Genomic DNA, 72,089 nt, shown 5'->3' with positions numbered 1-72,089 from the left:
AGGGTTGCAATTAGGGTTAGGGTTAGGGTTGTGACTAGGGTTAGGGTTAGGGTTAGGGTTGTGACTAGGGTTAGGAATGAAAACCCATTGGAGGTCAAGATATTCTTCAATAACTTTTTTTCCGAAGGTCATAGAGACTTGGAAGTTGGTTCCATCTCCACTAATGTGGCTATGCCCGATCCATTGGTACCACCCACGAGCTTCTACGACCTTTGGAAGGGGTAGGGTGAGGGTTGTGATTAGTGTTTGTTTTTTGGGTTGTGATTAGGGTTAGGGTTAGGGATGAAAACCTATTGGAGATCAAAATATTCTTCAATAACTTTTTTTCTGAAGGTCATAGAGACTTGGAAGTTGGTTCCATCTCCACTAATGTGGCTATGCCCGATCCATTGGGACCATCCCCGAGCTTCTACGACCTTCGGAAATCGTAAAACCACCAAATCTAAAAAAAAAAGTAGAAGATATTTGTGAATAACTTTTTTTCTGAAAGTCATAGAGACTTGGGAATTTCATGACTAATCAAGGGTAGCCTGCCACACAACCACACCGAATTTCAGCACGTTTCGAGCAAGCAGCGCAGAGTTATTCACCCTATGGTGAATATGGGTTAGGGTTGCAATTAGGGTTAGGGTTAGGGTTGTGACTAGGGTTAGGGTTAGGGTTAGGGTTGTGACTAGGGTTAGGAATGAAAACCCATTGGAGGTCAAGATATTCTTCAATAACTTTTTTTCCGAAGGTCATAGAGACTTGGAAGTTGGTTCCATCTCCACTAATGTGGCTATGCCCGATCCATTGGTACCACCCACGAGCTTCTACGACCTTTGGAAGGGGTAGGGTGAGGGTTGTGATTAGTGTTTGTTTTTTGGGTTGTGATTTGGGTTAGGGTTAGGGATGAAAACCTATTGGAGATCAAAATATTCTTCAATAACTTTTTTTCTGAAGGTCATAGAGACTTGGAAGTTGGTTCCATCTCCACTAATGTGGCTATGCCCGATCCATTGGGACCATCCCCGAGCTTCTACGACCTTCGGAAATCGTAAAACCACCAAATCTAAAAAAAAAGTAGAAGATATTTGTGAATAACTTTTTTTCTGAAAGTCATAGAGACTTGGGAATTTCATGACTAATCAAGGGTAGCCTGCCACACAACCACACCGAATTTCAGCACGTTTCGAGCAAGCAGCGCAGAGTTATTCACCCTATGGTGAATATGGGTTAGGGTTGCAATTAGGGTTAGGGTTAGGGTTGTGACTAGGGTTAGGGTTAGGGTTAGGGTTGTGACTAGGGTTAGGAATGAAAACCCATTGGAGGTCAAGATATTCTTCAATAACTTTTTTTCCGAAGGTCATAGAGACTTGGAAGTTGGTTCCATCTCCACTAATGTGGCTATGCCCGATCCATTGGTACCACCCACGAGCTTCTACGACCTTTGGAAGGGGTAGGGTGAGGGTTGTGATTAGTGTTTGTTTTTTGGGTTGTGATTAGGGTTAGGGTTAGGGATGAAAACCTATTGGAGATCAAAATATTCTTCAATAACTTTTTTTCTGAAGGTCATAGAGACTTGGAAGTTGGTTCCATCTCCACTAATGTGGCTATGCCCGATCCATTGGGACCATCCCCGAGCTTCTACGACCTTCGGAAATCGTAAAACCACCAAATCTAAAAAAAAAAGTAGAAGATATTTGTGAATAACTTTTTTTCTGAAAGTCATAGAGACTTGGGAATTTCATGACTAATCAAGGGTAGCCTGCCACACAACCACACCGAATTTCAGCACGTTTCGAGCAAGCAGCGCAGAGTTATTCACCCTATGGTGAATATGGGTTAGGGTTGCAATTAGGGTTAGGGTTAGGGTTGTGACTAGGGTTAGGGTTAGGGTTAGGGTTGTGACTAGGGTTAGGAATGAAAACCCATTGGAGGTCAAGATATTCTTCAATAACTTTTTTTCCGAAGGTCATAGAGACTTGGAAGTTGGTTCCATCTCCACTAATGTGGCTATGCCCGATCCATTGGTACCACCCACGAGCTTCTACGACCTTTGGAAGGGGTAGGGTGAGGGTTGTGATTAGTGTTTGTTTTTTGGGTTGTGATTTGGGTTAGGGTTAGGGATGAAAACCTATTGGAGATCAAAATATTCTTCAATAACTTTTTTTCTGAAGGTCATAGAGACTTGGACGTTGGTTCCATCTCCACTAATGTGGCTATGCCCGATCCATTGGGACCATCCCTGAGCTTCTACGACCTTCGGAAATCGTAAAACCACCAAATCTAAAAAAAAAAGTAGAAGATATTTGTGAATAACTTTTTTTCTGAAAGTCATAGAGACTTGGGAATTTCATGACTAATCAAGGGTAGCCTGCCACACAACCACACCGAATTTCAGCACGTTTCGAGCAAGCAGCGCAGAGTTATTCACCCTATGGTGAATATGGGTTAGGGTTGCAATTAGGGTTAGGGTTAGGGTTGTGACTAGGGTTAGGGTTAGGGTTAGGGTTGTGACTAGGGTTAGGAATGAAAACCCATTGGAGGTCAAGATATTCTTCAATTACTTTTTTTCCGAAGGTCATAGAGACTTGGAAGTTGGTTCCATCTCCACTAATGTGGCTATGCCCGATCCATTTGTACCACCCACGAGCTTCTACGACCTTTGGAAGGGGTAGGGTGAGGGTTGTGATTAGTGTTTGTTTTTTGGGTTGTGATTAGGGTTAGGGTTAGGGATGAAAACCTATTGGAGATCAAAATAATTTTCAATAACTTTTTTTCTGAAGGTCATAGAGACTTGGAAGTTGGTTCCATCTCCACTAATGTGGCTATGCCCGATCCATTGGGACCATCCCCGAGCTTCTACGACCTTCGGAAATCGTAAAACCACCAAATCTAAAAAAAAAGTAGAAGATATTTGTGAATAACTTTTTTTCTGAAAGTCATAGAGACTTGGGAATTTCATGACTAATCAAGGGTAGCCTGCCACACAACCACACCGAATTTCAGCACGTTTCGAGCAAGCGGCGCAGAGTTATTCACCCTATGGTGAATATGGGTTAGGGTTGCAATTAGGGTTAGGGTTAGGGTTGTGACTAGGGTTAGGGTTAGGGTTAGGGTTGTGACTAGGGTTAGGAATGAAAACCCATTGGAGGTCAAGATATTCTTCAATAACTTTTTTTCCGAAGGTCATAGAGACTTGGAAGTTGGTTCCATCTCCACTAATGTGGCTATGCCCGATCCATTGGTACCACCCACGAGCTTCTACGACCTTTGGAAGGGGTAGGGTGAGGGTTGTGATTAGTGTTTGTTTTTTGGGTTGTGATTAGGGTTAGGGTTAGGGATGAAAACCTATTGGAGATCAAAATATTCTTCAATAACTTTTTTTCTGAAGGTCATAGAGACTTGGAAGTTGGTTCCATCTCCACTAATGTGGCTATGCCCGATCCATTGGGACCATCCCCGAGCTTCTACGACCTTCGGAAATCGTAAAACCACCAAATCTAAAAAAAAAAGTAGAAGATATTTGTGAATAACTTTTCTTCTGAAAGTCATAGAGACTTGGGAATTTCATGACTAATCAAGGGTAGCCTGCCACACAACCACACCGAATTTCAGCACGTTTCGAGCAAGCAGCGCAGAGTTATTCACCCTATGGTGAATATGGGTTAGGGTTGCAATTAGGGTTAGGGTTAGGGTTGTGACTAGGGTTAGGGTTAGGGTTAGGGTTGTGACTAGGGTTAGGAATGAAAACCCATTGGAGGTCAAGATATTCTTCAATAACTTTTTTTCCGAAGGTCATAGAGACTTGGAAGTTGGTTCCATCTCCACTAATGTGGCTATGCCCGATCCATTGGTACCACCCACGAGCTTCTACGACCTTTGGAAGGGGTAGGGTGAGGGTTGTGATTAGTGTTTGTTTTTTGGGTTGTGATTAGGGTTAGGGTTAGGGATGAAAACCTATTGGAGATCAAAATATTCTTCAATAACTTTTTTTCTGAAGGTCATAGAGACTTGGAAGTTGGTTCCATCTCCACTAATGTGGCTATGCCCGATCCATTGGGACCATCCCCGAGCTTCTACGACCTTCGGAAATCGTAAAACCACCAAATCTAAAAAAAAAAGTAGAAGATATTTGTGAATAACTTTTTTTCTGAAAGTCATAGAGACTTGGGAATTTCATGACTAATCAAGGGTAGCCTGCCACACAACCACACCGAATTTCAGCACGTTTCGAGCAAGCAGCGCAGAGTTATTCACCCTATGGTGAATATGGGTTAGGGTTGCAATTAGGGTTAGGGTTAGGGTTGTGACTAGGGTTAGGGTTAGGGTTAGGGTTGTGACTAGGGTTAGGAATGAAAACCCATTGGAGGTCAAGATATTCTTCAATAACTTTTTTTCCGAAGGTCATAGAGACTTGGAAGTTGGTTCCATCTCCACTAATGTGGCTATGCCCGATCCATTGGTACCACCCACGAGCTTCTACGACCTTTGGAAGGGGTAGGGTGAGGGTTGTGATTAGTGTTTGTTTTTTGGGTTGTGATTTGGGTTAGGGTTAGGGATGAAAACCTATTGGAGATCAAAATAATTTTCAATAACTTTTTTTCCGAAGGTCATAGAGACTTGGAAGTTGGTTCCATCTCCACTAATGTGGCTATGCCCGATCCATTGGTACCACCCACGAGCTTCTACGACCTTTGGAAGGGGTAGGGTGAGGGTTGTGATTAGTGTTTGTTTTTTGGGTTGTGATTAGGGTTAGGGTTAGGGATGAAAACCTATTGGAGATCAAAATATTCTTCAATAACTTTTTTTCTGAAGGTCATAGAGACTTGGAAGTTGGTTCCATCTCCACTAATGTGGCTATGCCCGATCCATTGGGACCATCCCCGAGCTTCTACGACCTTTGGAAGGGGTAGGGTGAGGGTTGTGATTAGTGTTTGTTTTTTGGGTTGTGATTAGGGTTAGGGTTAGGGATGAAAACCTATTGGAGATCAAAATAATTTTCAATAACTTTTTTTCTGAAGGTCATAGAGACTTGGAAGTTGGTTCCATCTCCACTAATGTGGCTATGCCCGATCCATTGGGACCATCCCCGAGCTTCTACGACCTTCGGAAATCGTAAAACCACCAAATCTAAAAAAAAAGTAGAAGATATTTGTGAATAACTTTTTTTCTGAAAGTCATAGAGACTTGGGAATTTCATGACTAATCAAGGGTAGCCTGCCACACAACCACACCGAATTTCAGCACGTTTCGAGCAAGCGGCGCAGAGTTATTCACCCTATGGTGAATATGGGTTAGGGTTGCAATTAGGGTTAGGGTTAGGGTTGTGACTAGGGTTAGGGTTAGGGTTAGGGTTGTGACTAGGGTTAGGAATGAAAACCCATTGGAGGTCAAGATATTCTTCAATAACTTTTTTTCCGAAGGTCATAGAGACTTGGAAGTTGGTTCCATCTCCACTAATGTGGCTATGCCCGATCCATTGGTACCACCCACGAGCTTCTACGACCTTTGGAAGGGGTAGGGTGAGGGTTGTGATTAGTGTTTGTTTTTTGGGTTGTGATTAGGGTTAGGGTTAGGGATGAAAACCTATTGGAGATCAAAATATTCTTCAATAACTTTTTTTCTGAAGGTCATAGAGACTTGGAAGTTGGTTCCATCTCCACTAATGTGGCTATGCCCGATCCATTGGGACCATCCCCGAGCTTCTACGACCTTCGGAAATCGTAAAACCACCAAATCTAAAAAAAAAAGTAGAAGATATTTGTGAATAACTTTTCTTCTGAAAGTCATAGAGACTTGGGAATTTCATGACTAATCAAGGGTAGCCTGCCACACAACCACACCGAATTTCAGCACGTTTCGAGCAAGCAGCGCAGAGTTATTCACCCTATGGTGAATATGGGTTAGGGTTGCAATTAGGGTTAGGGTTAGGGTTGTGACTAGGGTTAGGGTTAGGGTTAGGGTTGTGACTAGGGTTAGGAATGAAAACCCATTGGAGGTCAAGATATTCTTCAATAACTTTTTTTCCGAAGGTCATAGAGACTTGGAAGTTGGTTCCATCTCCACTAATGTGGCTATGCCCGATCCATTGGTACCACCCACGAGCTTCTACGACCTTTGGAAGGGGTAGGGTGAGGGTTGTGATTAGTGTTTGTTTTTTGGGTTGTGATTAGGGTTAGGGTTAGGGATGAAAACCTATTGGAGATCAAAATATTCTTCAATAACTTTTTTTCTGAAGGTCATAGAGACTTGGAAGTTGGTTCCATCTCCACTAATGTGGCTATGCCCGATCCATTGGGACCATCCCCGAGCTTCTACGACCTTCGGAAATCGTAAAACCACCAAATCTAAAAAAAAAAGTAGAAGATATTTGTGAATAACTTTTTTTCTGAAAGTCATAGAGACTTGGGAATTTCATGACTAATCAAGGGTAGCCTGCCACACAACCACACCGAATTTCAGCACGTTTCGAGCAAGCAGCGCAGAGTTATTCACCCTATGGTGAATATGGGTTAGGGTTGCAATTAGGGTTAGGGTTAGGGTTGTGACTAGGGTTAGGGTTAGGGTTAGGGTTGTGACTAGGGTTAGGAATGAAAACCCATTGGAGGTCAAGATATTCTTCAATAACTTTTTTTCCGAAGGTCATAGAGACTTGGAAGTTGGTTCCATCTCCACTAATGTGGCTATGCCCGATCCATTGGTACCACCCACGAGCTTCTACGACCTTTGGAAGGGGTAGGGTGAGGGTTGTGATTAGTGTTTGTTTTTTGGGTTGTGATTTGGGTTAGGGTTAGGGATGAAAACCTATTGGAGATCAAAATAATTTTCAATAACTTTTTTTCCGAAGGTCATAGAGACTTGGAAGTTGGTTCCATCTCCACTAATGTGGCTATGCCCGATCCATTGGTACCACCCACGAGCTTCTACGACCTTTGGAAGGGGTAGGGTGAGGGTTGTGATTAGTGTTTGTTTTTTGGGTTGTGATTAGGGTTAGGGTTAGGGATGAAAACCTATTGGAGATCAAAATATTCTTCAATAACTTTTTTTCTGAAGGTCATAGAGACTTGGAAGTTGGTTCCATCTCCACTAATGTGGCTATGCCCGATCCATTGGGACCATCCCCGAGCTTCTACGACCTTTGGAAGGGGTAGGGTGAGGGTTGTGATTAGTGTTTGTTTTTTGGGTTGTGATTAGGGTTAGGGTTAGGGATGAAAACCTATTGGAGATCAAAATAATTTTCAATAACTTTTTTTCTGAAGGTCATAGAGACTTGGAAGTTGGTTCCATCTCCACTAATGTGGCTATGCCCGATCCATTGGGACCATCCCCGAGCTTCTACGACCTTCGGAAATCGTAAAACCACCAAATCTAAAAAAAAAGTAGAAGATATTTGTGAATAACTTTTTTTCTGAAAGTCATAGAGACTTGGGAATTTCATGACTAATCAAGGGTAGCCTGCCACACAACCACACCGAATTTCAGCACGTTTCGAGCAAGCGGCGCAGAGTTATTCACCCTATGGTGAATATGGGTTAGGGTTGCAATTAGGGTTAGGGTTAGGGTTGTGACTAGGGTTAGGGTTAGGGTTAGGGTTGTGACTAGGGTTAGGAATGAAAACCCATTGGAGGTCAAGATATTCTTCAATAACTTTTTTTCCGAAGGTCATAGAGACTTGGAAGTTGGTTCCATCTCCACTAATGTGGCTATGCCCGATCCATTGGTACCACCCACGAGCTTCTACGACCTTTGGAAGGGGTAGGGTGAGGGTTGTGATTAGTGTTTGTTTTTTGGGTTGTGATTAGGGTTAGGGTTAGGGATGAAAACCTATTGGAGATCAAAATATTCTTCAATAACTTTTTTTCTGAAGGTCATAGAGACTTGGAAGTTGGTTCCATCTCCACTAATGTGGCTATGCCCGATCCATTGGGACCATCCCCGAGCTTCTACGACCTTCGGAAATCGTAAAACCACCAAATCTAAAAAAAAAAGTAGAAGATATTTGTGAATAACTTTTCTTCTGAAAGTCATAGAGACTTGGGAATTTCATGACTAATCAAGGGTAGCCTGCCACACAACCACACCGAATTTCAGCACGTTTCGAGCAAGCAGCGCAGAGTTATTCACCCTATGGTGAATATGGGTTAGGGTTGCAATTAGGGTTAGGGTTAGGGTTGTGACTAGGGTTAGGGTTAGGGTTAGGGTTGTGACTAGGGTTAGGAATGAAAACCCATTGGAGGTCAAGATATTCTTCAATAACTTTTTTTCCGAAGGTCATAGAGACTTGGAAGTTGGTTCCATCTCCACTAATGTGGCTATGCCCGATCCATTGGTACCACCCACGAGCTTCTACGACCTTTGGAAGGGGTAGGGTGAGGGTTGTGATTAGTGTTTGTTTTTTGGGTTGTGATTAGGGTTAGGGTTAGGGATGAAAACCTATTGGAGATCAAAATATTCTTCAATAACTTTTTTTCTGAAGGTCATAGAGACTTGGAAGTTGGTTCCATCTCCACTAATGTGGCTATGCCCGATCCATTGGGACCATCCCCGAGCTTCTACGACCTTCGGAAATCGTAAAACCACCAAATCTAAAAAAAAAAGTAGAAGATATTTGTGAATAACTTTTTTTCTGAAAGTCATAGAGACTTGGGAATTTCATGACTAATCAAGGGTAGCCTGCCACACAACCACACCGAATTTCAGCACGTTTCGAGCAAGCAGCGCAGAGTTATTCACCCTATGGTGAATATGGGTTAGGGTTGCAATTAGGGTTAGGGTTAGGGTTGTGACTAGGGTTAGGGTTAGGGTTAGGGTTGTGACTAGGGTTAGGAATGAAAACCCATTGGAGGTCAAGATATTCTTCAATAACTTTTTTTCCGAAGGTCATAGAGACTTGGAAGTTGGTTCCATCTCCACTAATGTGGCTATGCCCGATCCATTGGTACCACCCACGAGCTTCTACGACCTTTGGAAGGGGTAGGGTGAGGGTTGTGATTAGTGTTTGTTTTTTGGGTTGTGATTTGGGTTAGGGTTAGGGATGAAAACCTATTGGAGATCAAAATAATTTTCAATAACTTTTTTTCCGAAGGTCATAGAGACTTGGAAGTTGGTTCCATCTCCACTAATGTGGCTATGCCCGATCCATTGGTACCACCCACGAGCTTCTACGACCTTTGGAAGGGGTAGGGTGAGGGTTGTGATTAGTGTTTGTTTTTTGGGTTGTGATTAGGGTTAGGGTTAGGGATGAAAACCTATTGGAGATCAAAATATTCTTCAATAACTTTTTTTCTGAAGGTCATAGAGACTTGGAAGTTGGTTCCATCTCCACTAATGTGGCTATGCCCGATCCATTGGGACCATCCCCGAGCTTCTACGACCTTTGGAAGGGGTAGGGTGAGGGTTGTGATTAGTGTTTGTTTTTTGGGTTGTGATTAGGGTTAGGGTTAGGGATGAAAACCTATTGGAGATCAAAATAATTTTCAATAACTTTTTTTCTGAAGGTCATAGAGACTTGGAAGTTGGTTCCATCTCCACTAATGTGGCTATGCCCGATCCATTGGGACCATCCCCGAGCTTCTACGACCTTCGGAAATCGTAAAACCACCAAATCTAAAAAAAAAGTAGAAGATATTTGTGAATAACTTTTTTTCTGAAAGTCATAGAGACTTGGGAATTTCATGACTAATCAAGGGTAGCCTGCCACACAACCACACCGAATTTCAGCACGTTTCGAGCAAGCGGCGCAGAGTTATTCACCCTATGGTGAATATGGGTTAGGGTTGCAATTAGGGTTAGGGTTAGGGTTGTGACTAGGGTTAGGGTTAGGGTTAGGGTTGTGACTAGGGTTAGGAATGAAAACCCATTGGAGGTCAAGATATTCTTCAATAACTTTTTTTCCGAAGGTCATAGAGACTTGGAAGTTGGTTCCATCTCCACTAATGTGGCTATGCCCGATCCATTGGTACCACCCACGAGCTTCTACGACCTTTGGAAGGGGTAGGGTGAGGGTTGTGATTAGTGTTTGTTTTTTGGGTTGTGATTAGGGTTAGGGTTAGGGATGAAAACCTATTGGAGATCAAAATATTCTTCAATAACTTTTTTTCTGAAGGTCATAGAGACTTGGAAGTTGGTTCCATCTCCACTAATGTGGCTATGCCCGATCCATTGGGACCATCCCCGAGCTTCTACGACCTTCGGAAATCGTAAAACCACCAAATCTAAAAAAAAAAGTAGAAGATATTTGTGAATAACTTTTCTTCTGAAAGTCATAGAGACTTGGGAATTTCATGACTAATCAAGGGTAGCCTGCCACACAACCACACCGAATTTCAGCACGTTTCGAGCAAGCAGCGCAGAGTTATTCACCCTATGGTGAATATGGGTTAGGGTTGCAATTAGGGTTAGGGTTAGGGTTGTGACTAGGGTTAGGGTTAGGGTTAGGGTTGTGACTAGGGTTAGGAATGAAAACCCATTGGAGGTCAAGATATTCTTCAATAACTTTTTTTCCGAAGGTCATAGAGACTTGGAAGTTGGTTCCATCTCCACTAATGTGGCTATGCCCGATCCATTGGTACCACCCACGAGCTTCTACGACCTTTGGAAGGGGTAGGGTGAGGGTTGTGATTAGTGTTTGTTTTTTGGGTTGTGATTAGGGTTAGGGTTAGGGATGAAAACCTATTGGAGATCAAAATATTCTTCAATAACTTTTTTTCTGAAGGTCATAGAGACTTGGAAGTTGGTTCCATCTCCACTAATGTGGCTATGCCCGATCCATTGGGACCATCCCCGAGCTTCTACGACCTTCGGAAATCGTAAAACCACCAAATCTAAAAAAAAAAGTAGAAGATATTTGTGAATAACTTTTTTTCTGAAAGTCATAGAGACTTGGGAATTTCATGACTAATCAAGGGTAGCCTGCCACACAACCACACCGAATTTCAGCACGTTTCGAGCAAGCAGCGCAGAGTTATTCACCCTATGGTGAATATGGGTTAGGGTTGCAATTAGGGTTAGGGTTAGGGTTGTGACTAGGGTTAGGGTTAGGGTTAGGGTTGTGACTAGGGTTAGGAATGAAAACCCATTGGAGGTCAAGATATTCTTCAATAACTTTTTTTCCGAAGGTCATAGAGACTTGGAAGTTGGTTCCATCTCCACTAATGTGGCTATGCCCGATCCATTGGTACCACCCACGAGCTTCTACGACCTTTGGAAGGGGTAGGGTGAGGGTTGTGATTAGTGTTTGTTTTTTGGGTTGTGATTTGGGTTAGGGTTAGGGATGAAAACCTATTGGAGATCAAAATAATTTTCAATAACTTTTTTTCCGAAGGTCATAGAGACTTGGAAGTTGGTTCCATCTCCACTAATGTGGCTATGCCCGATCCATTGGTACCACCCACGAGCTTCTACGACCTTTGGAAGGGGTAGGGTGAGGGTTGTGATTAGTGTTTGTTTTTTGGGTTGTGATTAGGGTTAGGGTTAGGGATGAAAACCTATTGGAGATCAAAATATTCTTCAATAACTTTTTTTCTGAAGGTCATAGAGACTTGGAAGTTGGTTCCATCTCCACTAATGTGGCTATGCCCGATCCATTGGGACCATCCCCGAGCTTCTACGACCTTCGGAAATCGTAAAACCACCAAATCTAAAAAAAAAAGTAGAAGATATTTGTGAATAACTTTTTTTCTGAAAGTCATAGAGACTTGGGAATTTCATGACTAATCAAGGGTAGCCTGCCACACAACCACACCGAATTTCAGCACGTTTCGAGCAAGCAGCGCAGAGTTATTCACCCTATGGTGAATATGGGTTAGGGTTGCAATTAGGGTTAGGGTTAGGGTTGTGACTAGGGTTAGGGTTAGGGTTAGGGTTGTGACTAGGGTTAGGAATGAAAACCCATTGGAGGTCAAGATATTCTTCAATAACTTTTTTTCCGAAGGTCATAGAGACTTGGAAGTTGGTTCCATCTCCACTAATGTGGCTATGCCCGATCCATTGGTACCACCCACGAGCTTCTACGACCTTTGGAAGGGGTAGGGTGAGGGTTGTGATTAGTGTTTGTTTTTTGGGTTGTGATTAGGGTTAGGGTTAGGGATGAAAACCTATTGGAGATCAAAATATTCTTCAATAACTTTTTTTCTGAAGGTCATAGAGACTTGGAAGTTGGTTCCATCTCCACTAATGTGGCTATGCCCGATCCATTGGGACCATCCCCGAGCTTCTACGACCTTCGGAAATCGTAAAACCACCAAATCTAAAAAAAAAAGTAGAAGATATTTGTGAATAACTTTTTTTCTGAAAGTCATAGAGACTTGGGAATTTCATGACTAATCAAGGGTAGCCTGCCACACAACCACACCGAATTTCAGCACGTTTCGAGCAAGCAGCGCAGAGTTATTCACCCTATGGTGAATATGGGTTAGGGTTGCAATTAGGGTTAGGGTTAGGGTTGTGACTAGGGTTAGGGTTAGGGTTAGGGTTGTGACTAGGGTTAGGAATGAAAACCCATTGGAGGTCAAGATATTCTTCAATAACTTTTTTTCCGAAGGTCATAGAGACTTGGAAGTTGGTTCCATCTCCACTAATGTGGCTATGCCCGATCCATTGGTACCACCCACGAGCTTCTACGACCTTTGGAAGGGGTAGGGTGAGGGTTGTGATTAGTGTTTGTTTTTTGGGTTGTGATTTGGGTTAGGGTTAGGGATGAAAACCTATTGGAGATCAAAATATTCTTCAATAACTTTTTTTCTGAAGGTCATAGAGACTTGGAAGTTGGTTCCATCTCCACTAATGTGGCTATGCCCGATCCATTGGGACCATCCCCGAGCTTCTACGACCTTCGGAAATCGTAAAACCACCAAATCTAAAAAAAAAGTAGAAGATATTTGTGAATAACTTTTTTTCTGAAAGTCATAGAGACTTGGGAATTTCATGACTAATCAAGGGTAGCCTGCCACACAACCACACCGAATTTCAGCACGTTTCGAGCAAGCAGCGCAGAGTTATTCACCCTATGGTGAATATGGGTTAGGGTTGCAATTAGGGTTAGGGTTAGGGTTGTGACTAGGGTTAGGGTTAGGGTTAGGGTTGTGACTAGGGTTAGGAATGAAAACCCATTGGAGGTCAAGATATTCTTCAATAACTTTTTTTCCGAAGGTCATAGAGACTTGGAAGTTGGTTCCATCTCCACTAATGTGGCTATGCCCGATCCATTGGTACCACCCACGAGCTTCTACGACCTTTGGAAGGGGTAGGGTGAGGGTTGTGATTAGTGTTTGTTTTTTGGGTTGTGATTAGGGTTAGGGTTAGGGATGAAAACCTATTGGAGATCAAAATATTCTTCAATAACTTTTTTTCTGAAGGTCATAGAGACTTGGAAGTTGGTTCCATCTCCACTAATGTGGCTATGCCCGATCCATTGGGACCATCCCCGAGCTTCTACGACCTTCGGAAATCGTAAAACCACCAAATCTAAAAAAAAAAGTAGAAGATATTTGTGAATAACTTTTTTTCTGAAAGTCATAGAGACTTGGGAATTTCATGACTAATCAAGGGTAGCCTGCCACACAACCACACCGAATTTCAGCACGTTTCGAGCAAGCAGCGCAGAGTTATTCACCCTATGGTGAATATGGGTTAGGGTTGCAATTAGGGTTAGGGTTAGGGTTGTGACTAGGGTTAGGGTTAGGGTTAGGGTTGTGACTAGGGTTAGGAATGAAAACCCATTGGAGGTCAAGATATTCTTCAATAACTTTTTTTCCGAAGGTCATAGAGACTTGGAAGTTGGTTCCATCTCCACTAATGTGGCTATGCCCGATCCATTGGTACCACCCACGAGCTTCTACGACCTTTGGAAGGGGTAGGGTGAGGGTTGTGATTAGTGTTTGTTTTTTGGGTTGTGATTTGGGTTAGGGTTAGGGATGAAAACCTATTGGAGATCAAAATATTCTTCAATAACTTTTTTTCTGAAGGTCATAGAGACTTGGACGTTGGTTCCATCTCCACTAATGTGGCTATGCCCGATCCATTGGGACCATCCCTGAGCTTCTACGACCTTCGGAAATCGTAAAACCACCAAATCTAAAAAAAAAAGTAGAAGATATTTGTGAATAACTTTTTTTCTGAAAGTCATAGAGACTTGGGAATTTCATGACTAATCAAGGGTAGCCTGCCACACAACCACACCGAATTTCAGCACGTTTCGAGCAAGCAGCGCAGAGTTATTCACCCTATGGTGAATATGGGTTAGGGTTGCAATTAGGGTTAGGGTTAGGGTTGTGACTAGGGTTAGGGTTAGGGTTAGGGTTGTGACTAGGGTTAGGAATGAAAACCCATTGGAGGTCAAGATATTCTTCAATTACTTTTTTTCCGAAGGTCATAGAGACTTGGAAGTTGGTTCCATCTCCACTAATGTGGCTATGCCCGATCCATTGGTACCACCCACGAGCTTCTACGACCTTTGGAAGGGGTAGGGTGAGGGTTGTGATTAGTGTTTGTTTTTTGGGTTGTGATTAGGGTTAGGGTTAGGGATGAAAACCTATTGGAGATCAAAATAATTTTCAATAACTTTTTTTCTGAAGGTCATAGAGACTTGGAAGTTGGTTCCATCTCCACTAATGTGGCTATGCCCGATCCATTGGGACCATCCCCGAGCTTCTACGACCTTCGGAAATCGTAAAACCACCAAATCTAAAAAAAAAGTAGAAGATATTTGTGAATAACTTTTTTTCTGAAAGTCATAGAGACTTGGGAATTTCATGACTAATCAAGGGTAGCCTGCCACACAACCACACCGAATTTCAGCACGTTTCGAGCAAGCGGCGCAGAGTTATTCACCCTATGGTGAATATGGGTTAGGGTTGCAATTAGGGTTAGGGTTAGGGTTGTGACTAGGGTTAGGGTTAGGGTTAGGGTTGTGACTAGGGTTAGGAATGAAAACCCATTGGAGGTCAAGATATTCTTCAATAACTTTTTTTCCGAAGGTCATAGAGACTTGGAAGTTGGTTCCATCTCCACTAATGTGGCTATGCCCGATCCATTGGTACCACCCACGAGCTTCTACGACCTTTGGAAGGGGTAGGGTGAGGGTTGTGATTAGTGTTTGTTTTTTGGGTTGTGATTAGGGTTAGGGTTAGGGATGAAAACCTATTGGAGATCAAAATATTCTTCAATAACTTTTTTTCTGAAGGTCATAGAGACTTGGAAGTTGGTTCCATCTCCACTAATGTGGCTATGCCCGATCCATTGGGACCATCCCCGAGCTTCTACGACCTTCGGAAATCGTAAAACCACCAAATCTAAAAAAAAAAGTAGAAGATATTTGTGAATAACTTTTCTTCTGAAAGTCATAGAGACTTGGGAATTTCATGACTAATCAAGGGTAGCCTGCCACACAACCACACCGAATTTCAGCACGTTTCGAGCAAGCAGCGCAGAGTTATTCACCCTATGGTGAATATGGGTTAGGGTTGCAATTAGGGTTAGGGTTAGGGTTGTGACTAGGGTTAGGGTTAGGGTTAGGGTTGTGACTAGGGTTAGGAATGAAAACCCATTGGAGGTCAAGATATTCTTCAATAACTTTTTTTCCGAAGGTCATAGAGACTTGGAAGTTGGTTCCATCTCCACTAATGTGGCTATGCCCGATCCATTGGTACCACCCACGAGCTTCTACGACCTTTGGAAGGGGTAGGGTGAGGGTTGTGATTAGTGTTTGTTTTTTGGGTTGTGATTAGGGTTAGGGTTAGGGATGAAAACCTATTGGAGATCAAAATATTCTTCAATAACTTTTTTTCTGAAGGTCATAGAGACTTGGAAGTTGGTTCCATCTCCACTAATGTGGCTATGCCCGATCCATTGGGACCATCCCCGAGCTTCTACGACCTTCGGAAATCGTAAAACCACCAAATCTAAAAAAAAAAGTAGAAGATATTTGTGAATAACTTTTTTTCTGAAAGTCATAGAGACTTGGGAATTTCATGACTAATCAAGGGTAGCCTGCCACACAACCACACCGAATTTCAGCACGTTTCGAGCAAGCAGCGCAGAGTTATTCACCCTATGGTGAATATGGGTTAGGGTTGCAATTAGGGTTAGGGTTAGGGTTGTGACTAGGGTTAGGGTTAGGGTTAGGGTTGTGACTAGGGTTAGGAATGAAAACCCATTGGAGGTCAAGATATTCTTCAATAACTTTTTTTCCGAAGGTCATAGAGACTTGGAAGTTGGTTCCATCTCCACTAATGTGGCTATGCCCGATCCATTGGTACCACCCACGAGCTTCTACGACCTTTGGAAGGGGTAGGGTGAGGGTTGTGATTAGTGTTTGTTTTTTGGGTTGTGATTAGGGTTAGGGTTAGGGATGAAAACCTATTGGAGATCAAAATATTCTTCAATAACTTTTTTTCTGAAGGTCATAGAGACTTGGAAGTTGGTTCCATCTCCACTAATGTGGCTATGCCCGATCCATTGGGACCATCCCCGAGCTTCTACGACCTTCGGAAATCGTAAAACCACCAAATCTAAAAAAAAAAGTAGAAGATATTTGTGAATAACTTTTTTTCTGAAAGTCATAGAGACTTGGGAATTTCATGACTAATCAAGGGTAGCCTGCCACACAACCACACCGAATTTCAGCACGTTTCGAGCAAGCAGCGCAGAGTTATTCACCCTATGGTGAATATGGGTTAGGGTTGCAATTAGGGTTAGGGTTAGGGTTGTGACTAGGGTTAGGGTTAGGGTTAGGGTTGTGACTAGGGTTAGGAATGAAAACCCATTGGAGGTCAAGATATTCTTCAATAACTTTTTTTCCGAAGGTCATAGAGACTTGGAAGTTGGTTCCATCTCCACTAATGTGGCTATGCCCGATCCATTGGTACCACCCACGAGCTTCTACGACCTTTGGAAGGGGTAGGGTGAGGGTTGTGATTAGTGTTTGTTTTTTGGGTTGTGATTAGGGTTAGGGTTAGGGATGAAAACCTATTGGAGATCAAAATATTCTTCAATAACTTTTTTTCTGAAGGTCATAGAGACTTGGAAGTTGGTTCCATCTCCACTAATGTGGCTATGCCCGATCCATTGGGACCATCCCCGAGCTTCTACGACCTTCGGAAATCGTAAAACCACCAAATCTAAAAAAAAAAGTAGAAGATATTTGTGAATAACTTTTTTTCTGAAAGTCATAGAGACTTGGGAATTTCATGACTAATCAAGGGTAGCCTGCCACACAACCACACCGAATTTCAGCACGTTTCGAGCAAGCAGCGCAGAGTTATTCACCCTATGGTGAATATGGGTTAGGGTTGCAATTAGGGTTAGGGTTAGGGTTGTGACTAGGGTTAGGGTTAGGGTTAGGGTTGTGACTAGGGTTAGGAATGAAAACCCATTGGAGGTCAAGATATTCTTCAATAACTTTTTTTCCGAAGGTCATAGAGACTTGGAAGTTGGTTCCATCTCCACTAATGTGGCTATGCCCGATCCATTGGTACCACCCACGAGCTTCTACGACCTTTGGAAGGGGTAGGGTGAGGGTTGTGATTAGTGTTTGTTTTTTGGGTTGTGATTTGGGTTAGGGTTAGGGATGAAAACCTATTGGAGATCAAAATATTCTTCAATAACTTTTTTTCTGAAGGTCATAGAGACTTGGACGTTGGTTCCATCTCCACTAATGTGGCTATGCCCGATCCATTGGGACCATCCCTGAGCTTCTACGACCTTCGGAAATCGTAAAACCACCAAATCTAAAAAAAAAAGTAGAAGATATTTGTGAATAACTTTTTTTCTGAAAGTCATAGAGACTTGGGAATTTCATGACTAATCAAGGGTAGCCTGCCACACAACCACACCGAATTTCAGCACGTTTCGAGCAAGCAGCGCAGAGTTATTCACCCTATGGTGAATATGGGTTAGGGTTGCAATTAGGGTTAGGGTTAGGGTTGTGACTAGGGTTAGGGTTAGGGTTAGGGTTGTGACTAGGGTTAGGAATGAAAACCCATTGGAGGTCAAGATATTCTTCAATTACTTTTTTTCCGAAGGTCATAGAGACTTGGAAGTTGGTTCCATCTCCACTAATGTGGCTATGCCCGATCCATTTGTACCACCCACGAGCTTCTACGACCTTTGGAAGGGGTAGGGTGAGGGTTGTGATTAGTGTTTGTTTTTTGGGTTGTGATTAGGGTTAGGGTTAGGGATGAAAACCTATTGGAGATCAAAATAATTTTCAATAACTTTTTTTCTGAAGGTCATAGAGACTTGGAAGTTGGTTCCATCTCCACTAATGTGGCTATGCCCGATCCATTGGGACCATCCCCGAGCTTCTACGACCTTCGGAAATCGTAAAACCACCAAATCTAAAAAAAAAGTAGAAGATATTTGTGAATAACTTTTTTTCTGAAAGTCATAGAGACTTGGGAATTTCATGACTAATCAAGGGTAGCCTGCCACACAACCACACCGAATTTCAGCACGTTTCGAGCAAGCGGCGCAGAGTTATTCACCCTATGGTGAATATGGGTTAGGGTTGCAATTAGGGTTAGGGTTAGGGTTGTGACTAGGGTTAGGGTTAGGGTTAGGGTTGTGACTAGGGTTAGGAATGAAAACCCATTGGAGGTCAAGATATTCTTCAATAACTTTTTTTCCGAAGGTCATAGAGACTTGGAAGTTGGTTCCATCTCCACTAATGTGGCTATGCCCGATCCATTGGTACCACCCACGAGCTTCTACGACCTTTGGAAGGGGTAGGGTGAGGGTTGTGATTAGTGTTTGTTTTTTGGGTTGTGATTAGGGTTAGGGTTAGGGATGAAAACCTATTGGAGATCAAAATATTCTTCAATAACTTTTTTTCTGAAGGTCATAGAGACTTGGAAGTTGGTTCCATCTCCACTAATGTGGCTATGCCCGATCCATTGGGACCATCCCCGAGCTTCTACGACCTTCGGAAATCGTAAAACCACCAAATCTAAAAAAAAAAGTAGAAGATATTTGTGAATAACTTTTCTTCTGAAAGTCATAGAGACTTGGGAATTTCATGACTAATCAAGGGTAGCCTGCCACACAACCACACCGAATTTCAGCACGTTTCGAGCAAGCAGCGCAGAGTTATTCACCCTATGGTGAATATGGGTTAGGGTTGCAATTAGGGTTAGGGTTAGGGTTGTGACTAGGGTTAGGGTTAGGGTTAGGGTTGTGACTAGGGTTAGGAATGAAAACCCATTGGAGGTCAAGATATTCTTCAATAACTTTTTTTCCGAAGGTCATAGAGACTTGGAAGTTGGTTCCATCTCCACTAATGTGGCTATGCCCGATCCATTGGTACCACCCACGAGCTTCTACGACCTTTGGAAGGGGTAGGGTGAGGGTTGTGATTAGTGTTTGTTTTTTGGGTTGTGATTAGGGTTAGGGTTAGGGATGAAAACCTATTGGAGATCAAAATATTCTTCAATAACTTTTTTTCTGAAGGTCATAGAGACTTGGAAGTTGGTTCCATCTCCACTAATGTGGCTATGCCCGATCCATTGGGACCATCCCCGAGCTTCTACGACCTTCGGAAATCGTAAAACCACCAAATCTAAAAAAAAAAGTAGAAGATATTTGTGAATAACTTTTTTTCTGAAAGTCATAGAGACTTGGGAATTTCATGACTAATCAAGGGTAGCCTGCCACACAACCACACCGAATTTCAGCACGTTTCGAGCAAGCAGCGCAGAGTTATTCACCCTATGGTGAATATGGGTTAGGGTTGCAATTAGGGTTAGGGTTAGGGTTGTGACTAGGGTTAGGGTTAGGGTTAGGGTTGTGACTAGGGTTAGGAATGAAAACCCATTGGAGGTCAAGATATTCTTCAATAACTTTTTTTCCGAAGGTCATAGAGACTTGGAAGTTGGTTCCATCTCCACTAATGTGGCTATGCCCGATCCATTGGTACCACCCACGAGCTTCTACGACCTTTGGAAGGGGTAGGGTGAGGGTTGTGATTAGTGTTTGTTTTTTGGGTTGTGATTAGGGTTAGGGTTAGGGATGAAAACCTATTGGAGATCAAAATATTCTTCAATAACTTTTTTTCTGAAGGTCATAGAGACTTGGAAGTTGGTTCCATCTCCACTAATGTGGCTATGCCCGATCCATTGGGACCATCCCCGAGCTTCTACGACCTTCGGAAATCGTAAAACCACCAAATCTAAAAAAAAAAGTAGAAGATATTTGTGAATAACTTTTCTTCTGAAAGTCATAGAGACTTGGGAATTTCATGACTAATCAAGGGTAGCCTGCCACACAACCACACCGAATTTCAGCACGTTTCGAGCAAGCAGCGCAGAGTTATTCACCCTATGGTGAATATGGGTTAGGGTTGCAATTAGGGTTAGGGTTAGGGTTGTGACTAGGGTTAGGGTTAGGGTTAGGGTTGTGACTAGGGTTAGGAATGAAAACCCATTGGAGGTCAAGATATTCTTCAATAACTTTTTTTCCGAAGGTCATAGAGACTTGGAAGTTGGTTCCATCTCCACTAATGTGGCTATGCCCGATCCATTGGTACCACCCACGAGCTTCTACGACCTTTGGAAGGGGTAGGGTGAGGGTTGTGATTAGTGTTTGTTTTTTGGGTTGTGATTAGGGTTAGGGTTAGGGATGAAAACCTATTGGAGATCAAAATATTCTTCAATAACTTTTTTTCTGAAGGTCATAGAGACTTGGAAGTTGGTTCCATCTCCACTAATGTGGCTATGCCCGATCCATTGGGACCATCCCCGAGCTTCTACGACCTTCGGAAATCGTAAAACCACCAAATCTAAAAAAAAAAGTAGAAGATATTTGTGAATAACTTTTTTTCTGAAAGTCATAGAGACTTGGGAATTTCATGACTAATCAAGGGTAGCCTGCCACACAACCACACCGAATTTCAGCACGTTTCGAGCAAGCAGCGCAGAGTTATTCACCCTATGGTGAATATGGGTTAGGGTTGCAATTAGGGTTAGGGTTAGGGTTGTGACTAGGGTTAGGGTTAGGGTTAGGGTTGTGACTAGGGTTAGGAATGAAAACCCATTGGAGGTCAAGATATTCTTCAATAACTTTTTTTCCGAAGGTCATAGAGACTTGGAAGTTGGTTCCATCTCCACTAATGTGGCTATGCCCGATCCATTGGTACCACCCACGAGCTTCTACGACCTTTGGAAGGGGTAGGGTGAGGGTTGTGATTAGTGTTTGTTTTTTGGGTTGTGATTAGGGTTAGGGTTAGGGATGAAAACCTATTGGAGATCAAAATATTCTTCAATAACTTTTTTTCTGAAGGTCATAGAGACTTGGAAGTTGGTTCCATCTCCACTAATGTGGCTATGCCCGATCCATTGGGACCATCCCCGAGCTTCTACGACCTTCGGAAATCGTAAAACCACCAAATCTAAAAAAAAAAGTAGAAGATATTTGTGAATAACTTTTTTTCTGAAAGTCATAGAGACTTGGGAATTTCATGACTAATCAAGGGTAGCCTGCCACACAACCACACCGAATTTCAGCACGTTTCGAGCAAGCAGCGCAGAGTTATTCACCCTATGGTGAATATGGGTTAGGGTTGCAATTAGGGTTAGGGTTAGGGTTGTGACTAGGGTTAGGGTTAGGGTTAGGGTTGTGACTAGGGTTAGGAATGAAAACCCATTGGAGGTCAAGATATTCTTCAATAACTTTTTTTCCGAAGGTCATAGAGACTTGGAAGTTGGTTCCATCTCCACTAATGTGGCTATGCCCGATCCATTGGTACCACCCACGAGCTTCTACGACCTTTGGAAGGGGTAGGGTGAGGGTTGTGATTAGTGTTTGTTTTTTGGGTTGTGATTTGGGTTAGGGTTAGGGATGAAAACCTATTGGAGATCAAAATATTCTTCAATAACTTTTTTTCTGAAGGTCATAGAGACTTGGACGTTGGTTCCATCTCCACTAATGTGGCTATGCCCGATCCATTGGGACCATCCCTGAGCTTCTACGACCTTCGGAAATCGTAAAACCACCAAATCTAAAAAAAAAAGTAGAAGATATTTGTGAATAACTTTTTTTCTGAAAGTCATAGAGACTTGGGAATTTCATGACTAATCAAGGGTAGCCTGCCACACAACCACACCGAATTTCAGCACGTTTCGAGCAAGCAGCGCAGAGTTATTCACCCTATGGTGAATATGGGTTAGGGTTGCAATTAGGGTTAGGGTTAGGGTTAGGGTTGTGACAAGGGTTAGGAATGAAAACCCATTGGAGGTCAAGATATTCTTCAATAACTTTTTTTCCGAAGGTCATAGAGACTTGGAAGTTGGTTCCATCTCCACTAATGTGGCTATGCCCGATCCATTGGTACCACCCACGAGCTTCTACGACCTTTGGAAGGGGTAGGGTGAGGGTTGTGATTAGTGTTTGTTTTTTGGGTTGTGATTAGGGTTAGGGTTAGGGATGAAAACCTATTGGAGATCAAAATATTCTTCAATAACTTTTTTTCTGAAGGTCATAGAGACTTGGAAGTTGGTTCCATCTCCACTAATGTGGCTATGCCCGATCCATTGGGACCATCCCCGAGCTTCTACGACCTTCGGAAATCGTAAAACCACCAAATCTAAAAAAAAAGTAGAAGATATTTGTGAATAACTTTTTTTCTGAAAGGCATAGAGACTTGGGAATTTCATGACTAATCAAGGGTAGCCTGCCACACAACCACACCGAATTTCAGCACGTTTCGAGCAAGCAGCGCAGAGTTATTCACCCTATGGTGAATATGGGTTAGGGTTGCAATTAGGGTTAGGGTTAGGGTTGTGACTAGGGTTAGGGTTAGGGTTAGGGTTGTGACTAGGGTTAGGAATGAAAACCCATTGGAGGTCAAGATATTCTTCAATTACTTTTTTTCCGAAGGTCATAGAGACTTGGAAGTTGGTTCCATCTCCACTAATGTGGCTATGCCCGATCCATTGGTACCACCCACGAGCTTCTACGACCTTTGGAAGGGGTAGGGTGAGGGTTGTGATTAGTGTTTGTTTTTTGGGTTGTGATTAGGGTTAGGGTTAGGGATGAAAACCTATTGGAGATCAAAATATTCTTCAATAACTTTTTTTCTGAAGGTCATAGAGACTTGGAAGTTGGTTCCATCTCCACTAATGTGGCTATGCCCGATCCATTGGGACCATCCCCGAGCTTCTACGACCTTCGGAAATCGTAAAACCACCAAATCTAAAAAAAAAAGTAGAAGATATTTGTGAATAACTTTTTTTCTGAAAGTCATAGAGACTTGGGAATTTCATGACTAATCAAGGGTAGCCTGCCACACAACCACACCGAATTTCAGCACGTTTCGAGCAAGCAGCGCAGAGTTATTCACCCTATGGTGAATATGGGTTAGGGTTGCAATTAGGGTTAGGGTTAGGGTTGTGACTAGGGTTAGGGTTAGGGTTAGGGTTGTGACTAGGGTTAGGAATGAAAACCCATTGGAGGTCAAGATATTCTTCAATAACTTTTTTTCCGAAGGTCATAGAGACTTGGAAGTTGGTTCCATCTCCACTAATGTGGCTATGCCCGATCCATTGGTACCACCCACGAGCTTCTACGACCTTTGGAAGGGGTAGGGTGAGGGTTGTGATTAGTGTTTGTTTTTTGGGTTGTGATTTGGGTTAGGGTTAGGGATGAAAACCTATTGGAGATCAAAATATTCTTCAATAACTTTTTTTCTGAAGGTCATAGAGACTTGGACGTTGGTTCCATCTCCACTAATGTGGCTATGCCCGATCCATTGGGACCATCCCTGAGCTTCTACGACCTTCGGAAATCGTAAAACCACCAAATCTAAAAAAAAAAGTAGAAGATATTTGTGAATAACTTTTTTTCTGAAAGTCATAGAGACTTGGGAATTTCATGACTAATCAAGGGTAGCCTGCCACACAACCACACCGAATTTCAGCACGTTTCGAGCAAGCAGCGCAGAGTTATTCACCCTATGGTGAATATGGGTTAGGGTTGCAATTAGGGTTAGGGTTAGGGTTGTGACTAGGGTTAGGGTTAGGGTTAGGGTTGTGACTAGGGTTAGGAATGAAAACCCATTGGAGGTCAAGATATTCTTCAATTACTTTTTTTCCGAAGGTCATAGAGACTTGGAAGTTGGTTCCATCTCCACTAATGTGGCTATGCCCGATCCATTTGTACCACCCACGAGCTTCTACGACCTTTGGAAGGGGTAGGGTGAGGGTTGTGATTAGTGTTTGTTTTTTGGGTTGTGATTAGGGTTAGGGTTAGGGATGAAAACCTATTGGAGATCAAAATAATTTTCAATAACTTTTTTTCTGAAGGTCATAGAGACTTGGAAGTTGGTTCCATCTCCACTAATGTGGCTATGCCCGATCCATTGGGACCATCCCCGAGCTTCTACGACCTTCGGAAATCGTAAAACCACCAAATCTAAAAAAAAAGTAGAAGATATTTGTGAATAACTTTTTTTCTGAAAGTCATAGAGACTTGGGAATTTCATGACTAATCAAGGGTAGCCTGCCACACAACCACACCGAATTTCAGCACGTTTCGAGCAAGCGGCGCAGAGTTATTCACCCTATGGTGAATATGGGTTAGGGTTGCAATTAGGGTTAGGGTTAGGGTTGTGACTAGGGTTAGGGTTAGGGTTAGGGTTGTGACTAGGGTTAGGAATGAAAACCCATTGGAGGTCAAGATATTCTTCAATAACTTTTTTTCCGAAGGTCATAGAGACTTGGAAGTTGGTTCCATCTCCACTAATGTGGCTATGCCCGATCCATTGGTACCACCCACGAGCTTCTACGACCTTTGGAAGGGGTAGGGTGAGGGTTGTGATTAGTGTTTGTTTTTTGGGTTGTGATTAGGGTTAGGGTTAGGGATGAAAACCTATTGGAGATCAAAATATTCTTCAATAACTTTTTTTCTGAAGGTCATAGAGACTTGGAAGTTGGTTCCATCTCCACTAATGTGGCTATGCCCGATCCATTGGGACCATCCCCGAGCTTCTACGACCTTCGGAAATCGTAAAACCACCAAATCTAAAAAAAAAAGTAGAAGATATTTGTGAATAACTTTTCTTCTGAAAGTCATAGAGACTTGGGAATTTCATGACTAATCAAGGGTAGCCTGCCACACAACCACACCGAATTTCAGCACGTTTCGAGCAAGCAGCGCAGAGTTATTCACCCTATGGTGAATATGGGTTAGGGTTGCAATTAGGGTTAGGGTTAGGGTTGTGACTAGGGTTAGGGTTAGGGTTAGGGTTGTGACTAGGGTTAGGAATGAAAACCCATTGGAGGTCAAGATATTCCTCAATAACTTTTTTTCCGAAGGTCATAGAGACTTGGAAGTTGGTTCCATCTCCACTAATGTGGCTATGCCCGATCCATTGGTACCACCCACGAGCTTCTACGACCTTTGGAAGGGGTAGGGTGAGGGTTGTGATTAGTGTTTGTTTTTTGGGTTGTGATTAGGGTTAGGGTTAGGGATGAAAACCTATTGGAGATCAAAATATTCTTCAATAACTTTTTTTCTGAAGGTCATAGAGACTTGGAAGTTGGTTCCATCTCCACTAATGTGGCTATGCCCGATCCATTGGGACCATCCCCGAGCTTCTACGACCTTCGGAAATCGTAAAACCACCAAATCTAAAAAAAAAAGTAGAAGATATTTGTGAATAACTTTTTTTCTGAAAGTCATAGAGACTTGGGAATTTCATGACTAATCAAGGGTAGCCTGCCACACAACCACACCGAATTTCAGCACGTTTCGAGCAAGCAGCGCAGAGTTATTCACCCTATGGTGAATATGGGTTAGGGTTGCAATTAGGGTTAGGGTTAGGGTTGTGACTAGGGTTAGGGTTAGGGTTAGGGTTGTGACTAGGGTTAGGAATGAAAACCCATTGGAGGTCAAGATATTCTTCAATAACTTTTTTTCCGAAGGTCATAGAGACTTGGAAGTTGGTTCCATCTCCACTAATGTGGCTATGCCCGATCCATTGGTACCACCCACGAGCTTCTACGACCTTTGGAAGGGGTAGGGTGAGGGTTGTGATTAGTGTTTGTTTTTTGGGTTGTGATTAGGGTTAGGGTTAGGGATGAAAACCTATTGGAGATCAAAATATTCTTCAATAACTTTTTTTCTGAAGGTCATAGAGACTTGGAAGTTGGTTCCATCTCCACTAATGTGGCTATGCCCGATCCATTGGGACCATCCCCGAGCTTCTACGACCTTCGGAAATCGTAAAACCACCAAATCTAAAAAAAAAAGTAGAAGATATTTGTGAATAACTTTTTTTCTGAAAGTCATAGAGACTTGGGAATTTCATGACTAATCAAGGGTAGCCTGCCACACAACCACACCGAATTTCAGCACGTTTCGAGCAAGCAGCGCAGAGTTATTCACCCTATGGTGAATATGGGTTAGGGTTGCAATTAGGGTTAGGGTTAGGGTTGTGACTAGGGTTAGGGTTAGGGTTAGGGTTGTGACTAGGGTTAGGAATGAAAACCCATTGGAGGTCAAGATATTCTTCAATAACTTTTTTTCCGAAGGTCATAGAGACTTGGAAGTTGGTTCCATCTCCACTAATGTGGCTATGCCCGATCCATTGGTACCACCCACGAGCTTCTACGACCTTTGGAAGGGGTAGGGTGAGGGTTGTGATTAGTGTTTGTTTTTTGGGTTGTGATTTGGGTTAGGGTTAGGGATGAAAACCTATTGGAGATCAAAATATTCTTCAATAACTTTTTTTCTGAAGGTCATAGAGACTTGGACGTTGGTTCCATCTCCACTAATGTGGCTATGCCCGATCCATTGGGACCATCCCTGAGCTTCTACGACCTTCGGAAATCGTAAAACCACCAAATCTAAAAAAAAAAGTAGAAGATATTTGTGAATAACTTTTTTTCTGAAAGTCATAGAGACTTGGGAATTTCATGACTAATCAAGGGTAGCCTGCCACACAACCACACCGAATTTCAGCACGTTTCGAGCAAGCAGCGCAGAGTTATTCACCCTATGGTGAATATGGGTTAGGGTTGCAATTAGGGTTAGGGTTAGGGTTAGGGTTGTGACAAGGGTTAGGAATGAAAACCCATTGGAGGTCAAGATATTCTTCAATAACTTTTTTTCCGAAGGTCATAGAGACTTGGAAGTTGGTTCCATCTCCACTAATGTGGCTATGCCCGATCCATTGGTACCACCCACGAGCTTCTACGACCTTTGGAAGGGGTAGGGTGAGGGTTGTGATTAGTGTTTGTTTTTTGGGTTGTGATTAGGGTTAGGGTTAGGGATGAAAACCTATTGGAGATCAAAATATTCTTCAATAACTTTTTTTCTGAAGGTCATAGAGACTTGGAAGTTGGTTCCATCTCCACTAATGTGGCTATGCCCGATCCATTGGGACCATCCCCGAGCTTCTACGACCTTCGGAAATCGTAAAACCACCAAATCTAAAAAAAAAGTAGAAGATATTTGTGAATAACTTTTTTTCTGAAAGGCATAGAGACTTGGGAATTTCATGACTAATCAAGGGTAGCCTGCCACACAACCACACCGAATTTCAGCACGTTTCGAGCAAGCAGCGCAGAGTTATTCACCCTATGGTGAATATGGGTTAGGGTTGCAATTAGGGTTAGGGTTAGGGTTGTGACTAGGGTTAGGGTTAGGGTTAGGGTTGTGACTAGGGTTAGGAATGAAAACCCATTGGAGGTCAAGATATTCTTCAATTACTTTTTTTCCGAAGGTCATAGAGACTTGGAAGTTGGTTCCATCTCCACTAATGTGGCTATGCCCGATCCATTGGTACCACCCACGAGCTTCTACGACCTTTGGAAGGGGTAGGGTGAGGGTTGTGATTAGTGTTTGTTTTTTGGGTTGTGATTAGGGTTAGGGTTAGGGATGAAAACCTATTGGAGATCAAAATATTCTTCAATAACTTTTTTTCTGAAGGTCATAGAGACTTGGAAGTTGGTTCCATCTCCACTAATGTGGCTATGCCCGATCCATTGGGACCATCCCCGAGCTTCTACGACCTTCGGAAATCGTAAAACCACCAAATCTAAAAAAAAAGTAGAAGATATTTGTGAATAACTTTTTTTCTGAAAGTCATAGAGACTTGGGAATTTCATGACTAATCAAGGGTAGCCTGCCACACAACCACACCGAATTTCAGCACGTTTCGAGCAAGCAGCGCAGAGTTATTCACCCTATGGTGAATATGGGTTAGGGTTGCAATTAGGGTTAGGGTTGTGACTAGGGTTAGGGTTAGGGTTAGGGTTGTGACTAGGGTTAGGAATGAAAACCCATTGGAGGTCAAGATATTCTTCAATAACTTTTTTTCCGAAGGTCATAGAGACTTGGAAGTTGGTTCCATCTCCACTAATGTGGCTATGCCCGATCCATTGGTACCACCCACGAGCTTCTACGACCTTTGGAAGGGGTAGGGTGAGGGTTGTGATTAGTGTTTGTTTTTTGGGTTGTGATTAGGGTTAGGGTTAGGGATGAAAACCTATTGGAGATCAAAATATTCTTCAATAACTTTTTTTCTGAAGGTCATAGAGACTTGGAAGTTGGTTCCATCTCCACTAATGTGGCTATGCCCGATCCATTGGGACCATCCCCGAGCTTCTACGACCTTCGGAAATCGTAAAACCACCAAATCTAAAAAAAAAAGTAGAAGATATTTGTGAATAACTTTTTTTCTGAAAGTCATAGAGACTTGGGAATTTCATGACTAATCAAGGGTAGCCTGCCACACAACCACACCGAATTTCAGCACGTTTCGAGCAAGCAGCGCAGAGTTATTCACCCTATGGTGAATATGGGTTAGGGTTGCAATTAGGGTTAGGGTGAGGGTTGTGACTAGGGTTAGGGTTAGGGTTAGGGTTGTGACTAGTGTTAGGAATGAAAACCCATTGGAGGTCAAGATATTCTTCAATAACTTTTTTTCCGAAGGTCATAGAGACTTGGAAGTTGGTTCCATCTCCACTAATGTGGCTATGCCCGATCCATTGGTACCACCCACGAGCTTCTACGACCTTTGGAAGGGGTAGGGTGAGGGTTGTGATTAGTGTTTGTTTTTTGGGTTGTGATTAGGGTTAGGGTTAGGGATGAAAACCTATTGGAGATCAAAATATTCTTCAATAATTTTTTTTCTGAAGGTCATAGAGACTTGGAAGTTGGTTCCATCTCCACTAATGTGGCTATGCCCGATCCATTGGGACCATCCCCGAGCTTCTACGACCTTCGGAAATCGTAAAACCACCAAATCTAAAAAAAAAAGTAGAAGATATTTGTGAATAACTTTTTTTCTGAAAGTCATAGAGACTTGGGAATTTCATGACTAATCAAGGGTAGCCTGCCACACAACCACACCGAATTTCAGCACGTTTCGAGCAAGCAGCGCAGAGTTATTCACCCTATGGTGAATATGGGTTAGGGTTGCAATTAGGGTTAGGGTTAGGGTTGTGACTAGGGTTAGGGTTAGGGTTAGGGTTGTGACTAGGGTTAGGAATGAAAACCCATTGGAGGTCAAGATATTCTTCAATAACTTTTTTTCCGAAGGTCATAGAGACTTGGAAGTTGGTTCCATCTCCACTAATGTGGCTATGCCCGATCCATTGGTACCACCCACGAGCTTCTACGACCTTTGGAAGGGGTAGGGTGAGGGTTGTGATTAGTGTTTGTTTTTTGGGTTGTGATTTGGGTTAGGGTTAGGGATGAAAACCTATTGGAGATCAAAATATTCTTCAATAACTTTTTTTCTGAAGGTCATAGAGACTTGGACGTTGGTTCCATCTCCACTAATGTGGCTATGCCCGATCCATTGGGACCATCCCTGAGCTTCTACGACCTTCGGAAATCGTAAAACCACCAAATCTAAAAAAAAAAGTAGAAGATATTTGTGAATAACTTTTTTTCTGAAAGTCATAGAGACTTGGGAATTTCATGACTAATCAAGGGTAGCCTGCCACACAACCACACCGAATTTCAGCACGTTTCGAGCAAGCAGCGCAGAGTTATTCACCCTATGGTGAATATGGGTTAGGGTTGCAATTAGGGTTAGGGTTAGGGTTAGGGTTGTGACAAGGGTTAGGAATGAAAACCCATTGGAGGTCAAGATATTCTTCAATAACTTTTTTTCCGAAGGTCATAGAGACTTGGAAGTTGGTTCCATCTCCACTAATGTGGCTATGCCCGATCCATTGGTACCACCCACGAGCTTCTACGACCTTTGGAAGGGGTAGGGTGAGGGTTGTGATTAGTGTTTGTTTTTTGGGTTGTGATTAGGGTTAGGGTTAGGGATGAAAACCTATTGGAGATCAAAATATTCTTCAATAACTTTTTTTCTGAAGGTCATAGAGACTTGGAAGTTGGTTCCATCTCCACTAATGTGGCTATGCCCGATCCATTGGGACCATCCCCGAGCTTCTACGACCTTCGGAAATCGTAAAACCACCAAATCTAAAAAAAAAGTAGAAGATATTTGTGAATAACTTTTTTTCTGAAAGTCATAGAGACTTGGGAATTTCATGACTAATCAAGGGTAGCCTGCCACACAAACACACCGAATTTCAGCACGTTTCGAGCAAGCAGCGCAGAGTTATTCACCCTATGGTGAATATGGGTTAGGGTTGCAATTAGGGTTAGGGTTAGGGTTGTGACTAGGGTTAGGGTTAGGGTTAGGGTTGTGACTAGGGTTAGGAATGAAAACCCATTGGAGGTCAAGATATTCTTCAATTACTTTTTTTCCGAAGGTCATAGAGACTTGGAAGTTGGTTCCATCTCCACTAATGTGGCTATGCCCGATCCATTGGTACCACCCACGAGCTTCTACGACCTTTGGAAGGGGTAGGGTGAGGGTTGTGATTAGTGTTTGTTTTTTGGGTTGTGATTAGGGTTAGGGTTAGGGATGAAAACCTATTGGAGATCAAAATAATTTTCAATAACTTTTTTTCTGAAGGTCATAGAGACTTGGAAGTTGGTTCCATCTCCACTAATGTGGCTATGCCCGATCCATTGGGACCATCCCCGAGCTTCTACGACCTTCGGAAATCGTAAAACCACCAAATCTAAAAAAAAAGTAGAAGATATTTGTGAATAACTTTTTTTCTGAAAGTCATAGAGACTTGGGAATTTCATGACTAATCAAGGGTAGCCTGCCACACAACCACACCAAATTTCAGCACGTTTCGAGCAAGCAGCGCAGAGTTATTCACCCTATGGTGAATATGGGTTAGGGTTGCAATTAGGGTTAGGGTTAGGGTTGTGACTAGGGTTAGGAATGAAAACCCATTGGAGGTCAAGATATTCTTCAATAACTTTTTTTCCGAAGGTCATAGAGACTTGGAAGTTGGTTCCATCTCCACTAATGTGGCTATGCCCGATCCATTGGTACCACCCACGAGCTTCTACGACCTTTGGAAGGGGTAGGGTGAGGGTTGTGATTAGTGTTTGTTTTTTGGGTTGTGATTAGGGTTAGGGTTAGGGATGAAAACCTATTGGAGATCAAAATATTCTTCAATAACTTTTTTTCTGAAGGTCATAGAGACTTGGAAGTTGGTTCCATCTCCACTAATGTGGCTATGCCCGATCCATTGGGACCATCCCCGAGCTTCTACGACCTTCGGAAATCGTAAAACCACCAAATCTAAAAAAAAAAGTAGAAGATATTTGTGAATAACTTTTTTTCTGAAAGTCATAGAGACTTGGGAATTTCATGACTAATCAAGGGTAGCCTGCCACACAACCACACCGAATTTCAGCACGTTTCGAGCAAGCAGCGCAGAGTTATTCACCCTATGGTGAATATGGGTTAGGATTGCAATTAGGGTTAGGGTTAGGGTTGTGACTAGGGTTAGGGTTAGGGTTAGGGTTGTGACTAGGGTTAGGAATGAAAACCCATTGGAGGTCAAGATATTCTTCAATAACTTTTTTTCCGAAGGTCATAGAGACTTGGAAGTTGGTTCCATCTCCACTAATGTGGCTATGCCCGATCCATTGGTACCACCCACGAGCTTCTACGACCTTTGGAAGGGGTAGGGTGAGGGTTGTGATTAGTGTTTGTTTTTTGGGTTGTGATTAGGGTTAGGGTTAGGGATGAAAACCTATTGGAGATCAAAATATTCTTCAATAACTTTTTTTCTGAAGGTCATAGAGACTTGGAAGTTGGTTCCATCTCCACTAATGTGGCTATGCCCGATCCATTGGGACCATCCCCGAGCTTCTACGACCTTCGGAAATCGTAAAACCACCAAATCTAAAAAAAAAAGTAGAAGATATTTGTGAATAACTTTTTTTCTGAAAGTCATAGAGACTTGGGAATTTCATGACTAATCAAGGGTAGCCTGCCACACAACCACACCGAATTTCAGCACGTTTCGAGCAAGCAGCGCAGAGTTATTCACCCTATGGTGAATATGGGTTAGGATTGCAATTAGGGTTAGGGTTAGGGTTGTGACTAGGGTTAGGGTTAGGGTTAGGGTTGTGACTAGGGTTAGGGTTAGGGTTAGGGTTGTGACTAGGGTTAGGAATGAAAACCCATTGGAGGTCAAGATATTCTTCAATAACTTTTTTTCCGAAGGTCATAGAGACTTGGAAGTTGGTTCCATCTCCACTAATGTGGCTATGCCCGATCCATTGGTACCACCCACGAGCTTCTACGACCTTTGGAAGGGGTAGGGTGAGGGTTGTGATTAGTGTTTGTTTTTTGGGTTGTGATTTGGGTTAGGGTTAGGGATGAAAACCTATTGGAGATCAAAATATTCTTCAATAACTTTTTTTCTGAAGGTCATAGAGACTTGGACGTTGGTTCCATCTCCACTAATGTGGCTATGCCCGATCCATTGGGACCATCCCCGAGCTTCTACGACCTTCGGAAATCGTAAAACCACCAAATCTAAAAAAAAAAGTAGAAGATATTTGTGAATAACTTTTTTTCTGAAAGTCATAGAGACTTGGGAATTTCATGACTAATCAAGGGTAGCCTGCCACACAACCACACCGAATTTCAGCACGTTTCGAGCAAGCAGCGCAGAGTTATTCACCCTATGGTGAATATGGGTTAGGGTTGCAATTAGGGTTAGGGTTAGGGTTAGGGTTGTGACAAGGGTTAGGAATGAAAACCCATTGGAGGTCAAGATATTCTTCAATAACTTTTTTTCCGAAGGTCATAGAGACTTGGAAGTTGGTTCCATCTCCACTAATGTGGCTATGCCCGATCCATTGGTACCATCCCCGAGCTTCTACGACCTTCGGAAATCGTAAAACCACCAAATCTAAAAAAAAAAGTAGAAGATATTTGTGAATAACTTTTTTTCTGAAAGTCATAGAGACTTGGGAATTTCATGACTAATCAAGGGTAGCCTGCCACACAACCACACCGAATTTCAGCACGTTTCGAGCAAGCAGCGCAGAGTTATTCACCCTATGGTGAATATGGGTTAGGGTTGCAATTAGGGTTAGGGTTGTGACTAGGGTTAGGGTTAGGGTTAGGGTTGTGACTAGGGTTAGGAATGAAAACCCATTGGAGGTCAAGATATTCTTCAATAACTTTTTTTCCGAAGGTCATAGAGACTTGGAAGTTGGTTCCATCTCCACTAATGTGGCTATGCCCGATCCATTGGTACCACCCACGAGCTTCTACGACCTTTGGAAGGGGTAGGGTGAGGGTTGTGATTAGTGTTTGTTTTTTGGGTTGTGATTTGGGTTAGGGTTAGGGATAAAAACCTATTGGAGATCAAAATATTCTTCAATAACTTTTTTTCTGAAGGTCATAGAGACTTGGACGTTGGTTCCATCTCCACTAATGTGGCTATGCCCGATCCATTGGGACCATCCCTGAGCTTCTACGACCTTCGGAAATCGTAAAACCACCAAATCTAAAAAAAAAAGTAGAAGATATTTGTGAATAACTTTTTTTCTGAAAGTCATAGAGACTTGGGAATTTCATGACTAATCAAGGGTAGCCTGCCACACAACCACACCGAATTTCAGCACGTTTCGAGCAAGCAGCGCAGAGTTATTCACCCTATGGTGAATATGGGTTAGGGTTGCAATTAGGGTTAGGGTTAGGGTTGTGACTAGGGTTAGGGTTAGGGTTAGGGTTGTGACTAGGGTTAGGAATGAAAACCCATTGGAGGTCAAGATATTCTTCAATAACTTTTTTTCCGAAGGTCATAGAGACTTGGAAGTTGGTTCCATCTCCACTAATGTGGCTATGCCCGATCCATTGGTACCACCCACGAGCTTCTACGACCTTTGGAAGGGGTAGGGTGAGGGTTGTGATTAGTGTTTGTTTTTTGGGTTGTGATTTGGGTTAGGGTTAGGGATGAAAACCTATTGGAGATCAAAATATTCTTCAATAACTTTTTTTCTGAAGGTCATAGAGACTTGGACGTTGGTTCCATCTCCACTAATGTGGCTATGCCCGATCCATTGGGACCATCCCTGAGCTTCTACGACCTTCGGAAATCGTAAAACCACCAAATCTAAAAAAAAAAGTAGAAGATATTTGTGAATAACTTTTTTTCTGAAAGTCATAGAGACTTGGGAATTTCATGACTAATCAAGGGTAGCCTGCCACACAACCACACCGAATTTCAGCACGTTTCGAGCAAGCAGCGCAGAGTTATTCACCCTATGGTGAATATGGGTTAGGGTTGCAATTAGGGTTAGGGTTGTGACTAGGGTTAGGGTTAGGGTTAGGGTTGTGACTAGGGTTAGGAATGAAAACCCATTGGAGGTCAAGATATTCTTCAATAACTTTTTTTCCGAAGGTCATAGAGACTTGGAAGTTGGTTCCATCTCCACTAATGTGGCTATGCCCGATCCATTGGTACCACCCACGAGCTTCTACGACCTTTGGAAGGGGTAGGGTGAGGGTTGTGATTAGTGTTTGTTTTTTGGGTTGTGATTTGGGTTAGGGTTAGGGATAAAAACCTATTGGAGATCAAAATATTCTTCAATAACTTTTTTTCTGAAGGTCATAGAGACTTGGACGTTGGTTCCATCTCCACTAATGTGGCTATGCCCGATCCATTGGGACCATCCCTGAGCTTCTACGACCTTCGGAAATCGTAAAACCACCAAATCTAAAAAAAAAAGTAGAAGATATTTGTGAATAACTTTTTTTCTGAAAGTCATAGAGACTTGGGAATTTCATGACTAATCAAGGGTAGCCTGCCACACAACCACACCGAATTTCAGCACGTTTCGAGCAAGCAGCGCAGAGTTATTCACCCTATGGTGAATATGGGTTAGGGTTGCAATTAGGGTTAGGGTTAGGGTTGTGACTAGGGTTAGGGTTAGGGTTAGGGTTGTGACTAGGGTTAGGAATGAAAACCCATTGGAGGTCAAGATATTCTTCAATAACTTTTTTTCCGAAGGTCATAGAGACTTGGAAGTTGGTTCCATCTCCACTAATGTGGCTATGCCCGATCCATTGGTACCACCCACGAGCTTCTACGACCTTTGGAAGGGGTAGGGTGAGGGTTGTGATTAGTGTTTGTTTTTTGGGTTGTGATTAGGGTTAGGGTTAGGGATGAAAACCTATTGGAGATCAAAATATTCTTCAATAACTTTTTTTCTGAAGGTCATAGAGACTTGGAAGTTGGTTCCATCTCCACTAATGTGGCTATGCCCGATCCATTGGGACCATCCCCGAGCTTCTACGACCTTCGGAAATCGTAAAACCACCAAATCTAAAAAAAAAAGTAGAAGATATTTGTGAATAACTTTTTTTCTGAAGGTCATAGAGACTTGGTAATTTCATGACTAATCAAGGGTAGCCTGCCACACAACCACACCGAATTTCAGCACGTTTCGAGCAAGCAGCGCAGAGTTATTCACCCTATGGTGAATATGGGTTAGGGTTGCAATTAGGGTTAGGGTTAGGGTTAGGGTTGTGACAAGGGTTAGGAATGAAAACCCATTGGAGGTCAAGATATTCTTCAATAACTTTTTTTCCGAAGGTCATAGAGACTTGGAAGTTGGTTCCATCTCCACTAATGTGGCTATGCCCGATCAATTGGTACCACCCACGAGCTTCTACGACCTTTGGAAGGGGTAGGGTGAGGGTTGTGATTAGTGTTTGTTTTTTGGGTTGTGATTAGGGTTAGGGTTAGGGATGAAAACCTATTGGAGATCAAAATATTCTTCAATAACTTTTTTTCTGAAGGTCATAGAGACTTGGAAGTTGGTTCCATCTCCACTAATGTGGCTATGCCCGATCCATTGGGACCATCCCCGAGCTTCTACGACCTTCGGAAATCGTAAAACCACCAAATCTAAAAAAAAAAGTAGAAGATATTTGTGAATAACTTTTTTTCTGAAAGTCATAGAGACTTGGGAATTTCATGACTAATCAAGGGTAGCCTGCCACACAACCACACCGAATTTCAGCACGTTTCGAGCAAGCAGCGCAGAGTTATTCACCCTATGGTGAATATGGGTTAGGGTTGCAATTAGGGTTAGGGTTGTGACTAGGGTTAGGGTTAGGGTTAGGGTTGTGACTAGGGTTAGGAATGAAAACCCATTGGAGGTCAAGATATTCTTCAATAACTTTTTTTCCGAAGGTCATAGAGACTTGGAAGTTGGTTCCATCTCCACTAATGTGGCTATGCCCGATCCATTGGTACCACCCACGAGCTTCTACGACCTTTGGAAGGGGTAGGGTGAGGGTTGTGATTAGTGTTTGTTTTTTGGGTTGTGATTTGGGTTAGGGTTAGGGATAAAAACCTATTGGAGATCAAAATATTCTTCAATAACTTTTTTTCTGAAGGTCATAGAGACTTGGACGTTGGTTCCATCTCCACTAATGTGGCTATGCCCGATCCATTGGGACCATCCCTGAGCTTCTACGACCTTCGGAAATCGTAAAACCACCAAATCTAAAAAAAAAAGTAGAAGATATTTGTGAATAACTTTTTTTCTGAAAGTCATAGAGACTTGGGAATTTCATGACTAATCAAGGGTAGCCTGCCACACAACCACACCGAATTTCAGCACGTTTCGAGCAAGCAGCGCAGAGTTATTCACCCTATGGTGAATATGGGTTAGGGTTGCAATTAGGGTTAGGGTTAGGGTTGTGACTAGGGTTAGGGTTAGGGTTAGGGTTGTGACTAGGGTTAGGAATGAAAACCCATTGGAGGTCAAGATATTCTTCAATAACTTTTTTTCCGAAGGTCATAGAGACTTGGAAGTTGGTTCCATCTCCACTAATGTGGCTATGCCCGATCCATTGGTACCACCCACGAGCTTCTACGACCTTTGGAAGGGGTAGGGTGAGGGTTGTGATTAGTGTTTGTTTTTTGGGTTGTGATTTGGGTTAGGGTTAGGGATGAAAACCTATTGGAGATCAAAATATTCTTCAATAACTTTTTTTCTGAAGGTCATAGAGACTTGGACGTTGGTTCCATCTCCACTAATGTGGCTATGCCCGATCCATTGGGACCATCCCTGAGCTTCTACGACCTTCGGAAATCGTAAAACCACCAAATCTAAAAAAAAAAGTAGAAGATATTTGTGAATAACTTTTTTTCTGAAAGTCATAGAGACTTGGGAATTTCATGACTAATCAAGGGTAGCCTGCCACACAACCACACCGAATTTCAGCACGTTTCGAGCAAGCAGCGCAGAGTTATTCACCCTATGGTGAATATGGGTTAGGGTTGCAATTAGGGTTAGGGTTAGGGTTAGGGTTGTGACAAGGGTTAGGAATGAAAACCCATTGGAGGTCAAGATATTCTTCAATAACTTTTTTTCCGAAGGTCATAGAGACTTGGAAGTTGGTTCCATCTCCACTAATGTGGCTATGCCCGATCCATTGGTACCACCCACGAGCTTCTACGACCTTTGGAAGGGGTAGGGTGAGGGTTGTGATTAGTGTTTGTTTTTTGGGTTGTGATTAGGGTTAGGGTTAGGGATGAAAACCTATTGGAGATCAAAATATTCTTCAATAACTTTTTTTCTGAAGGTCATAGAGACTTGGAAGTTGGTTCCATCTCCACTAATGTGGCTATGCCCGATCCATTGGGACCATCCCCGAGCTTCTACGACCTTCGGAAATCGTAAAACCACCAAATCTAAAAAAAAAAGTAGAAGATATTTGTGAATAACTTTTTTTCTGAAAGTCATAGAGACTTGGGAATTTCATGACTAATCAAGGGTAGCCTGCCACACAACCACACCGAATTTCAGCACGTTTCGAGCAAGCAGCGCAGAGTGATTCACCCTATGGTGAATATGGGTTAGGGTTGCAATTAGGGTTAGGGTTGTGACTAGGGTTAGGGTTAGGGTTAGGGTTGTGACTAGGGTTAGGAATGAAAACCCATTGGAGGTCAAGATATTCTTCAATAACTTTTTTTCCGAAGGTCATAGAGACTTGGAAGTTGGTTCCATCTCCACTAATGTGGCTATGCCCGATCCATTGGTACCACCCACGAGCTTCTACGACCTTTGGAAGGGGTAGGGTGAGGGTTGTGATTAGTGTTTGTTTTTTGGGTTGTGATTTGGGTTAGGGTTAGGGATAAAAACCTATTGGAGATCAAAATATTCTTCAATAACTTTTTTTCTGAAGGTCATAGAGACTTGGACGTTGGTTCCATCTCCACTAATGTGGCTATGCCCGATCCATTGGGACCATCCCTGAGCTTCTACGACCTTCGGAAATCGTAAAACCACCAAATCTAAAAAAAAAAGTAGAAGATATTTGTGAATAACTTTTTTTCTGAAAGTCATAGAGACTTGGGAATTTCATGACTAATCAAGGGTAGCCTGCCACACAACCACACCGAATTTCAGCACGTTTCGAGCAAGCAGCGCAGAGTTATTCACCCTATGGTGAATATGGGTTAGGGTTGCAATTAGGGTTAGGGTTAGGGTTGTGACTAGGGTTAGGGTTAGGGTTAGGGTTGTGACTAGGGTTAGGAATGAAAACCCATTGGAGGTCAAGATATTCTTCAATAACTTTTTTTCCGAAGGTCATAGAGACTTGGAAGTTGGTTCCATCTCCACTAATGTGGCTATGCCCGATCCATTGGTACCACCCACGAGCTTCTACGACCTTTGGAAGGGGTAGGGTGAGGGTTGTGATTAGTGTTTGTTTTTTGGGTTGTGATTTGGGTTAGGGTTAGGGATAAAAACCTATTGGAGATCAAAATATTCTTCAATAACTTTTTTTCTGAAGGTCATAGAGACTTGGACGTTGGTTCCATCTCCACTAATGTGGCTATGCCCGATCCATTGGGACCATCCCTGAGCTTCTACGACCTTCGGAAATCGTAAAACCACCAAATCTAAAAAAAAAAGTAGAAGATATTTGTGAATAACTTTTTTTCTGAAAGTCATAGAGACTTGGGAATTTCATGACTAATCAAGGGTAGCCTGCCACACAACCACACCGAATTTCAGCACGTTTCGAGCAAGCAGCGCAGAGTGATTCACCCTATGGTGAATATGGGTTAGGGTTGCAATTAGGGTTAGGGTTGTGACTAGGGTTAGGGTTAGGGTTAGGGTTGTGACTAGGGTTAGGAATGAAAACCCATTGGAGGTCAAGATATTCTTCAATAACTTTTTTTCCGAAGGTCATAGAGACTTGGAAGTTGGTTCCATCTCCACTAATGTGGCTATGCCCGATCCATTGGTACCACCCACGAGCTTCTACGACCTTTGGAAGGGGTAGGGTGAGGGTTGTGATTAGTGTTTGTTTTTTGGGTTGTGATTTGGGTTAGGGTTAGGGATAAAAACCTATTGGAGATCAAAATATTCTTCAATAACTTTTTTTCTGAAGGTCATAGAGACTTGGACGTTGGTTCCATCTCCACTAATGTGGCTATGCCCGATCCATTGGGACCATCCCTGAGCTTCTACGACCTTCGGAAATCGTAAAACCACCAAATCTAAAAAAAAAAGTAGAAGATATTTGTGAATAACTTTTTTTCTGAAAGTCATAGAGACTTGGGAATTTCATGACTAATCAAGGGTAGCCTGCCACACAACCACACCGAATTTCAGCACGTTTCGAGCAAGCAGCGCAGAGTTATTCACCCTATGGTGAATATGGGTTAGGGTTGCAATTAGGGTTAGGGTTAGGGTTGTGACTAGGGTTAGGGTTAGGGTTAGGGTTGTGACTAGGGTTAGGAATGAAAACCCATTGGAGGTCAAGATATTCTTCAATAACTTTTTTTCCGAAGGTCATAGAGACTTGGAAGTTGGTTCCATCTCCACTAATGTGGCTATGCCCGATCCATTGGTACCACCCACGAGCTTCTACGACCTTTGGAAGGGGTAGGGTGAGGGTTGTGATTAGTGTTTGTTTTTTGGGTTGTGATTTGGGTTAGGGTTAGGGATAAAAACCTATTGGAGATCAAAATATTCTTCAATAACTTTTTTTCTGAAGGTCATAGAGACTTGGACGTTGGTTCCATCTCCACTAATGTGGCTATGCCCGATCCATTGGGACCATCCCTGAGCTTCTACGACCTTCGGAAATCGTAAAACCACCAAATCTAAAAAAAAAAGTAGAAGATATTTGTGAATAACTTTTTTTCTGAAAGTCATAGAGACTTGGGAATTTCATGACTAATCAAGGGTAGCCTGCCACACAACCACACCGAATTTCAGCACGTTTCGAGCAAGCAGCGCAGAGTTATTCACCCTATGGTGAATATGGGTTAGGGTTGCAATTAGGGTTAGGGTTAGGGTTGTGACTAGGGTTAGGGTTAGGGTTAGGGTTGTGACTAGGGTTAGGAATGAAAACCCATTGGAGGTCAAGATATTCTTCAATAACTTTTTTTCCGAAGGTCATAGAGACTTGGAAGTTGGTTCCATCTCCACTAATGTGGCTATGCCCGATCCATTGGTACCACCCACGAGCTTCTACGACCTTTGGAAGGGGTAGGGTGAGGGTTGTGATTAGTGTTTGTTTTTTGGGTTGTGATTTGGGTTAGGGTTAGGGATGAAAACCTATTGGAGATCAAAATATTCTTCAATAACCTTTTTTCTGAAGGTCATAGAGACTTGGAAGTTGGTTCCATCTCCACTAATGTGGCTATGCCCGATCCATTGGGACCATCCCCGAGCTTCTACGACCTTCGGAAATCGTAAAACCACCAAATCTAAAAAAAAAGTAGAAGATATTTGTGAATAACTTTTTTTCTGAAAGTCATAGAGACTTGGGAATTTCATGACTAATCAAGGGTAGCCTGCCACACAACCACACCGAATTTCAGCACGTTTCGAGCAAGCAGCGCAGAGTTATTCACCCTATGGTGAATATGGGTTAGGGTTGCAATTAGGGTTAGGGTTAGGGTTGTGACTAGGGTTAGGGTTAGGGTTAGGGTTGTGACTAGGGTTAGGAATGAAAACCCATTGGAGGTCAAGATATTCTTCAATAACTTTTTTTCCGAAGGTCATAGAGACTTGGAAGTTGGTTCCATCTCCACTAATGTGGCTATGCCCGATCCATTGGTACCACCCACGAGCTTCTACGACCTTTGGAAGGGGTAGGGTGAGGGTTGTGATTAGTGTTTGTTTTTTGGGTTGTGATTTGGGTTAGGGTTAGGGATGAAAACCTATTGGAGATCAAAATATTCTTCAATAACTTTTTTTCTGAAGGTCATAGAGACTTGGACGTTGGTTCCATCTCCACTAATGTGGCTATGCCCGATCCATTGGGACCATCCCTGAGCTTCTACGACCTTCGGAAATCGTAAAACCACCAAATCTAAAAAAAAAAGTAGAAGATATTTGTGAATAACTTTTTTTCTGAAAGTCATAGAGACTTGGGAATTTCATGACTAATCAAGGGTAGCCTGCCACACAACCACACCGAATTTCAGCACGTTTCGAGCAAGCAGCGCAGAGTTATTCACCCTATGGTGAATATGGGTTAGGGTTGCAATTAGGGTTAGGGTTAGGGTTAGGGTTGTGACAAGGGTTAGGAATGAAAACCCATTGGAGGTCAAGATATTCTTCAATAACTTTTTTTCCGAAGGTCATAGAGACTTGGAAGTTGGTTCCATCTCCACTAATGTGGCTATGCCCGATCCATTGGTACCACCCACGAGCTTCTACGACCTTTGGAAGGGGTAGGGTGAGGGTTGTGATTAGTGTTTGTTTTTTGGGTTGTGATTAGGGTTAGGGTTAGGGATGAAAACCTATTGGAGATCAAAATATTCTTCAATAACTTTTTTTCTGAAGGTCATAGAGACTTGGAAGTTGGTTCCATCTCCACTAATGTGGCTATGCCCGATCCATTGGGACCATCCCCGAGCTTCTACGACCTTCGGAAATCGTAAAACCACCAAATCTAAAAAAAAAGTAGAAGATATTTGTGAATAACTTTTTTTCTGAAAGTCATAGAGACTTGGGAATTTCATGACTAATCAAGGGTAGCCTGCCACACAACCACACCGAATTTCAGCACGTTTCGAGCAAGCAGCGCAGAGTTATTCACCCTATGGTGAATATGGGTTAGGGTTGCAATTAGGGTTAGGGTTAGGGTTGTGACTAGGGTTAGGGTTAGGGTTAGGGTTGTGACTAGGGTTAGGAATGAAAACCCATTGGAGGTCAAGATATTCTTCAATAACTTTTTTTCCGAAGGTCATAGAGACTTGGAAGTTGGTTCCATCTCCACTAATGTGGCTATGCCCGATCCATTGGTACCACCCACGAGCTTCTACGACCTTTGAAAGGGGTAGGGTGAGGGTTGTGATTAGTGTTTGTTTTTTGGGTTGTGATTAGGGTTAGGGTTAGGGATGAAAACCTATTGGAGATCAAAATATTCTTCAATAACTTTTTTTCTGAAGGTCATAGAGACTTGGAAGTTGGTTCCATCTCCACTAATGTGGCTATGCCCGATCCATTGGGACCATCCCCGAGCTTCTACGACCTTCGGAAATCGTAAAACCACCAAATCTAAAAAAAAAGTAGAAGATATTTGTGAATAACTTTTTTTCTGAAAGTCATAGAGACTTGGGAATTTCATGACTAATCAAGGGTAGCCTGCCACACAACCACACCGAATTTCAGCACGTTTTGAGCAAGCAGCGCAGAGTTATTCACCCTATGGTGAATATGGGTTAGGGTTGCAATTAGGGTTAGGGTTAGGGTTGTGACTAGGGTTAGGGTTAGGGTTAGGGTTGTGACTAGGGTTAGGAATGAAAACCCATTGGAGGTCAAGATATTCTTCAATAACTTTTTTTCCGAAGGTCATAGAGACTTGGAAGTTGGTTCCATCTCCACTAATGTGGCTATGCCCGATCCATTGGTACCACCCACGAGCTTCTACGACCTTTGAAAGGGGTAGGGTGAGGGTTGTGATTAGTGTTTGTTTTTTGGGTTGTGATTAGGGTTAGGGTTAGGGATGAAAACCTATTGGAGATCAAAATATTCTTCAATAACTTTTTTTCTGAAGGTCATAGAGACTTGGAAGTTGGTTCCATCTCCACTAATGTGGCTATGCCCGATCCATTGGGACCATCCCCGAGCTTCTATGACCTTCGGAAATCGTAAAACCACCAAATCTAAAAAAAAAAGTAGAAGATATTTGTGAATAACTTTTTTTCTGAAAGTCATAGAGACTTGGGAATTTCATGACTAATCAAGGGTAGCCTGCCACACAACCACACCGAATTTCAGCACGTTTCGAGCAAGCAGCGCAGAGTTATTCACCCTATGGTGAATATGGGTTAGGGTTGCAATTAGGGTTAGGGTTAGGGTTGTGACTAGGGTTAGGGTTAGGGTTAGGGTTGTGACTAGGGTTAGGAATGAAAACCCATTGGAGGTCAAGATATTCTTCAATAACTTTTTTTCCGAAGGTCATAGAGACTTGGAAGTTGGTTCCATCTCCACTAATGTGGCTATGCCCGATCCATTGGTACCACCCACGAGCTTCTACGACCTTTGGAAGGGGTAGGGTGAGGGTTGTGATTAGTGTTTGTTTTTTGGGTTGTGATTTGGGTTAGGGTTAGGGATGAAAACCTATTGGAGATCAAAATATTCTTCAATAACTTTTTTTCTGAAGGTCATAGAGACTTGGAAGTTGGTTCCATCTCCACTAATGTGGCTATGCCCGATCCATTGGGACCATCCCCGAGCTTCTACGACCTTCGGAAATCGTAAAACCACCAAATCTAAAAAAAAAGTAGAAGATATTTGTGAATAACTTTTTTTCTGAAAGTCATAGAGACTTGGGAATTTCATGACTAATCAAGGGTAGCCTGCCACACAACCACACCGAATTTCAGCACGTTTCGAGCAAGCAGCGCAGAGTTATTCACCCTATGGTGAATATGGGTTAGGGTTGCAATTAGGGTTAGGGTTAGGGTTAGGGTTGTGACAAGGGTTAGGAATGAAAACCCATTGGAGGTCAAGATATTCTTCAATAACTTTTTTTCCGAAGGTCATAGAGACTTGGAAGTTGGTTCCATCTCCACTAATGTGGCTATGCCCGATCCATTGGTACCACCCACGAGCTTCTACGACCTTTGGAAGGGGTAGGGTGAGGGTTGTGATTAGTGTTTGTTTTTTGGGTTGTGATTTGGGTTAGGGTTAGGGATGAAAACCTATTGGAGATCAAAATATTCTTCAATAACTTTTTTTCTGAAGGTCATAGAGACTTGGACGTTGGTTCCATCTCCACTAATGTGGCTATGCCCGATCCATTGGGACCATCCCTGAGCTTCTACGACCTTCGGAAATCGTAAAACCACCAAATCTAAAAAAAAAAGTAGAAGATATTTGTGAATAACTTTTTTTCTGAAAGTCATAGAGACTTGGGAATTTCATGACTAATCAAGGGTAGCCTGCCACACAACCACACCGAATTTCAGCACGTTTCGAGCAAGCAGCGCAGAGTTATTCACCCTATGGTGAATATGGGTTAGGGTTGCAATTAGGGTTAGGGTTAGGGTTAGGGTTGTGACTAGGGTTAGGAATGAAAACCCATTGGAGGTCAAGATATTCTTCAATAACTTTTTTTCCGAAGGTCATAGAGACTTGGAAGTTGGTTCCATCTCCACTAATGTGGCTATGCCCGATCCATTGGTACCACCCACGAGCTTCTACGACCTTTGAAAGGGGTAGGGTGAGGGTTGTGATTAGTGTTTGTTTTTTGGGTTGTGATTAGGGTTAGGGTTAGGGATGAAAACCTATTGGAGATCAAAATATTCTTCAATAACTTTTTTTCTGAAGGTCATAGAGACTTGGAAGTTGGTTCCATCTCCACTAATGTGGCTATGCCCGATCCATTGGGACCATCCCCGAGCTTCTACGACCTTCGGAAATCGTAAAACCACCAAATCTAAAAAAAAAGTAGAAGATATTTGTGAATAACTTTTTTTCTGAAAGTCATAGAGACTTGGGAATTTCATGACTAATCAAGGGTAGCCTGCCACACAACCACACCGAATTTCAGCACGTTTTGAGCAAGCAGCGCAGAGTTATTCACCCTATGGTGAATATGGGTTAGGGTTGCAATTAGGGTTAGGGTTAGGGTTGTGACTAGGGTTAGGGTTAGGGTTAGGGTTGTGACTAGGGTTAGGAATGAAAACCCATTGGAGGTCAAGATATTCTTCAATAACTTTTTTTCCGAAGGTCATAGAGACTTGGAAGTTGGTTCCATCTCCACTAATGTGGCTATGCCCGATCCATTGGTACCACCCACGAGCTTCTACGACCTTTGAAAGGGGTAGGGTGAGGGTTGTGATTAGTGTTTGTTTTTTGGGTTGTGATTAGGGTTAGGGTTAGGGATGAAAACCTATTGGAGATCAAAATATTCTTCAATAACTTTTTTTCTGAAGGTCATAGAGACTTGGAAGTTGGTTCCATCTCCACTAATGTGGCTATGCCCGATCCATTGGGACCATCCCCGAGCTTCTATGACCTTCGGAAATCGTAAAACCACCAAATCTAAAAAAAAAAGTAGAAGATATTTGTGAATAACTTTTTTTCTGAAAGTCATAGAGACTTGGGAATTTCATGACTAATCAAGGGTAGCCTGCCACACAACCACACCGAATTTCAGCACGTTTCGAGCAAGCAGCGCAGAGTTATTCACCCTATGGTGAATATGGGTTAGGGTTGCAATTAGGGTTAGGGTTAGGGTTAGGGTTGTGACAAGGGTTAGGAATGAAAACCCATTGGAGGTCAAGATATTCTTCAATAACTTTTTTTCCGAAGGTCATAGAGACTTGGAAGTTGGTTCCATCTCCACTAATGTGGCTATGCCCGATCCATTGGTACCACCCACGAGCTTCTACGACCTTTGGAAGGGGTAGGGTGAGGGTTGTGATTAGTGTTTGTTTTTTGGGTTGTGATTAGGGTTAGGGTTAGGGATGAAAACCTATTGGAGATCAAAATATTCTTCAATAACTTTTTTTCTGAAGGTCATAGAGACTTGGAAGTTGGTTCCATCTCCACTAATGTGGCTATGCCTGATCCATTGGGACCATCCCTGAGCTTCTACGACCTTCGGAAATCGTAAAACCACCAAATCTAAAAAAAAAAGTAGAAGATATTTGTGAATAACTTTTTTTCTGAAAGTCATAGAGACTTGGGAATTTCATGACTAATCAAGGGTAGCCTGCCACACAACCACACCGAATTTCAGCACGTTTCGAGCAAGCAGCGCAGAGTTATTCACCCTATGGTGAATATGGGTTAGGGTTGCAATTAGGGTTAGGGTTAGGGTTGTGACTAGGGTTAGGGTTAGGGTTGTGACTAGGGTTAGGAATGAAAACCCATTGGAGGTCAAGATATTCTTCAATAACTTTTTTTCCGAAGGTCATAGAGACTTGGAAGTTGGTTCCATCTCCACTAATGTGGCTATGCCCGATCCATTGGTACCACCCACGAGCTTCTACGACCTTTGGAAGGGGTAGGGTGATGGTTGTGATTAGTGTTTGTTTTTTGGGTTGTGATTAGGGTTAGGGTTAGGGATGAAAACCTATTGGAGATCAAAATATTCTTCAATAACTTTTTTTCTGAAGGTCATAGAGACTTGGAAGTTGGTTCCATCTCCACTAATGTGGCTATGCCCGATCCATTGGGACCATCCCCGAGCTTCTACGACCTTCGGAAATTGTAAAACCACCAAATCTAAAAAAAAAAGTAGAAGATATTTGTGAATAACTTTTTTTCTGAAAGTCATAGAGACTTGGGAATTTCATGACTAATCAAGGGTAGCCTGCCACACAACCACACCGAATTTCAGCACGTTTCGAGCAAGCAGCGCAGAGTTATTCACCCTATGGTGAATATGGGTTAGGGTTGCAATTAGGGTTAGGGTTAGGGTTGTGACTAGGGTTAGGGTTAGGGTTGTGACTAGGGTTAGGAATGAAAACCCATTGGAGGTCAAGATATTCTTCAATAACTTTTTTTCCGAAGGTCATAGAGACTTGGAAGTTGGTTCCATCTCCACTAATGTGGCTATGCCCGATCCATTGGTACCACCCACGAGCTTCTACGACCTTTGGAAGGGGTAGGGTGAGGGTTGTGATTAGTGTTTGTTTTTTGGGTTGTGATTAGGGTTAGGGTTAGGGATGAAAACCTATTGGAGATCAAAATATTCTTCAATAACTTTTTTTCTGAAGGTCATAGAGACTTGGAAGTTGGTTCCATCTCCACTAATGTGGCTATGCCCGATCCATTGGGACCATCCCCGAGCTTCTACGACCTTCGGAAATCGTAAAACCACCAAATCTAAAAAAAAAAGTAGAAGATATTTGTGAATAACTTTTTTTCTGAAAGTCATAGAGACTTGGGAATTTCATGACTAATCAAGGGTAGCCTGCCACACAACCACACCGAATTTCAGCACGTTTCGAGCAAGCAGCGCAGAGTTATTCACCCTATGGTGAATATGGGTTAGGGTTGCAATTAGGGTTAGGGTTAGGGTTGTGACTAGGGTTAGGGTTAGGGTTAGGGTTGTGACTAGGGTTAGGGTTAGGGTTGTGACAAGGGTTAGGAATGAAAACCCATTGGAGGTCAAGATATTCTTCAATAACTTTTTTTCCGAAGGTCATAGAGACTTGGAAGTTGGTTCCATCTCCACTAATGTGGCTATGCCCGATCCATTGGTACCACCCACGAGCTTCTATGACCTTTGGAAGGGGTAGGGTGAGGGTTGTGATTAGTGTTTGTTTTTTGGGTTGTGATTAGGGTTAGGGTTAGGGATGAAAACCTATTGGAGATCAAAATATTCTTCAATAACTTTTTTTCTGAAGGTCATAGAGACTTGGAAGTTGGTTCCATCTCCACTAATGTGGCTATGCCCGATCCATTGGGATCATCCCTGAGCTTCTACGACCTTCGGAAATCGTAAAACCACCAAATCTAAAAAAAAAAGTAGAAGATATTTGTGAATAACTTTTTTTCTGAAAGTCATAGAGACTTGGGAATTTCATGACTAATCAAGGGTAGCCTGCCACACAACCACACCGAATTTCAGCACGTTTCGAGCAAGCAGCGCAGAGTTATTCACCCTATGGTGAATATGGGTTAGGGTTGCAATTAGGGTTAGGGTTAGGGTTGTGACTAGGGTTAGGGTTAGGGTTAGGGTTGTGACTAGGGTTAGGAATGAAAACCCATTGGAGGTCAAGATATTCTTCAATAACTTTTTTTCCGAAGGTCATAGAGACTTGGAAGTTGGTTCCATCTCCACTAATGTGGCTATGCCCGATCCATTGGTACCACCCACGAGCTTCTACGACCTTTGGAAGGGGTAGGGTGAGGGTTGTGATTAGTGTTTGTTTTTTGGGTCGTGATTAGGGTTAGGGTTAGGGATGAAAACCTATTGGAGATCAAAATATTCTTCAATAACTTTTTTTCTGAAGGTCATAGAGACTTGGAAGTTGGTTCCATCTCCACTAATGTGGCTATGCCCGATCCATTGGGACCATCCCCGAGCTTCTACGACCTTCGGAAATCGTAAAACCACCAAATCTAAAAAAAAAAGTAGAAGATATTTGTGAATAACTTTTTTTCTGAAAGTCATAGAGACTTGGGAATTTCATGACTAATCAAGGGTAGCCTGCCACACAACCACACCGAATTTCAGCACGTTTCGAGCAAGCAGCGCAGAGTTATTCACCCTATGGTGAATATGGGTTAGGGTTGCAATTAGGGTTAGGGTTGTGACTAGGGTTAGGGTTAGGGTTAGGGTTGTGACTAGGGTTAGGAATGAAAACCCATTGGAGGTCAAGATATTCTTCAATAACTTTTTTTCCGAAGGTCATAGAGACTTGGAAGTTGGTTCCATCTCCACTAATGTGGCTATGCCCGATCCATTGGTACCACCCACGAGCTTCTACGACCTTTGGAAGGGGTAGGGTGAGGGTTGTGATTAGTGTTTGTTTTTTGGGTTGTGATTTGGGTTAGGGTTAGGGATAAAAACCTATTGGAGATCAAAATATTCTTCAATAACTTTTTTTCTGAAGGTCATAGAGACTTGGACGTTGGTTCCATCTCCACTAATGTGGCTATGCCCGATCCATTGGGACCATCCCTGAGCTTCTACGACCTTCGGAAATCGTAAAACCACCAAATCTAAAAAAAAAAGTAGAAGATATTTGTGAATAACTTTTTTTCTGAAAGTCATAGAGACTTGGGAATTTCATGACTAATCAAGGGTAGCCTGCCACACAACCACACCGAATTTCAGCACGTTTCGAGCAAGCAGCGCAGAGTTATTCACCCTATGGTGAATATGGGTTAGGGTTGCAATTAGGGTTAGGGTTAGGGTTGTGACTAGGGTTAGGGTTAGGGTTAGGGTTGTGACTAGGGTTAGGAATGAAAACCCATTGGAGGTCAAGATATTCTTCAATAACTTTTTTTCCGAAGGTCATAGAGACTTGGAAGTTGGTTCCATCTCCACTAATGTGGCTATGCCCGATCCATTGGTACCACCCACGAGCTTCTACGACCTTTGGAAGGGGTAGGGTGAGGGTTGTGATTAGTGTTTGTTTTTTGGGTTGTGATTTGGGTTAGGGTTAGGGATGAAAACCTATTGGAGATCAAAATATTCTTCAATAACTTTTTTTCTGAAGGTCATAGAGACTTGGAAGTTGGTTCCATCTCCACTAATGTGGCTATGCCCGATCCATTGGGACCATCCCCGAGCTTCTACGACCTTCGGAAATCGTAAAACCACCAAATCTAAAAAAAAAAGTAGAAGATATTTGTGAATAACTTTTTTTCTGAAAGTCATAGAGACTTGGGAATTTCATGACTAATCAAGGGTAGCCTGCCACACAACCACACCGAATTTCAGCACGTTTCGAGCAAGCAGCGCAGAGTTATTCACCCTATGGTGAATATGGGTTAGGGTTGCAATTAGGGTTAGGGTTAGGGTTAGGGTTGTGACAAGGGTTAGGAATGAAAACCCATTGGAGGTCAAGATATTCTTCAATAACTTTTTTTCCGAAGGTCATAGAGACTTGGAAGTTGGTTCCATCTCCACTAATGTGGCTATGCCCGATCCATTGGTACCACCCACGAGCTTCTACGACCTTTGGAAGGGGTAGGGTGAGGGTTGTGATTAGTGTTTGTTTTTTGGGTTGTGATTAGGGTTAGGGTTAGGGATGAAAACCTATTGGAGATCAAAATATTCTTCAATAACTTTTTTTCTGAAGGTCATAGAGACTTGGAAGTTGGTTCCATCTCCACTAATGTGGCTATGCCCGATCCATTGGGACCATCCCCGAGCTTCTACGACCTTCGGAAATCGTAAAACCACCAAATCTAAAAAAAAAAGTAGAAGATATTTGTGAATAACTTTTTTTCTGAAAGTCATAGAGACTTGGGAATTTCATGACTAATCAAGGGTAGCCTGCCACACAACCACACCGAATTTCAGCACGTTTCGAGCAAGCAGCGCAGAGTTATTCACCCTATGGTGAATATGGGTTAGGGTTGCAATTAGGGTTAGGGTTGTGACTAGGGTTAGGGTTAGGGTTAGGGTTGTGACTAGGGTTAGGAATGAAAACCCATTGGAGGTCAAGATATTCTTCAATAACTTTTTTTCCGAAGGTCATAGAGACTTGGAAGTTGGTTCCATCTCCACTAATGTGGCTATGCCCGATCCATTGGTACCACCCACGAGCTTCTACGACCTTTGGAAGGGGTAGGGTGAGGGTTGTGATTAGTGTTTGTTTTTTGGGTTGTGATTTGGGTTAGGGTTAGGGATAAAAACCTATTGGAGATCAAAATATTCTTCAATAACTTTTTTTCTGAAGGTCATAGAGACTTGGACGTTGGTTCCATCTCCACTAATGTGGCTATGCCCGATCCATTGGGACCATCCCTGAGCTTCTACGACCTTCGGAAATCGTACAACCACCAAATCTAAAAAAAAAAGTAGAAGATATTTGTGAATAACTTTTTTTCTGAAAGTCATAGAGACTTGGGAATTTCATGACTAATCAAGGGTAGCCTGCCACACAACCACACCGAATTTCAGCACGTTTCGAGCAAGCAGCGCAGAGTTATTCACCCTATGGTGAATATGGGTTAGGGTTGCAATTAGGGTTAGGGTTAGGGTTAGGGTTGTGACAAGGGTTAGGAATGAAAACCCATTGGAGGTCAAGATATTCTTCAATAACTTTTTTTCCGAAGGTCATAGAGACTTGGAAGTTGGTTCCATCTCCACTAATGTGGCTATGCCCGATCCATTGGTACCACCCACGAGCTTCTACGACCTTTGGAAGGGGTAGGGTGAGGGTTGTGATTAGTGTTTGTTTTTTGGGTTGTGATTAGGGTTAGGGTTAGGGATGAAAACCTATTGGAGATCAAAATATTCTTCAATAACTTTTTTTCTGAAGGTCATAGAGACTTGGAAGTTGGTTCCATCTCCACTAATGTGGCTATGCCCGATCCATTGGGACCATCCCCGAGCTTCTACGACCTTCGGAAATCGTAAAACCACCAAATCTAAAAAAAAAGTAGAAGATATTTGTGAATAACTTTTTTTCTGAAAGTCATAGAGACTTGGGAATTTCATGACTAATCAAGGGTAGCCTGCCACACAACCACACCGAATTTCAGCACGTTTCGAGCAAGCAGCGCAGAGTTATTCACCCTATGGTGAATATGGGTTAGGGTTGCAATTAGGGTTAGGGTTAGGGTTAGGGTTGTGACAAGGGTTAGGAATGAAAACCCATTGGAGGTCAAGATATTCTTCAATAACTTTTTTTCCGAAGGTCATAGAGACTTGGAAGTTGGTTCCATCTCCACTAATGTGGCTATGCCCGATCCATTGGTACCACCCACGAGCTTCTACGACCTTTGGAAGGGGTAGGGTGAGGGTTGTGATTAGTGTTTGTTTTTTGGGTTGTGATTAGGGTTAGGGTTAGGGATGAAAACCTATTGGAGATCAAAATATTCTTCAATAACTTTTTTTCTGAAGGTCATAGAGACTTGGAAGTTGGTTCCATCTCCACTAATGTGGCTATGCCCGATCCATTGGGACCATCCCCGAGCTTCTACGACCTTCGGAAATCGTAAAACCACCAAATCTAAAAAAAAAAGTAGAAGATATTTGTGAATAACTTTTTTTCTGAAAGTCATAGAGACTTGGGAATTTCATGACTAATCAAGGGTAGCCTGCCACACAACCACACCGAATTTCAGCACGTTTCGAGCAAGCAGCGCAGAGTTATTCACCCTATGGTGAATATGGGTTAGGGTTGCAATTAGGGTTAGGGTTAGGGTTGTGACTAGGGTTAGGGTTAGGGTTAGGGTTGTGACTAGGGTTAGGAATGAAAACCCATTGGAGGTCAAGATATTCTTCAATAACTTTTTTTCCGAAGGTCATAGAGACTTGGAAGTTGGTTCCATCTCCACTAATGTGGCTATGCCCGATCCATTGGTACCACCCACGAGCTTCTACGACCTTTGGAAGGGGTAGGGTGAGGGTTGTGATTAGTGTTTGTTTTTTGGGTTGTGATTTGGGTTAGGGTTAGGGATGAAAACCTATTGGAGATCAAAATATTCTTCAATAACTTTTTTTCTGAAGGTCATAGAGACTTGGAAGTTGGTTCCATCTCCACTAATGTGGCTATGCCCGATCCATTGGGACCATCCCCGAGCTTCTACGACCTTCGGAAATCGTAAAACCACCAAATCTAAAAAAAAAGTAGAAGATATTTGTGAATAACTTTTTTTCTGAAAGTCATAGAGACTTGGGAATTTCATGACTAATCAAGGGTAGCCTGCCACACAACCACACCGAATTTCAGCACGTTTCGAGCAAGCAGCGCAGAGTTATTCACCCTATGGTGAATATGGGTTAGGGTTGCAATTAGGGTTAGGGTTAGGGTTGTGACTAGGGTTAGGGTTAGGGTTAGGGTTGTGACTAGGGTTAGGAATGAAAACCCATTGGAGGTCAAGATATTCTTCAATAACTTTTTTTCCGAAGGTCATAGAGACTTGGAAGTTGGTTCCATCTCCACTAATGTGGCTATGCCCGATCCATTGGTACCACCCACGAGCTTCTACGACCTTTGGAAGGGGTAGGGTGAGGGTTGTGATTAGTGTTTGTTTTTTGGGTTGTGATTTGGGTTAGGGTTAGGGATGAAAACCTATTGGAGATCAAAATATTCTTCAATAACTTTTTTTCTGAAGGTCATAGAGACTTGGACGTTGGTTCCATCTCCACTAATGTGGCTATGCCCGATCCATTGGGACCATCCCTGAGCTTCTACGACCTTCGGAAATCGTAAAACCACCAAATCTAAAAAAAAAAGTAGAAGATATTTGTGAATAACTTTTTTTCTGAAAGTCATAGAGACTTGGGAATTTCATGACTAATCAAGGGTAGCCTGCCACACAACCACACCGAATTTCAGCACGTTTCGAGCAAGCAGCGCAGAGTTATTCACCCTATGGTGAATATGGGTTAGGGTTGCAATTAGGGTTAGGGTTAGGGTTAGGGTTGTGACAAGGGTTAGGAATGAAAACCCATTGGAGGTCAAGATATTCTTCATTAACTTTTTTTCCGAAGGTCATAGAGACTTGGAAGTTGGTTCCATCTCCACTAATGTGGCTATGCCCGATCCATTGGTACCACCCACGAGCTTCTACGACCTTTGGAAGGGGTAGGGTGAGGGTTGTGATTAGTGTTTGTTTTTTGGGTTGTGATTTGGGTTAGGGTTAGGGATGAAAACCTATTGGAGATCAAAATATTCTTCAATAACTTTTTTTCTGAAGGTCATAGAGACTTGGACGTTGGTTCCATCTCCACTAATGTGGCTATGCCCGATCCATTGGGACCATCCCTGAGCTTCTACGACCTTCGGAAATCGTAAAACCACCAAATCTAAAAAAAAAAGTAGAAGATATTTGTGAATAACTTTTTTTCTGAAAGTCATAGAGACTTGGGAATTTCATGACTAATCAAGGGTAGCCTGCCACACAACCACACCGAATTTCAGCACGTTTCGAGCAAGCAGCGCAGAGTTATTCACCCTATGGTGAATATGGGTTAGGGTTGCAATTAGGGTTAGGGTTAGGGTTAGGGTTGTGACAAGGGTTAGGAATGAAAACCCATTGGAGGTCAAGATATTCTTCATTAACTTTTTTTCCGAAGGTCATAGAGACTTGGAAGTTGGTTCCATCTCCACTAATGTGGCTATGCCCGATCCATTGGTACCACCCACGAGCTTCTACGACCTTTGGAAGGGGTAGGGTGAGGGTTGTGATTAGTGTTTGTTTTTTGGGTTGTGATTAGGGTTAGGGTTAGGGATGAAAACCTATTGGAGATCAAAATATTCTTCAATAACTTTTTTTCTGAAGGTCATAGAGACTTGGAAGTTGGTTCCATCTCCACTAATGTGGCTATGCCCGATCCATTGGGACCATCCCCGAGCTTCTACGACCTTCGGAAATCGTAAAACCACCAAATCTAAAAAAAAAGTAGAAGATATTTGTGAATAACTTTTTTTCTGAAAGTCATAGAGACTTGGGAATTTCATGACTAATCAAGGGTAGCCTGCCACACAACCACACCGAATTTCAGCACGTTTCGAGCAAGCAGCGCAGAGTTATTCACCCTATGGTGAATATGGGTTAGGGTTGCAATTAGGGTTAGGGTTAGGGTTGTGACTAGGGTTAGGGTTAGGGTTAGGGTTGTGACTAGGGTTAGGAATGAAAACCCATTGGAGGTCAAGATATTCTTCAATAACTTTTTTTCCGAAGGTCATAGAGACTTGGAAGTTGGTTCCATCTCCACTAATGTGGCTATGCCCGATCCATTGGTACCACCCACGAGCTTCTACGACCTTTGAAAGGGGTAGGGTGAGGGTTGTGATTAGTGTTTGTTTTTTGGGTTGTGATTAGGGTTAGGGTTAGGGATGAAAACCTATTGGAGATCAAAATATTCTTCAATAACTTTTTTTCTGAAGGTCATAGAGACTTGGAAGTTGGTTCCATCTCCACTAATGTGGCTATGCCCGATCCATTGGGACCATCCCCGAGCTTCTACGACCTTCGGAAATCGTAAAACCACCAAATCTAAAAAAAAAGTAGAAGATATTTGTGAATAACTTTTTTTCTGAAAGTCATAGAGACTTGGGAATTTCATGACTAATCAAGGGTAGCCTGCCACACAACCACACCGAATTTCAGCACGTTTCGAGCAAGCAGCGCAGAGTTATTCACCCTATGGTGAATATGGGTTAGGGTTGCAATTAGGGTTAGGGTTAGGGTTAGGGTTGTGACAAGGGTTAGGAATGAAAACCCATTGGAGGTCAAGATATTCTTCAATAACTTTTTTTCCGAAGGTCATAGAGACTTGGAAGTTGGTTCCATCTCCACTAATGTGGCTATGCCCGATCCATTGGTACCACCCACGAGCTTCTACGACCTTTGGAAGGGGTAGGGTGAGGGTTGTGATTAGTGTTTGTTTTTTGGGTTGTGATTTGGGTTAGGGTTAGGGATGAAAACCTATTGGAGATCAAAATATTCTTCAATAACTTTTTTTCTGAAGGTCATAGAGACTTGGAAGTTGGTTCCATCTCCACTAATGTGGCTATGCCCGATCCATTGGGACCATCCCCGAGCTTCTACGACCTTCGGAAATCGTAAAACCACCAAATCTAAAAAAAAAGTAGAAGATATTTGTGAATAACTTTTTTTCTGAAAGTCATAGAGACTTGGGAATTTCATGACTAATCAAGGGTAGCCTGCCACACAACCACACCGAATTTCAGCACGTTTCGAGCAAGCAGCGCAGAGTTATTCACCCTATGGTGAATATGGGTTAGGGTTGCAATTAGGGTTAGGGTTAGGGTTGTGACTAGGGTTAGGGTTAGGGTTAGGGTTGTGACTAGGGTTAGGAATGAAAACCCATTGGAGGTCAAGATATTCTTCAATAACTTTTTTTCCGAAGGTCATAGAGACTTGGAAGTTGGTTCCATCTCCACTAATGTGGCTATGCCCGATCCATTGGTACCACCCACGAGCTTCTACGACCTTTGGAAGGGGTAGGGTGAGGGTTGTGATTAGTGTTTGTTTTTTGGGTTGTGATTTGGGTTAGGGTTAGGGATGAAAACCTATTGGAGATCAAAATATTCTTCAATAACTTTTTTTCTGAAGGTCATAGAGACTTGGACGTTGGTTCCATCTCCACTAATGTGGCTATGCCCGATCCATTGGGACCATCCCTGAGCTTCTACGACCTTCGGAAATCGTAAAACCACCAAATCTAAAAAAAAAAGTAGAAGATATTTGTGAATAACTTTTTTTCTGAAAGTCATAGAGACTTGGGAATTTCATGACTAATCAAGGGTAGCCTGCCACACAACCACACCGAATTTCAGCACGTTTCGAGCAAGCAGCGCAGAGTTATTCACCCTATGGTGAATATGGGTTAGGGTTGCAATTAGGGTTAGGGTTAGGGTTAGGGTTGTGACAAGGGTTAGGAATGAAAACCCATTGGAGGTCAAGATATTCTTCATTAACTTTTTTTCCGAAGGTCATAGAGACTTGGAAGTTGGTTCCATCTCCACTAATGTGGCTATGCCCGATCCATTGGTACCACCCACGAGCTTCTACGACCTTTGGAAGGGGTAGGGTGAGGGTTGTGATTAGTGTTTGTTTTTTGGGTTGTGATTTGGGTTAGGGTTAGGGATGAAAACCTATTGGAGATCAAAATATTCTTCAATAACTTTTTTTCTGAAGGTCATAGAGACTTGGACGTTGGTTCCATCTCCACTAATGTGGCTATGCCCGATCCATTGGGACCATCCCTGAGCTTCTACGACCTTCGGAAATCGTAAAACCACCAAATCTAAAAAAAAAAGTAGAAGATATTTGTGAATAACTTTTTTTCTGAAAGTCATAGAGACTTGGGAATTTCATGACTAATCAAGGGTAGCCTGCCACACAACCACACCGAATTTCAGCACGTTTCGAGCAAGCAGCGCAGAGTTATTCACCCTATGGTGAATATGGGTTAGGGTTGCAATTAGGGTTAGGGTTAGGGTTAGGGTTGTGACAAGGGTTAGGAATGAAAACCCATTGGAGGTCAAGATATTCTTCATTAACTTTTTTTCCGAAGGTCATAGAGACTTGGAAGTTGGTTCCATCTCCACTAATGTGGCTATGCCCGATCCATTGGTACCACCCACGAGCTTCTACGACCTTTGGAAGGGGTAGGGTGAGGGTTGTGATTAGTGTTTGTTTTTTGGGTTGTGATTAGGGTTAGGGTTAGGGATGAAAACCTATTGGAGATCAAAATATTCTTCAATAACTTTTTTTCTGAAGGTCATAGAGACTTGGAAGTTGGTTCCATCTCCACTAATGTGGCTATGCCCGATCCATTGGGACCATCCCCGAGCTTCTACGACCTTCGGAAATCGTAAAACCACCAAATCTAAAAAAAAAGTAGAAGATATTTGTGAATAACTTTTTTTCTGAAAGTCATAGAGACTTGGGAATTTCATGACTAATCAAGGGTAGCCTGCCACACAACCACACCGAATTTCAGCACGTTTCGAGCAAGCAGCGCAGAGTTATTCACCCTATGGTGAATATGGGTTAGGGTTGCAATTAGGGTTAGGGTTAGGGTTGTGACTAGGGTTAGGGTTAGGGTTAGGGTTGTGACTAGGGTTAGGAATGAAAACCCATTGGAGGTCAAGATATTCTTCAATAACTTTTTTTCCGAAGGTCATAGAGACTTGGAAGTTGGTTCCATCTCCACTAATGTGGCTATGCCCGATCCATTGGTACCACCCACGAGCTTCTACGACCTTTGGAAGGGGTAGGGTGAGGGTTGTGATTAGTGTTTGTTTTTTGGGTTGTGATTTGGGTTAGGGTTAGGGATGAAAACCTATTGGAGATCAAAATATTCTTCAATAACTTTTTTTCTGAAGGTCATAGAGACTTGGACGTTGGTTCCATCTCCACTAATGTGGCTATGCCCGATCCATTGGGACCATCCCTGAGCTTCTACGACCTTCGGAAATCGTAAAACCACCAAATCTAAAAAAAAAAGTAGAAGATATTTGTGAATAACTTTTTTTCTGAAAGTCATAGAGACTTGGGAATTTCATGACTAATCAAGGGTAGCCTGCCACACAACCACACCGAATTTCAGCACGTTTCGAGCAAGCAGCGCAGAGTTATTCACCCTATGGTGAATATGGGTTAGGGTTGCAATTAGGGTTAGGGTTAGGGTTAGGGTTGTGACAAGGGTTAGGAATGAAAACCCATTGGAGGTCAAGATATTCTTCATTAACTTTTTTTCCGAAGGTCATAGAGACTTGGAAGTTGGTTCCATCTCCACTAATGTGGCTATGCCCGATCCATTGGTACCACCCACGAGCTTCTACGACCTTTGGAAGGGGTAGGGTGAGGGTTGTGATTAGTGTTTGTTTTTTGGGTTGTGATTTGGGTTAGGGTTAGGGATGAAAACCTATTGGAGATCAAAATATTCTTCAATAACTTTTTTTCTGAAGGTCATAGAGACTTGGACGTTGGTTCCATCTCCACTAATGTGGCTATGCCCGATCCATTGGGACCATCCCTGAGCTTCTACGACCTTCGGAAATCGTAAAACCACCAAATCTAAAAAAAAAAGTAGAAGATATTTGTGAATAACTTTTTTTCTGAAAGTCATAGAGACTTGGGAATTTCATGACTAATCAAGGGTAGCCTGCCACACAACCACACCGAATTTCAGCACGTTTCGAGCAAGCAGCGCAGAGTTATTCACCCTATGGTGAATATGGGTTAGGGTTGCAATTAGGGTTAGGGTTAGGGTTAGGGTTGTGACAAGGGTTAGGAATGAAAACCCATTGGAGGTCAAGATATTCTTCATTAACTTTTTTTCCGAAGGTCATAGAGACTTGGAAGTTGGTTCCATCTCCACTAATGTGGCTATGCCCGATCCATTGGTACCACCCACGAGCTTCTACGACCTTTGGAAGGGGTAGGGTGAGGGTTGTGATTAGTGTTTGTTTTTTGGGTTGTGATTAGGGTTAGGGTTAGGGATGAAAACCTATTGGAGATCAAAATATTCTTCAATAACTTTTTTTCTGAAGGTCATAGAGACTTGGAAGTTGGTTCCATCTCCACTAATGTGGCTATGCCCGATCCATTGGGACCATCCCCGAGCTTCTACGACCTTCGGAAATCGTAAAACCACCAAATCTAAAAAAAAAGTAGAAGATATTTGTGAATAACTTTTTTTCTGAAAGTCATAGAGACTTGGGAATTTCATGACTAATCAAGGGTAGCCTGCCACACAACCACACCGAATTTCAGCACGTTTCGAGCAAGCAGCGCAGAGTTATTCACCCTATGGTGAATATGGGTTAGGGTTGCAATTAGGGTTAGGGTTAGGGTTGTGACTAGGGTTAGGGTTAGGGTTAGGGTTGTGACTAGGGTTAGGAATGAAAACCCATTGGAGGTCAAGATATTCTTCAATAACTTTTTTTCCGAAGGTCATAGAGACTTGGAAGTTGGTTCCATCTCCACTAATGTGGCTATGCCCGATCCATTGGTACCACCCACGAGCTTCTACGACCTTTGAAAGGGGTAGGGTGAGGGTTGTGATTAGTGTTTGTTTTTTGGGTTGTGATTAGGGTTAGGGTTAGGGATGAAAACCTATTGGAGATCAAAATATTCTTCAATAACTTTTTTTCTGAAGGTCATAGAGACTTGGAAGTTGGTTCCATCTCCACTAATGTGGCTATGCCCGATCCATTGGGACCATCCCCGAGCTTCTACGACCTTCGGAAATCGTAAAACCACCAAATCTAAAAAAAAAAGTAGAAGATATTTGTGAATAACTTTTTTTCTGAAAGTCATAGAGACTTGGGAATTTCATGACTAATCAAGGGTAGCCTGCCACACAACCACACCGAATTTCAGCACGTTTCGAGCAAGCAGCGCAGAGTTATTCACCCTATGGTGAATATGGGTTAGGGTTGCAATTAGGGTTAGGGTTAGGGTTGTGACTAGGGTTAGGGTTAGGGTTAGGGTTGTGACTAGGGTTAGGAATGAAAACCCATTGGAGGTCAAGATATTCTTCAATAACTTTTTTTCCGAAGGTCATAGAGACTTGGAAGTTGGTTCCATCTCCACTAATGTGGCTATGCCCGATCCATTGGTACCACCCACGAGCTTCTACGACCTTTGGAAGGGGTAGGGTGAGGGTTGTGATTAGTGTTTGTTTTTTGGGTTGTGATTTGGGTTAGGGTTAGGGATGAAAACCTATTGGAGATCAAAATATTCTTCAATAACTTTTTTTCTGAAGGTCATAGAGACTTGGACGTTGGTTCCATCTCCACTAATGTGGCTATGCCCGATCCATTGGGACCATCCCTGAGCTTCTACGACCTTCGGAAATCGTAAAACCACCAAATCTAAAAAAAAAAGTAGAAGATATTTGTGAATAACTTTTTTTCTGAAAGTCATAGAGACTTGGGAATTTCATGACTAATCAAGGGTAGCCTGCCACACAACCACACCGAATTTCAGCACGTTTCGAGCAAGCAGCGCAGAGTTATTCACCCTATGGTGAATATGGGTTAGGGTTGCAATTAGGGTTAGGGTTAGGGTTAGGGTTGTGACAAGGGTTAGGAATGAAAACCCATTGGAGGTCAAGATATTCTTCATTAACTTTTTTTCCGAAGGTCATAGAGACTTGGAAGTTGGTTCCATCTCCACTAATGTGGCTATGCCCGATCCATTGGTACCACCCACGAGCTTCTACGACCTTTGGAAGGGGTAGGGTGAGGGTTGTGATTAGTGTTTGTTTTTTGGGTTGTGATTTGGGTTAGGGTTAGGGATGAAAACCTATTGGAGATCAAAATATTCTTCAATAACTTTTTTTCTGAAGGTCATAGAGACTTGGACGTTGGTTCCATCTCCACTAATGTGGCTATGCCCGATCCATTGGGACCATCCCTGAGCTTCTACGACCTTCGGAAATCGTAAAACCACCAAATCTAAAAAAAAAAGTAGAAGATATTTGTGAATAACTTTTTTTCTGAAAGTCATAGAGACTTGGGAATTTCATGACTAATCAAGGGTAGCCTGCCACACAACCACACCGAATTTCAGCACGTTTCGAGCAAGCAGCGCAGAGTTATTCACCCTATGGTGAATATGGGTTAGGGTTGCAATTAGGGTTAGGGTTAGGGTTAGGGTTGTGACAAGGGTTAGGAATGAAAACCCATTGGAGGTCAAGATATTCTTCATTAACTTTTTTTCCGAAGGTCATAGAGACTTGGAAGTTGGTTCCATCTCCACTAATGTGGCTATGCCCGATCCATTGGTACCACCCACGAGCTTCTACGACCTTTGAAAGGGGTAGGGTGAGGGTTGTGATTAGTGTTTGTTTTTTGGGTTGTGATTAGGGTTAGGGTTAGGGATGAAAACCTATTGGAGATCAAAATATTCTTCAATAACTTTTTTTCTGAAGGTCATAGAGACTTGGAAGTTGGTTCCATCTCCACTAATGTGGCTATGCCCGATCCATTGGGACCATCCCCGAGCTTCTACGACCTTCGGAAATCGTAAAACCACCAAATCTAAAAAAAAAAGTAGAAGATATTTGTGAATAACTTTTTTTCTGAAAGTCATAGAGACTTGGGAATTTCATGACTAATCAAGGGTAGCCTGCCACACAACCACACCGAATTTCAGCACGTTTCGAGCAAGCAGCGCAGAGTTATTCACCCTATGGTGAATATGGGTTAGGGTTGCAATTAGGGTTAGGGTTAGGGTTGTGACTAGGGTTAGGGTTAGGGTTAGGGTTGTGACTAGGGTTAGGAATGAAAACCCATTGGAGGTCAAGATATTCTTCAATAACTTTTTTTCCGAAGGTCATAGAGACTTGGAAGTTGGTTCCATCTCCACTAATGTGGCTATGCCCGATCCATTGGTACCACCCACGAGCTTCTACGACCTTTGGAAGGGGTAGGGTGAGGGTTGTGATTAGTGTTTGTTTTTTGGGTTGTGATTTGGGTTAGGGTTAGGGATGAAAACCTATTGGAGATCAAAATATTCTTCAATAACTTTTTTTCTGAAGGTCATAGAGACTTGGACGTTGGTTCCATCTCCACTAATGTGGCTATGCCCGATCCATTGGGACCATCCCTGAGCTTCTACAACCTTCGGAAATCGTAAAACCACCAAATCTAAAAAAAAAAGTAGAAGATATTTGTGAATAACTTTTTTTCTGAAAGTCATAGAGACTTGGGAATTTCATGACTAATCAAGGGTAGCCTGCCACACAACCACACCGAATTTCAGCACGTTTCGAGCAAGCAGCGCAGAGTTATTCACCCTATGGTGAATATGGGTTAGGGTTGCAATTAGGGTTAGGGTTAGGGTTGTGACTAGGGTTAGGGTTAGGGTTAGGGTTGTGACTAGGGTTAGGAATGAAAACCCATTGGAGGTCAAGATATTCTTCAATAACTTTTTTTCCGAAGGTCATAGAGACTTGGAAGTTGGTTCCATCTCCACTAATGTGGCTATGCCCGATCCATTGGTACCACCCACGAGCTTCTACGACCTTTGAAAGGGGTAGGGTGAGGGTTGTGATTAGTGTTTGTTTTTTGGGTTGTGATTAGGGTTAGGGTTAGGGATGAAAACCTATTGGAGATCAAAATATTCTTCAATAACTTTTTTTCTGAAGGTCATAGAGACTTGGAAGTTGGTTCCATCTCCACTAATGTGGCTATGCCCGATCCATTGGGACCATCCCCGAGCTTCTACGACCTTCGGAAATCGTAAAACCACCAAATCTAAAAAAAAAGTAGAAGATATTTGTGAATAACTTTTTTTCTGAAAGTCATAGAGACTTGGGAATTTCATGACTAATCAAGGGTAGCCTGCCACACAACCACACCGAATTTCACCACGTTTTGAGCAAGCAGCGCAGAGTTATTCACCCTATGGTGAATATGGGTTAGGGTTGCAATTAGGGTTAGGGTTAGGGTTGTGACTAGGGTTAGGGTTAGGGTTAGGGTTGTGACTAGGGTTAGGAATGAAAACCCATTGGAGGTCAAGATATTCTTCAATAACTTTTTTTCCGAAGGTCATAGAGACTTGGAAGTTGGTTCCATCTCCACTAATGTGGCTATGCCCGATCCATTGGTACCACCCACGAGCTTCTACGACCTTTGAAAGGGGTAGGGTGAGGGTTGTGATTAGTGTTTGTTTTTTGGGTTGTGATTAGGGTTAGGGTTAGGGATGAAAACCTATTGGAGATCAAAATATTCTTCAATAACTTTTTTTCTGAAGGTCATAGAGACTTGGAAGTTGGTTCCATCTCCACTAATGTGGCTATGCCCGATCCATTGGGACCATCCCCGAGCTTCTATGACCTTCGGAAATCGTAAAACCACCAAATCTAAAAAAAAAAGTAGAAGATATTTGTGAATAACTTTTTTTCTGAAAGTCATAGAGACTTGGGAATTTCATGACTAATCAAGGGTAGCCTGCCACACAACCACACCGAATTTCAGCACGTTTCGAGCAAGCAGCGCAGAGTTATTCACCCTATGGTGAATATGGGTTAGGGTTGCAATTAGGGTTAGGGTTAGGGTTGTGACTAGGGTTAGGGTTAGGGTTAGGGTTGTGACTAGGGTTAGGAATGAAAACCCATTGGAGGTCAAGATATTCTTCAATAACTTTTTTTCCGAAGGTCATAGAGACTTGGAAGTTGGTTCCATCTCCACTAATGTGGCTATGCCCGATCCATTGGTACCACCCACGAGCTTCTACGACCTTTGGAAGGGGTAGGGTGAGGGTTGTGATTAGTGTTTGTTTTTTGGGTTGTGATTTGGGTTAGGGTTAGGGATGAAAACCTATTGGAGATCAAAATATTCTTCAATAACTTTTTTTCTGAAGGTCATAGAGACTTGGAAGTTGGTTCCATCTCCACTAATGTGGCTATGCCCGATCCATTGGGACCATCCCCGAGCTTCTACGACCTTCGGAAATCGTAAAACCACCAAATCTAAAAAAAAAGTAGAAGATATTTGTGAATAACTTTTTTTCTGAAAGTCATAGAGACTTGGGAATTTCATGACTAATCAAGGGTAGCCTGCCACACAACCACACCGAATTTCAGCACGTTTCGAGCAAGCAGCGCAGAGTTATTCACCCTATGGTGAATATGGGTTAGGGTTGCAATTAGGGTTAGGGTTAGGGTTGTGACAAGGGTTAGGAATGAAAACCCATTGGAGGTCAAGATATTCTTCAATAACTTTTTTTCCGAAGGTCATAGAGACTTGGAAGTTGGTTCCATCTCCACTAATGTGGCTATGCCCGATCCATTGGTACCACCCACGAGCTTCTACGACCTTTGAAAGGGGTAGGGTGAGGGTTGTGATTAGTGTTTGTTTTTTGGGTTGTGATTAGGGTTAGGGTTAGGGATGAAAACCTATTGGAGATCAAAATATTCTTCAATAACTTTTTTTCTGAAGGTCATAGAGACTTGGAAGTTGGTTCCATCTCCACTAATGTGGCTATGCCCGATCCATTGGGACCATCCCCGAGCTTCTATGACCTTCGGAAATCGTAAAACCACCAAATCTAAAAAAAAAAGTAGAAGATATTTGTGAATAACTTTTTTTCTGAAAGTCATAGAGACTTGGGAATTTCATGACTAATCAAGGGTAGCCTGCCACACAACCACACCGAATTTCAGCACGTTTCGAGCAAGCAGCGCAGAGTTATTCAACCTATGGTGAATATGGGTTAGGGTTGCAATTAGGGTTAGGGTTAGGGTTGTGACTAGGGTTAGGGTTAGGGTTAGGGTTGTGACTAGGGTTAGGAATGAAAACCCATTGGAGGTCAAGATATTCTTCAATAACTTTTTTTCCGAAGGTCATAGAGACTTGGAAGTTGGTTCCATCTCCACTAATGTGGCTATGCCCGATCCATTGGTACCACCCACGAGCTTCTACGACCTTTGGAAGGGGTAGGGTGAGGGTTGTGATTAGTGTTTGTTTTTTGGGTTGTGATTTGGGTTAGGGTTAGGGATGAAAACCTATTGGAGATCAAAATATTCTTCAATAACTTTTTTTCTGAAGGTCATAGAGACTTGGAAGTTGGTTCCATCTCCACTAATGTGGCTATGCCCGATCCATTGGGACCATCCCCGAGCTTCTACGACCTTCGGAAATCGTAAAACCACCAAATCTAAAAAAAAAGTAGAAGATATTTGTGAATAACTTTTTTTCTGAAAGTCATAGAGACTTGGGAATTTCATGACTAATCAAGGGTAGCCTGCCACACAACCACACCGAATTTCAGCACGTTTCGAGCAAGCAGCGCAGAGTTATTCACCCTATGGTGAATATGGGTTAGGGTTGCAATTAGGGTTAGGGTTAGGGTTGTGACAAGGGTTAGGAATGAAAACCCATTGGAGGTCAAGATATTCTTCAATAACTTTTTTTCCGAAGGTCATAGAGACTTGGAAGTTGGTTCCATCTCCACTAATGTGGCTATGCCCGATCCATTGGTACCACCCACGAGCTTCTACGACCTTTGGAAGGGGTAGGGTGAGGGTTGTGATTAGTGTTTGTTTTTTGGGTTGTGATTAGGGTTAGGGTTAGGGATGAAAACCTATTGGAGATCAAAATATTCTTCAATAACTTTTTTTCTGAAGGTCATAGAGACTTGGAAGTTGGTTCCATCTCCACTAATGTGGCTATGCCCGATCCATTGGGACCATCCCCGAGCTTCTACGACCTTCGGAAATCGTAAAACCACCAAATCTAAAAAAAAAGTAGAAGATATTTGTGAATAACTTTTTTTCTGAAAGTCATAGAGACTTGGAAATTTCATGACTAATCAAGGGTAGCCTGCCACACAACCACACCGAATTTCAGCACGTTTCGAGCAAGCAGCGCAGAGTTATTCACCCTATGGTGAATATGGGTTAGGGTTGCAATTAGGGTTAGGGTTAGGGTTAGGGTTGTGACTAGTATTAGGGTTAGGGTTGTGACAAGGGTTAGGAATGAAAACCCATTGGAGGTCAAGATATTCTTCAATAACTTTTTTTCCGAAGGTCATAGAGACTTGGAAGTTGGTTCCATCTCCACTAATGTGGCTATGCCCGATCCATTGGTACCACCCACGAGCTTCTACGACCTTTGGAAGGGGTAGGGTGAGGGTTGTGATTAGTGTTTGTTTTTTGGGTTGTGATTAGGGTTAGGGTTAGGGATGAAAACCTATTGGAGATCAAAATATTCTTCAATAACTTTTTTTCTGAAGGTCATAGAGACTTGGAAGTTGGTTCCATCTCCACTAATGTGGCTATGCCTGATCCATTGGGACCATCCCTGAGCTTCTACGACCTTCGGAAATCGTAAAACCACCAAATCTAAAAAAAAAAGTAGAAGATATTTGTGAATAACTTTTTTTCTGAAAGTCATAGAGACTTGGGAATTTCATGACTAATCAAGGGTAGCCTGCCACACAACCACACCGAATTTCAGCACGTTTCGAGCAAGCAGCGCAGAGTTATTCACCCTATGGTGAATATGGGTTAGGGTTGCAATTAGGGTTAGGGTTAGGGTTGTGACTAGGGTTAGGGTTAGGGTTAGGGTTGTGACTAGGGTTAGGAATGAAAACCCATTGGAGGTCAAGATATTCTTCAATAACTTTTTTTCCGAAGGTCATAGAGACTTGGAAGTTGGTTCCATCTCCACTAATGTGGCTATGCCCGATCCATTGGTATCACCCACGAGCTTCTACGACCTTTGGAAGGGGTAGGGTGAGGGTTGTGATTAGTGTTTGTTTTTTGGGTTGTGATTAGGGTTAGGGTTAGGGATGAAAACCTATTGGAGATCAAAATATTCTTCAATAACTTTTTTTCTGAAGGTCATAGAGACTTGGAAGTTGGTTCCATCTCCACTAATGTGGCTATGCCCGATCCATTGGGACCATCCCCGAGCTTCTACGACCTTCGGAAATCGTAAAACCACCAAATCTAAAAAAAAAAGTAGAAGATATTTGTGAATAACTTTTTTTCTGAAAGTCATAGAGACTTGGGAATTTCATGACTAATCAAGGGTAGCCTGCCACACAACCACACCGAATTTCAGCACGTTTCGAGCAAGCAGCGCAGAGTTATTCACCCTATGGTGAATATGGGTTAGGGTTGCAATTAGGGTTAGGGTTAGGGTTAGGGTTGTGACTAGTATTAGGGTTAGGGTTGTGACAAGGGTTAGGAATGAAAACCCATTGGAGGTCAAGATATTCTTCAATAACTTTTTTTCCGAAGGTCATAGAGACTTGGAAGTTGGTTCCATCTCCACTAATGTGGCTATGCCCGATCCATTGGTACCACCCACGAGCTTCTACGACCTTTGGAAGGGGTAGGGTGAGGGTTGTGATTAGTGTTTGTTTTTTGGGTTGTGATTAGGGTTAGGGTTAGGGATGAAAACCTATTGGAGATCAAAATATTCTTCAATAACTTTTTTTCTGAAGGTCATAGAGACTTGGAAGTTGGTTCCATCTCCACTAATGTGGCTATGCCTGATCCATTGGGACCATCCCTGAGCTTCTACGACCTTCGGAAATCGTAAAACCACCAAATCTAAAAAAAAAAGTAGAAGATATTTGTGAATAACTTTTTTTCTGAAAGTCATAGAGACTTGGGAATTTCATGACTAATCAAGGGTAGCCTGCCACACAACCACACCGAATTTCAGCACGTTTCGAGCAAGCAGCGCAGAGTTATTCACCCTATGGTGAATATGGGTTAGGGTTGCAATTAGGGTTAGGGTTAGGGTTGTGACTAGGGTTAGGGTTAGGGTTAGGGTTGTGACTAGGGTTAGGAATGAAAACCCATTGGAGGTCAAGATATTCTTCAATAACTTTTTTTCCGAAGGTCATAGAGACTTGGAAGTTGGTTCCATCTCCACTAATGTGGCTATGCCCGATCCATTGGTACCACCCACGAGCTTCTACGACCTTTGGAAGGGGTAGGGTGAGGGTTGTGATTAGTGTTTGTTTTTTGGGTTGTGATTAGGGTTAGGGTTAGGGATGAAAACCTATTGGAGATCAAAATATTCTTCAATAACTTTTTTTCTGAAGGTCATAGAGACTTGGAAGTTGGTTCCATCTCCACTAATGTGGCTATGCCCGATCCATTGGGACCATCCCCGAGCTTCTACGACCTTCGGAAATCGTAAAACCACCAAATCTAAAAAAAAAAGTAGAAGATATTTGTGAATAACTTTTTTTCTGAAAGTCATAGAGACTTGGGAATTTCATGACTAATCAAGGGTAGCCTGCCACACAACCACACCGAATTTCAGCACGTTTCGAGCAAGCAGCGCAGAGTTATTCACCCTATGGTGAATATGGGTTAGGGTTGCAATTAGGGTTAGGGTTAGGGTTGTGACTAGGGTTAGGGTTAGGGTTAGGGTTGTGACTAGGGTTAGGAATGAAAACCCATTGGAGGTCAAGATATTCTTCAATAACTTTTTTTCCGAAGGTCATAGAGACTTGGAAGTTGGTTCCATCTCCACTAATGTGGCTATGCCCGATCCATTGGTACCACCCACGAGCTTCTACGACCTTTGGAAGGGGTAGGGTGAGGGTTGTGATTAGTGTTTGTTTTTTGGGTCGTGATTAGGGTTAGGGTTAGGGATGAAAACCTATTGGAGATCAAAATATTCTTCAATAACTTTTTTTCTGAAGGTCATAGAGACTTGGAAGTTGGTTCCATCTCCACTAATGTGGCTATGCCCGATCCATTGGGACCATCCCCGAGCTTCTACGACCTTCGGAAATCGTAAAACCACCAAATCTAAAAAAAAAAGTAGAAGATATTTGTGAATAACTTTTTTTCTGAAAGTCATAGAGACTTGGGAATTTCATGACTAATCAAGGGTAGCCTGCCACACAACCACACCGAATTTCAGCACGTTTCGAGCAAGCAGCGCAGAGTTATTCACCCTATGGTGAATATGGGTTAGGGTTGCAATTAGGGTTAGGGTTAGGGTTAGGGTTGTGACAAGGGTTAGGAATGAAAACCCATTGGAGGTCAAGATATTCTTCAATAACTTTTTTTCCGAAGGTCATAGAGACTTGGAAGTTGGTTCCATCTCCACTAATGTGGCTATGCCCGATCCATTGGTACCACCCACGAGCTTCTACGACCTTTGGAAGGGGTAGGGTGAGGGTTGTGATTAGTGTTTGTTTTTTGGGTTGTGATTAGGGTTAGGGTTAGGGATGAAAACCTATTGGAGATCAAAATATTCTTCAATAACTTTTTTTCTGAAGGTCATAGAGACTTGGAAGTTGGTTCCATCTCCACTAATGTGGCTATGCCCGATCCATTGGGACCATCCCCGAGCTTCTACGACCTTCGGAAATCGTAAAACCACCAAATCTAAAAAAAAAGTAGAAGATATTTGTGAATAACTTTTTTTCTGAAAGTCATAGAGACTTGGAAATTTCATGACTAATCAAGGGTAGCCTGCCACACAACCACACCGAATTTCAGCACGTTTCGAGCAAGCAGCGCAGAGTTATTCACCCTATGGTGAATATGGGTTAGGGTTGCAATTAGGGTTAGGGTTAGGGTTAGGGTTGTGACTAGTATTAGGGTTAGGGTTGTGACAAGGGTTAGGAATGAAAACCCATTGGCGGTCAAGATATTCTTCAATAACTTTTTTTCCGAAGGTCATAGAGACTTGGAAGTTGGTTCCATCTCCACTAATGTGGCTATGCCCGATCCATTGGTACCACCCACGAGCTTCTACGACCTTTGGAAGGGGTAGGGTGAGGGTTGTGATTAGTGTTTGTTTTTTGGGTTGTGATTAGGGTTAGGGTTAGGGATGAAAACCTATTGGAGATCAAAATATTCTTCAATAACTTTTTTTCTGAAGGTCATAGAGACTTGGAAGTTGGTTCCATCTCCACTAATGTGGCTATGCCCGATCCATTGGGACCATCCCCGAGCTTCTACGACCTTCGGAAATTGTAAAACCACCAAATCTAAAAAAAAAAGTAGAAGATATTTGTGAATAACTTTTTTTCTGAAAGTCATAGAGACTTGGGAATTTCATGACTAATCAAGGGTAGCCTGCCACACAACCACACCGAATTTCAGCACGTTTCGAGCAAGCAGCGCAGAGTTATTCACCCTATGGTGAATATGGGTTAGGGTTGCAATTAGGGTTAGGGTTAGGGTTGTGACTAGGGTTAGGGTTAGGGTTAGGGTTGTGACTAGGGTTAGGAATGAAAACCCATTGGAGGTCAAGATATTCTTCAATAACTTTTTTTCCGAAGGTCATAGAGACTTGGAAGTTGGTTCCATCTCCACTAATGTGGCTATGCCCGATCCATTGGTACCACCCACGAGCTTCTACGACCTTTGGAAGGGGTAGGGTGAGGGTTGTGATTAGTGTTTGTTTTTTGGGTTGTGATTAGGGTTAGGGTTAGGGATGAAAACCTATTGGAGATCAAAATATTCTTCAATAACTTTTTTTCTGAAGGTCATAGAGACTTGGAAGTTGGTTCCATCTCTACTAATGTGGCTATGCCCGATCCATTGGGACCATCCCCGAGCTTCTACGACCTTCGGAAATCGTAAAACCACCAAATCTAAAAAAAAAAGTAGAAGATATTTGTGAATAACTTTTTTTCTGAAAGTCATAGAGACTTGGGAATTTCATGACTAATCAAGGGTAGCCTGCCACACAACCACACCGAATTTCAGCACGTTTCGAGCAAGCAGCGCAGAGTTATTCACCCTATGGTGAATATGGGTTAGGGTTGCAATTAGGGTTAGGGTTAGGGTTAGGGTTGTGACAAGGGTTAGGAATGAAAACCCATTGGAGGTCAAGATATTCTTCAATAACTTTTTTTCCGAAGGTCATAGAGACTTGGAAGTTGGTTCCATCTCCACTAATGTGGCTATGCCCGATCCATTGGTACCACCCACGAGCTTCTACGACCTTTGGAAGGGGTAGGGTGAGGGTTGTGATTAGTGTTTGTTTTTTGGGTTGTGATTAGGGTTAGGGTTAGGGATAAAACCTATTGTAGATCAAAATATTCTTCAATAACTTTTTTTCTGAAGGTCATAGAGACTTGGAAGTTGGTTCCATCTCCACTAATGTGGCTATGCCCGATCCATTGGGACCATCCCCGAGCTTCTACGACCTTCGGAAATCGTAAAACCACCAAATCTAAAAAAAAAGTAGAAGATATTTGTGAATAACTTTTTTTCTGAAAGTCATAGAGACTTGGAAATTTCATGACTAATCAAGGGTAGCCTGCCACACAACCACACCGAATTTCAGCACGTTTCGAGCAAGCAGCGCAGAGTTATTCACCCTATGGTGAATATGGGTTAGGGTTGCAATTAGGGTTAGGGTTAGGGTTGTGACTAGGGTTAGGGTTAGGGTTAGGGTTGTGACTAGGGTTAGGGTTAGGGTTGTGACAAGGGTTAGGAATGAAAACCCATTGGAGGTCAAGATATTCTTCAATAACTTTTTTTCCGAAGGTCATAGAGACTTGGAAGTTGGTTCCATCTCCACTAATGTGGCTATGCCCGATCCATTGGTACCACCCACGAGCTTCTACGACCTTTGGAAGGGGTAGGGTGAGGGTTGTGATTAGTGTTTGTTTTTTGGGTTGTGATTAGGGTTAGGGTTAGG

The sequence above is a fragment of the Paralichthys olivaceus genome, chromosome 9, assembly GCF_024713975.1.
Source record: "Paralichthys olivaceus isolate ysfri-2021 chromosome 9, ASM2471397v2, whole genome shotgun sequence".
NCBI lineage: Eukaryota > Metazoa > Chordata > Actinopteri > Pleuronectiformes > Paralichthyidae > Paralichthys > Paralichthys olivaceus.
The sequence above is the reverse complement of the archived record's forward strand: the minus strand, read 5'-3'. Positions refer to the sequence as shown.